Consider the following 71,470-nt stretch of genomic DNA (forward strand, 5'->3'; position numbering starts at 1 on the left):
TGTGGTTGTTTGTCTCGTTTGTCTCTGTGATGGACTGAGGACTTGTCCAGGGTGTACCCTGCCTCTCGCCCAATGATGGCTGGGATAGGCTCCAGCTCCCCCGCGATCCTACAGTTGAATTAAGTGAGTATAGAAAATGGATGGATGGATGGAATGTGCTCCAAAACATAAAGAGGTAGGAAGTTGGCATTTCACTGCAGTTTGACTGAGTTTGGGCCCCATCTGACCCAGTACCATCTAAGGACTTTTGAAAAGATCTGTCAGTTGTTGTCAGCATGACAAACACATGATTGGGGATAAAAAATTTAAATGAATGAACATATGGTTACAGGTTGGCTTCATGTTGTGTGAAAGCTGCCTGATACAAAACAAAAATTAACAAAAAAAATTTTATGTGAACAAATGCAGCTATTCTAATCTCCCTCCTGAGACTAGACTGTTTGTCATCAGCATCACTTGTGATCACTTGCTTATAGTGATAACTATAAAAAGATGGTAAATATTGATGCAAATATTGTTTACCACAACCACAACGATGGTGGCTGTGCATCACACAGTTTTCTTAATATCTTTATATTCTTTATCGTGGCCTAAGTACAGATGGAAATCATGTGTGTTTTTATTGGTGTGTTTTCTGACTGCCTCTTTTGTGTGTTCCCTTTTGCTCCAAAGGTGTATTTTGTATGCACAGATCTTATATTCTGAATTCAGAATAGTGTTTTTGCACTCAAAAAATTACATCTCAGTCCATTTCTACTCCTCATAACCAACTGCTAAACATTCCTGTCCACTTCAAGTGTTCAAGTTAATGCTGAGGAATAGAAAACCCATGTTGACTGAGTTACCCCAGTTATTTTCTGTCAATGTGCCGCCCTGTTCAGCAAGCGTTCTTCATTTTGTTCAAACCTGCATCTCTTTGAGATCACGCGACGTTATGGGAAGAAGGGTGCTGCTCTCTGATTGGTCCCTCTGTCTAACTGATTTCAAGGATGTCCTGTAGTTAAGTTTTGTCCTGGAAAGGAAACTACACAGTATATGTATAATAATGTTTATATGATTTCGCTTTCGGATAAATAAAGTGAAATGACCATTTCATTTTTTTTTTTAGATTGAAAATCTTTTTTAAATGTTTATATGATGCCATGCACATAGACATAAATCCTGGGCCCCCAATACTGGACTGAATGGGACTTAAAAAGCGCATATGACTCCTATTTTGGCTCAAGGAAATAACGTAAGACAATTAGAAATAGTCACTGTAGGGGAGGGGGGATTACGGTGTAGAATGTCCTCCTCATTGCTACTGCTGACCTAAGAACACAACGGTTAATCATCCACTAACCGGCAGGGAGAAACAGAGTGAGACTAGAGAGAAGTCAGCGGAGTACCTGAGAGAGACACCTGGAGGCACTGGTGTTTGTTGGAAGGTAAAACAAACAAAGAAAAAAAAGAAGGGAGACCTACATCAGGCAGACTGGAATAAAGGATATACTCACCTGAGAGTGGATAGCAGAAGTCTGTTGAGGACCGCACCTCCTTCTTGAAAGGATTTGCCTCTGGTTTTAACGACTATCTGCCTCTTCGGCGTGAACAGAACCCCTGTGTCTGTTTATGAACAACTGGGTGTGTTGGTATGTGCTTTGTGGAAGCATTGTCCAGTTTTTGGATCGGATCGTGAGTGTGAGAGGTGGCCACATGGGGCCCGGGCCTTGTCCGGGATGCCAGCTGCTGCAGTGAAGCCCTCCCTGGAGGACATGGTCGCAGAGGGTGGGAGCGTTGGAGAGCGTGGGGTGTCCCAGTGGGAAGCCTCTGGGCTGGACCAGGAGCGGATGCCTCTGCCCTCCTTGAAAGTTCCCAGGGAGCTGCTGCGGAGCTTCCCTCACTCCAAACGGGTGGGATCCTACCTGGTTGGGAAGATGATCAACAAGGGCTCGTTTGCCAAAGTGATGGAGGGGCTGCACATCGGCACAGGGGAGAAGGTAAACGCTTTCTCCCCCTTATTTTAGAATCAGAGTGGGCAGACTGGAGGGGCAGCAGAGTGGCAAAGGGAAAAGATCACTCAGGTTCAAGTCATGATTACAAGTTAACAACTTGTGATCTGTAAGAGATAATTACACACACCTGAATCTGAAGCAGTTAGTGGCCTGTTATTATTCTCCTGATGTGTACAAAGAGTGGGTCAGACCATTCTAAAACTGCTCATTTGTAGTATGACTCTTACTGGCACTTTACAATACAGCAGTTGCTCAGCAGATTTAAAAAGGTCTGAGGGGGGTGTGCTTTGGTGCAATGTGTCTGATCTAATGCAAAAACAACCACAAAACTGCAATCTGTTATTCATTGAGTTCTGACCCACACTATAATGTACGTCCAGATTAAAAATAGTATAAAATATTCCTTCCACTTAACAAAAATGTCAGGCATTCTCATGTATTTTTGATGTTGCTACTTAATGTGCCGTAGAGCCTGCGCATGTGCATGCATAAATGTGGTTCTGCGCCTCTATATATGTGTAACTTTTCCCGTTCACCGAGTCCCTGACCCTCGCTATGTACACGACCTGGTTGTCATGGCAACGCCCAAACTCATCTGTGGGGGTGTTTGTTCCTATTAACTCTTGTTACCCTCTGTAAGCACAAGATATGTCTCTGTGTGTGTGTGTGTGTATGTGTGTGTGTGTGTGTGTGTGTGTGTGTGTGTGTGTGCGTGCGTGCGCAAACACAAACTCTCACTGCTTTCAGGCTTTAGGTTTCACCTAATTTTGATAGCGATATAGCATGTAGCACATGCAGTATCAAATACTGTACATACAGTGTGTGGGTAAACTGAGCCCTCTTTATGTGACCAAAGATTCACGTGTTTTCTTACACCCAACTGTTTACCCGATTAGCTCTGTAAGCCATGGGAAGCTGCCCAAGTCCATTTTCTTGAACCATCATTATCTTGATAGGACTGGCTGTGACCACACAAATGGGTGATGAGCAATCAAAGCAGTGAGATGATTACAAGTTGATTAATTTCTTCTCCAGCTGCTTCTGTAATGATTCATCTGCATTTCTACTGTGAAGCAAAAGACTCCTGCCTTTAGCTAACTGTAATTTGAGGTTTCAAGGAAAATTACATTTTTCTGAAAGATCCTAAAAGTTTCCCATAATTTCAGACTCTAAAGTATCAATGGAGACTAGTATGTCTGGGTTCAGTCTAGTAGTGAACGAGAATGCTATGACCAACAACTGTGAAACAGCTTCAGAGTAGTCCAGGGGCCGATTACAAGTGGGAATTACCTCTGCTTTGCGTGGAGCACATTTCTCCTAGAAATAGCTTCGGTTTTAGATTTTTCTTCTCCTATTTGCCTGGCATAAGCCACTCCAGTCAAATTCTCACTGCAACTGCAATGCTACTTTATAATCTCAAACAGAGCTACCCTGGTTAGCTCTCTTTACGCACATCCCATATATGCTGCTGTCTCCCTGCAAACAGCTCACCTTTCAACAAGTTTCAGAGTGCGACTTCTTGAGTTAGACCTCTGTAACACCTCAGACACCTCTCTGTGGGAGTCAAGGAGAATTTCCCCTTGGATTATACTGCAAACATTTCACAATTCTAAGTGAGTGGCCTCACACAGTACTGGACCAAATCCAAGCACTTTTGATACTATTAATCACTTAAACCTTAAAGGATCAGTAAATACCACCCAGGTTTGATTGATACCAGAACTTTCCTGTAATGGTTTAGTATGGAGTCCTACAAGAAGGCTGTGTCCTTAATAATGAAGAAGCACCTCTAAGCAAGGCTGAACTTGGTTGACAATCATGTTGGAAGGCTTGATTTAAAAAAAAAGAAGAAAAGAAAAAGCACAAAACTTGCTAAAATGACTTTTTGTTCCTTATAAATGAATGTGAAATTAGTCATGAAAGATGTGTGGATGTGTTTGTGTGTGTTCAGGTGGCCATTAAAGTGATAGACAAGAAGAAAGCACGCCAGGACTCCTATGTGCTGAAAAACATGAAGAGGGAACCTCGAATTCATCAGATGGTTCGACATCCTCATATTGTTGTTCTTCTGGAGGTAAAGAATTTTTTTTAGGCTCCAACAACAGCAGTGCATGTTGATCTTAGATTCTAATTAAAAGATTATCGTACTGTACATCAGCTGCAACTACATATGTGCAATGCTGCGTGTCAGACTCTGGAGACGGAGAACAGTTACTACATGGCCATGGAGCTCTGTGCAGGAGGAGACCTGATGGACAGGATCTGTGAGAGGAAGAGGCTGGAGGAGAGGGAGGTGCGACGTTACACCCGACAGATCCTCTCTGCAGTGGAACACCTGCACAAACATGGCATCGTACACAGGTCACTGCTCACACGACACAGGACACGCACGAACAGAGTGTACAGCACGTCAGCATCTACATATAGAGACATCTGCCACTTAAGAAGATAGTTCAGACTGGGTTAGATTTCTTATAAGTCTGTTTTTCTTGCACAGTGCAAACACTGTAATGGGATTTGGTCAAACTGTATTAAATAACTTGCATTAACATGCTAATTTTGGTGTTAAAGGGTACACGAGAGATCATAATGTGGTGCCTGTTTACATTAATGGAATCAGCCACTTCTGATTAAAGGATAAGACCGGTTTTTTTTACATTGGGCCCTTGATTTCACATTATAACATGATGTTCTACTCACCCCTGCTTGTTGTTGAACATTTGGAGCTGTTCCGAAGATATTCGCGAGGCGTCTGGCTGCTCTCTTGAGATATTCGGCCATGAAACGGTTTCCTATGGGCAAGCTTATACAGGCACAAACTATGCTGTTTATAATTTATTAATTACTCTACACTAGCACTGATAACGTGGAGGTGCGTCGCTTACTTAAAAAAATCCGGGTTACTAATTTTGAATTTTAGCCGAATGAATAAATAGGCAGCAGGTCTGTGGGCTGTCTGTGGTAGTAGCACGACGATGACGTCAGTAACACCCACTTTACGACAAAAAAAATCAAAATTACAATAACCCGGATTTTTTTAAGTAAGCGACGCACCTCCACGTTATCAGTGCTAATGTACAGTAATTAATAAATTATAAACAGCATAGTTTGTGCCTGTATAAGCTTGCCCATAGGAAACCGTTTCATGGCCGAATATCTCAAGAGAGCAGCCAGACGCCTCGCGAATATCTTTGGAACAGCTCCAAATGTTCAACAACAAGCAGGGGTGAGTAGAACATCATGTTATAATGTGAAATCAAGGGCCCAATGTAAAAAAACCGGTCTTATCCTTTAAGTATCACTACCTTAAATGAATTTAGCATTTCTTTGGGGAACATTTCAACAACCATCCCCTTCTATTCTGTTTCAATGGACTACAGGAACATTCAAAATCAAAGTCAATAAGTAAAACTAAGAAATGGGATTGGACCATATTAGATATTCGAACAGAGGAGCAAAATTAAGATAGGTTAAGATAGGGTGTTAGATATTTTGCTTCTTTCTCTGATCTCACAAGGTGCTAAAACATATTGGAGATTTATATTCACATTTGTCAGGACACACACATATACACACAGAGTAGTTTGCAGAGCGTTAACAGCTTAAAGAGTCAAAGACGATACAGGAAATGTAATATCTGGCACGTTGAGGTGTAGGAGATGAGAGTGTTATTTTAGTATGTGGAGGTGTCAGATAACCAAACTCACACACGCGTAATATATCCACACATACTTACACTGCAGTCATGCACGTTATGAAGAGTGCTGTGCTTTGGTTTAAGACCTTGATTCCTCTAAAGGTGGGAATGTGATTACCAGGCAATGACCTCATCATCCTGCGCCGGCGCCATGATTCACACATCATCACAACATCATGGACTTCCTCTCTAATGAAGTCCCTCAACGACGGCGCTCTTAACTCTTCAACGGCACCTCTGTCTGTCACACACACCTACGCACTCACACACATGCTTGCATGCACTCGCACTCGCACACTCTCTACCACAGTCCCACACAGAGATGATTAAACTTGAAATAAATGGAAAATTTGCACTTAAACGCACCTCCTGCCACCCACATTCAATAGGTTTACCACATACATTTTCCCCTTTATGACAATGTCTGCTCTCGCTCTTTCTTGCTGGTTTTCCCTTCTTTCTTCCTCTGTCTCTCTTTGAACTTCCCTCGAGGTTGTGCAAGCAGGGTTCTCTGGATTTTTGAGTGTCTGTTGGTTAGATGAAGGCACATGAAAGGAACATGGCGGATTCCCAGGCTACAATTTATAGGGGCTCGTTCCCTGCTAACCGCAGATTTTCATTTAGCTGGTAGTTTCAGAGTTGGCAGCGTGACGGTGGCGAGGCAGGGGTACTTCTAAGAACCGAAGGGAACTTTTTCAGGTCAAGGTAGAAGATTGGGCATTTCGTCGAGATTTAAGGATCGATCAAGAATAGCAGTTTGACTTGAAAATCACATTGGGTGTAGATGTTTAAATGGTTGGTTGGTTTTGGACAAACTAATCCCCCAAATTACCAAATGTTCAGTCAGCAATGTAGGCTTGAGCTCTACCCAAACCCAAATTTAGCTTTTGGTTTTTCTTTTGCTACCGCGGGTCCAGTCTAGTCCCATCTCATCTGGTTATCTATAAATACCCAGAAAAAAAGCTTAGTGAGGCCAAACACACATTGCAAGACTTTTTAAACAACCACCATTATGTCTGTCAAGTAAATTGCACCGAAACACTCTTGTCGGGAAAAAAGTAACTGCAGAATTTCCTGTAGGATTAGGACAGAGCTCTTTTAAAAAATGCTGCTATAACCACATTCTTCATTTTGAGTGCTAACTGGTCTGTCTCCTATTTTCCTTTTGTAGAGATTTAAAGATTGAAAACTTCCTCCTGGATGAACATAACAACATAAAGATTGTAGGTATGTTGTTATTCACCCTTTCTACTGTAACCTATAGCCATCTGTGTTGAGTGCTGATACCAAATGTTCGAGCTATTTCAGTGTGACTGTATCTTGAAGACCTTGCTGTAAAAAAAGGATGATGATTCCCACAGACTTTGGCCTGAGTAACACTCTGAAGGCTGACTCTCTATCTCTGGAGCTCCTCAGCACCCAGTGCGGAAGTCCTGCCTACGCCGCCCCTGAACTGCTGGCTCACAGGAAGTACGGACCCAAAGTGGACGTCTGGTCTGTGTAGGTGTTCAATCCTAATGTGTGTGCTTAAGAGACCTGATGGTTGCTTGTCTGTAGTGTTTACTAACCTGAAAATGCATTTCTCTTTATGTAATGTGTAAATGTGTTATTTTCGTCTCACATTTTCTCCGTGTGTGTCTGCAGAGGTGTGAGCACGTTCGCCATGCTGACAGGGACTCTGCCCTTCACCGTTGAGCCTTTCAACATCAAACGGCTGCATCAGAAGATGGTCAATGGAGAGATCAGCAGCATTCCTAGTGATATCAGTAAAGGTGCCTTCTTGAGATGAATTCATGTGGCTAATTGGCATCTTCCCAAATATGTTTGAATATCCCAGATATTCCCTGGGATGACAGCAATTCCTGAAAAAGAGCTCTCTTAGTTTTCCTCTTGTGAATGTCTACCGCAGATTGTTGTTGCCTTTTTTTTCTCCTCAAGGTTTGTTTCCAGTTAGGACAACTACTTCTTCCGCTGAATTACAAGAACTAGCTACATAGCCATAATGCCCTCTCTGGAGACAATACAGAGGCTAATATAATAATTTCAAAGCACTCAATAAAACATTTCTGTTTCACATCTCTTTTTTTTTTAGGCTTTTCATAAGATCTCTTCAAATTTGCTTCACTAGTGAATGGAAATCTTTCTATTGTCTGAAATCTCTGCATTGTCAAGTTTGCGTGTACCTTTTGTGCTGTTTTTTCCATTTAGTTTTATCGTGCACACTAAAGTTTGGTTAGATTTAGGCATTTTGTTTGGTCTAGAAACCAAAATAACTTGATCGGGTTTGGAGAAGATAATGATTTGCTGCAAAATGCAGCCTTTCAGAAACCTGCACGTTTCTAAAAAAGCATGGATTTATGAGTGAGAGTGACGCCATTATTGTACGTTGTGGCAAACAGAATTAAATCAAAACTGTCATTTTTCTCATTTGGAAATTGCACTTTTTTGATCAGAGGAACAAATCTTTCACTGAGTTTGAAACACAAGTCCACAGCGGTCTTAGTGTCTCGATTTCTCTGCACTTTATTTTAGTGACTCTCTCACACATTGTCACTCGATTACACTCAAACAAGCAAAGCTCCGGTTACAGCTCTGCTGCTCTGTGCCTGTGACAATGTCAAATTAGTGGTTGCACTGCTACTACAGGCAAGCAGCTGAGACATCCACATCAACTTAAATATTGTCCTGCTTCTGAATATGCTAATTTGTCTCACCATCATGTCCTTTTATTTCTTACTTTGCTGTTGTAATTGTTCAGTTCTTGTCAGGCTAGCCTAATCGTTAGTTGCATCCAACGAGTGTTCCTGTGTGAAACAGGGATTTTAAATATCAGAAACTGATTTTTGACTAAAGCAAATGTAATGCTTTTGTCTGTGCTCGTGCTGCAGGTGCAGTGTCATTTGTGCTGTCTCTCCTGGAGCCAGATCCAGCTAAGAGACCCAGTGTCAGAGCAGCCATGGAGGAGAGATGGATCAACGAAGGATATGCCAAGAAACCGTTAAACATAAACTCTCATAAAAACAGGTAGATGTACTTTGAGAATTTTACCAGATTTCCAAACGTGTCTTGATATAAGAAGAAACTTATTTATCATTATAGTTATTAGGAGATATCTTCTTGCACCATATTAAAGCTGCAGTCGGCAACTTTTTTTTAGTCATATTAGCTTGAACTGTCATGGGATTCTGGAAGTAGAATATTAAATAGGCTGTTTAGGAAAAATAACGAAATCTGTAGCTCCCTCTGAAGCCTGTAATCATGCTTGCAAAAATCGAGCGCTCCCGGCTGTTTTTAACCAATCAAGTTAGGGTGGAGGAATCCTACCTGTCAATCACAGCTTGTGCACACGCTACTGAGCGTGAGTCTGCCCCAGCTTGTGTGCGCTCACACTGGTGTGAACTCACGTGCACAACCTCGTCCAAAGAGGGGGAGGGGTTTGGGGGGCGATTCGGAGCTTGTTAGAGGTTGGGGGAGGGACCTGAAAGTTGTATCAGTTCGAATTTTCCGACTTTAGACTCGCAATTTTGAAAACCTGCCGACTGCAGCTTTAATGTAAAGTTGTGTGTTCGTCAGAGCAAAGGTGGGCACAAAAACTCCCCCCAGAAACATGCAGCAAACATAACAATGTAGGTAAAAGTAGCAAGAGGAAATGCACTGCATGTTTTCAGACATGAAAAAAAAATTATCTTTTGTACATCATGGTAAAACCTTTTTATCACTTCACGTGTTGTGAAAATGCAATCACATGTTCCCAAATCCACATAAACGACAGCAGAAAGGAATTTACAGGGAATTCCTTTCTGCTTTTTACACTTTTTTTCCCATCCCACTCTGATATTTTCCAGGATGGGCCCAGAGGATCTCAACTCATCTGTGCTGACATACATGACAGAGACGTTAGGCTACTCCCTCTCCGAAGTAATACACACTCTCACCACCAACAGACCCTCCGCCATCATGGCGTTCTATCACCTGCTGCTCAGCAAGCTCAACAGAAGCCAGAAGGGAGCCAAGGTTAGCAAGGTTCACACACACAGATCGTAGAGGCCTGCACATACTGAAATATTAGACACACCAACTTTTCTGTTGTTTCTAAGTTTTCACAACGAGTGTGATTCATTTGGCAGAAGCTGGAGAACGATGACTGGAGCCTTCCAAGCAAGAACACATGGAGAGACAGGAACAACACAGAGTCAAAGACTCAGCAGCAGGTGCACTTGGTGTCAGAGATGAAACCACTAAAACATGATAAAGTAATACTCTTTCAATGAAGGATAAGCAGCCGTTATCATGAGAAAAGACCAAAACCCAAGTGTCCCATCCCACTGCTTTGTCTTCTCTTCCCAACACATTTGTTTAAATGAAAGATGTGCATTCTTTATAGGGTTAGGGGGTAATTTTCCAAGATGAGGCGGGACATTTTTGGTTAAGGGAAATCGTGCATTTGGTAGGGTCCATATTCAGCAATTATGATACAAAACTGGTCTAAAAAGTAAGTCGGCAACTTACATATTAAGGATGGTGTTTGTATACATCCTTTTATGTGATTTATTTTAATAAAATGTCCAAAAGTTTACCAAAAAAAGATTGATAGGCAAGGCAAGGCAATTTTATTTATAGAGCACAATTCGTACACAAGGTAATTCAAAGTGCTTTGACATACCTGACATATAACCTGATATACTGCACAGTAGATGTCAAATGTGCATTGGAAACAATTACACCATTATTTGCATCCATTCTATGATGTTCACATAGCCTCCATTAACTGCATGAAAAGAGAGTGTCTCTTTTTTTGGGCAAAGGAAATCCAGCTATTGATGAAGACAAGCATAAAGGACAATCACTGCAGAAGTCTCTTGTTTGAGCAGTTTCTTTTGTTATCAAGACGTTTCACAGGGAAACATTTGATGATTGATGTAGGTTGTGGGGAAAAAAAACAACCTGCAGCTTCGGGCTGACCAGCAAAACATTCTAACAATGATAAAACATGGTGGAGTTTTGTTTTTATTATTATCCCGCTTCGCAGCCTCCAATACTGTTGGCAATGAGTGCATTAAAACAAAAGGGAATGTTGTAATTCAGCATTGGCTAACTAGATTTGAGGTGAAGGTTTTGTGAGGTTTTCAAGTGGACAGTTCAAAGCACACATTCAAAAACACCAAAAAGAAAAAGGCTGAAAAAAGGGTTTGGCCTTTTACCAAGTAAGTTCGTTTTGTACAAATAATCTTAGGAATATGCAGAGGAAGTGAGGTGGTTGTATTAAACACAGTCAGCCAACCGCAAAATCAGTGACATGAAGTGATAAGAGGCTTTATAAGTTCTGGCTGGGTGTGAGTGAAGAAAATACTCTCTGGCCTCCTAACAACCAATCACTGTCTATCTTCAGACTAAACAGACCAATGAGAAAAGCTCGAAGCAGTTCAGCAGGCCTCTGAGGGTCCAACAGACAGTTGAATGTCAGAGCAACAGGGGGAGGAGTGAGGACCTGCACAGAAAGGACCACAGAGAGGTTGATGAAAACCACCCCCCATCTCCCTCCCTGCCCCAGCTTCCTCACTCTGCCTCTCCCTCTTTACCCCCACGCCTTCCCTCCCCCTCCCCCACCCCTCTTTCTGCAGAGGACGGTGCCACTGATGAGGATATTGCCATCACCCTAGACACCAGAGAGACGCTGTTTCCTGAAGGTGAGGAGTCCTAACATGTGCAGAAGCATAATTAGCTCACATCCACCGTACAGCTTAAACCAAACCATACTGTATCCATGTGCTTGTTTATTCTAGTGTCAGTGTTCGGAGACAGGGAACTCGTCCATCTTTCTCCTCCTAAAAGCTCTGCCTCAAAGCTTTGTGACTCCGCTCCTTGCCAAGTCCCCTTACCAGCTGAGCCAGTCAGAGACAGCAGCACGTCCAGACCGATCCGACACACACACCTGCTCCGGACAACTCAATCAGACGGGGCAGCGGACCCCGGGTCAGATTGCTTCCACGACAACCGCCACCAGGATGATTCTCATCACCTGAGTATCAACGAGCGACTGGAGAAGCTGCAGACGTTTTACTCCTCGGAGAAGAACGGCATCTCTCCCCGAGTGCTCCTGGAGGCTGACACACTCACCTCACACTCCTCAGGCAGAGGCCTCTTGGGTACCATGGAGACAACACAGACATCACCCTCCGCTCCCCTCCCTCGCCTGCGCAATGTGGGGCTAAAAGACGGGCGGGAAAGGAAGATGACGTGGGTGGGGCTGAACCGACCTGGGCCCCCGAGACTTCTTGTGAATGGGTCTAAACCTCCTGCCTTCCCCTCGCAGAGACAACACACTTTAGTCATCAAGAGCCTCAGACAGGAGAGGGGGAAAAGGAAAGAGCTGTCTGTAGCCGGAGGAGGAGGAGAAAGAGCAGCAGAAGGGGCAAATGGAGCCAAGAGGAACTCTGTTCAGTTACGTTCATCTCTCCAGCGCCGGGTTGCGGACCTGAATCTGCCGTTGCTTCCTACGGCCTTGCAGGGGAAAACTGACAGGAAGAATCAGCTACACAGTATGGACTACTGACAAAGACGGGGAGTGAGGTAGCATAGCAGGAGTGGTGGTGAGGAAAAGGTGCATGGAAAGTAGCAAGAGGACTGGTGACACATTAGGAAACATTTAAGAAATACTGCAGTAACAGAGTGTATACATTGGAGGTATTTTGTAGAAACAATTGTAAATGGCAGCTACCGAGAAATACAACAGTAAAGTTCTCATTTTTTTCTTTTACACCAGCAGGACTACTTCCCAACAAACATCATACAATTTGTATTATTTATGCTGTAGTGCCAAAAGCTCTGATTTCAAGCTTATGAATTAAAGTCAGTCTTCAGCAGCCAGGGTATGTTTTAACTCATTGCAACCATTTCCCCTCTAAATTTCTAAACTCCCACCCATCAGAACGTGACGAGCCGAATGCACACAAATGTATTTATTCATCTTAAATACATCCCTGTAATAACACTGAAAATCAAAGTAAACACAAGTTGAATCCACTGTAACGTTTTTTAGAATTTCTTTTTTTTTTTGCAACGTTATTGCTGAATAAAGAAAGAAGAAAAATTAGTGTTTTTTGACACATAATGTTTAAGTGGGATTTCACTCCTCTGCTAACCTTTAACTTCTTTCACACATTTCATTTGTTCACTCGTGCTAATGACCCATTCTAATCCCAGGATAATAAATGATGGCCCGGTTTGAGACCACTTTTGGAAAATCACATCATTCCCTTCCTTGTTTTCTTTCTCACTTACTCTTGCTGTTCACTTTTCGAATTGATCGCTGTTTGGTTTGGTAAAGACATCTAAACTCCTGGGTTTAGGTTTCGGCAACACCAAGCTATTTGACTTGGGAGAAGATGGTGGTTAAGTCAAATACACAGCTTCACAGCATTACTGTGGCACAAGACATGAAATCCATTGTTTTACGATGTTTGCTCTGCTGGAAACTGACACTAAACAGTGGTCCTTGCAAAACAGCTTTATATAACACTGTCAGAATAAGAACATGTCACAACTAAACACTTGCAGGCAGTCCAACAAATTTCAAGGAAATTTTTTAAGGAACTTATTTACATATCACAGCTAATGCTGACATGTGAGCTGTTTTTCTTCATTAAATAACTCTCTACCTCGCAAAAACCTCTCAAATTTGGAAGTAAACACCATAATTAAAACAAATACTTGTGTAATGTAAAGAAAGAAAAGATTGATTGGTACCCAGCAAGGTCAAACTGCCTTGTGCTACAAGCTTTGGTAAACCGACGAGCTAACAATTCTTTAGTTTAACTTGATAGTTTTTTGAGGTATGAACGAGAATCAAAGTTTCTTTCAAGGGAATTGTGGCAACAACTCCTACAAGAGACGCTTTGTCTTTTATTTGACCAATTTGCTATGTTTTCTTCTTCTCTCTACACCCAGCTAAGTCTTCACAGAGGCCGCTGTGGTGTCAGATATTTGTGGAATGACATCGCAGAAACAAAGTTAGGATTGAAAGCATCAGAATCTCTGGCAGTTGGGACTTTTCATCACTCAAATCTGCTCACGTCAAGGTCTCTGGATCATCAATATTTAGGTGCAAAGATGTGGAGGAATCTGGTAACTGCTTCATGACACTCATCACGACTGCTAAATAATACACACCTTGTTACCTGATATTGTGTTTTCAACCGTGTGTGTGAGCGTGTGTGTCTACTTGTGTGTGTAGTTTTGTTTTGGAGAGGTACTTGTTCCATGTGTGCCCAATGAGGACAGATTGAACCCACTGAGGTGGATATATCTCCCACTCCAGTTACCTCACTGGCTACTTAAAATGGATATGAACCAGTAAGCTCTGATACTGTATCAGACATAAACACACACTCATGGTGCACAATGGCAATACACTAAACAAGAGTAGCGGGGTAACAAGCTTGTCGAGATAAGTTGGCCCTAAACATTACAAGAGATCGTATTCTTAAAATAAAAAGATCCAGTAACTAATGAAGGTCATTTAAGTTCAGCCTATCTTTTATTCTTTAAAGATGCATTGAACAATAAATAGATATATAAATGAAGAGATTAATTCATGCATTTTCACACATTTGTTTTGCATGCTAGATATAGTGGCGAGACGGAAAATGTACACACACTTTCCCGCCATCGTCAGCTGAGTTTGCTCTGTATCTTAATAGAACATGTACGAGAGAAATTATTCAAACAATCAAACAAGGTATGGAAAATCAATTAAAAATGTATGCTGGACATAAAGATGTATCCATGGGTACAGGAACATTGTGTGCATGCTACACTGAGCATTGTTCTTTCTCTCCGTGGAGGATGAGCCTTTAACAATGACATTTTGAAAGGTGACTTAGATAACAGGTGACCATGGATAGAGTTTGATTTGTTGTCTTAAGCCTAATTATCCGTTAAGTCTAAAGACCTGCTTTAACTAGTTTTGATGAACTTGGTTTAACTCTCATATTAAAATAGACATATTATGGAAAAATGTACTTTTTCCCATGGCATTTTGTTTTAAAGCCCATGGATCCGTCTCTGAAAATGTGTCATTCAGTGAAATGAATACTGTCCTTTCTCATTCTGTTGAACTACAGATTTCAAAAGACGCAGGCCGTTAGATTGTTAACTTCCTTCTGTTAGACAGATTGTTAAGTCCTCATTTGTGTCTGAAAACAATCATCTTGAAATGAATGAATATTAAACTTGCTCTTGGCCGTTTGGTGTGAAAACAGCCCACCTTGGTCAACTCAGTCACTCAGTCGGAGGGAAAACAACACCTGAAAACAAACTTTCTACAAAGGCTTTAGTAACTGTCACATCTTTGTTAGGTCAGAAAACATTTTTCTGGGGATGCCATATTCTCTCACAATCATCATCGTCAATTGTGACTAGTTTGGTCAACTACCTAACATTTTAAAGAATGATGTCCCCCCTCCCGGTGAGCCGCAGAGCTGCAGGTCTCAGCCACTTTTACAGAAAGATGTTGGTGAAGTTGCCATTGAGATGGCCTCTTCTGCATCCCTGGCAGTTTGTCATATGTTCAAATTATCATCACACCAAACATGCCTGGACTTGTCTACCGGCAAGGGCTTTTTATTGCTGATACTTCTGGCTTAAGCTAGTTACATATTAGAAAGGGCTCAGAGCACGCATTCCTACATGTGCCTGAGTCTGATCAGTAGGATTTAAACAAGTCCCAATTTTACCTTAAGGGGCTGCTTTTTCGGTCACAATTTTTGAGGCGTTTAGCCATCTGACAATAGAAAAAGAAAAATATGAAAACAGATGCATGCTCCTCCTTGTGGTTTTTCTTCAACACCTGTTTGTTCTTCTTATGTGCACTAGACGGAACCTGTGGAGTATGCGCAGAGCTCCTAAACTAGTTGTGTGATTTGAATCAAATGCATCTTCTGGGTGTTTCAGTCTGATTTTGAGAACCTCAAATTCATATGATTTTAGTCATTTAGTCATTTTGTGTGGACCAAAGTTTTCATGCCCTTTTCATGTGTTATGTAAGCATACTGAGAGACAGGGTGGCAATCCCCAGAACTCTCACTATTCAGATTCCAATCCATAAGCTGAAACCTTAATTCGTATGTGTGGTTCATCCTTTTTTGATATAGTGCAGCTAAATCCCTGTGTGAATGACTGATGAGAGATGTGCTTTGTGTGGGCTCCTACCTGGACAGTAGGAGCCCACACAAAGGGCAGGATTAAGTAGGGATACAAAAGGCCACGTGTGCATCTGCCCCGAAAATCAACTTTGAGATACACTGGATGAGAATAACAGGTTGTTCTAGAGAGATAAACACAAATTCAGCTTCTCGTGAAAAAAGCATAGCAACTTCTACCATGAACCAAACATTAGTATGCTGTAATACACAAACTTTGACACTGATTTTATGACACCAAAGAGCAGATGCATACTGGTGGTCACTTGGAGGCCGCAGAGGTTGCAGGTCGTTGGTTATGGCATGAAATTGATGCTGTTACTCTATTAGCGCTTCAATAGTCTTGGGTGTCTCTGAGTATAATCGCTGTGCCCATCGGATCGCTTGTGTGTGCATGTATCGGTCTGTGTTCTGGCGTGTCTGGTTTCTAATGATGGTCATCCATAATTGAGTGTAGCCTTGCAGGGGGGGAGCGGTCCAGGGTGGTGTGGCGCTTAACTGGGCTCCAACTGCTCAGTGTGTATGAGTCACGGGGGTCAGCGGTGCACAAAACGTCCAGCACCACAGGACAGTAACGCGAGCCCAATGCTGTTTAATTGATGCCACGTCTGATTAACTGTCAGTTCAGGATCAACACCAGCTAATTCACTAAAAGACGTCCTGTCCAGAGGGACAGTGGCGCTTTAACCTCAGCACATAAGAGCTCAACCTGCACGACAGGCCGACATGCAAAAAGAAGCGAGGTTATTGGAGAACGGGGACGTGTATCTCCTATTTTTCTTCCAAGAGTTTTCAAATTTGAAATCAACTGCAGCAGATAATCATTACTAGCTGAATTGGAGGGAGGAGTAATTGGTCTTTATACGTTAATTTAGATCCAATATGTATAAAACATTAATGTGATCCATTACGCCATGTTTAGAAAAGTGAGTTAGGAAGTTGGTGTCATGTATTCCACCTACTAGTTGCATCATTTCACGACTAGAGGGTGCTAAAGACCACCATAAAACCGGTCTGTTCTCAATTAATCCAGGAGACTGGCCCTGTTTAAAGAGATTTCTTTACAGATTATACCTTATAAAGAATTAGACCTGAAAAGGAACAACTTTTAACTTAACAATGATGTGTAAAAGCTCTCTTGTTGCTGATTCTTGGTAAAAGTTAATAAGCAGGTAAGAGTAGATAGTTTATCACAGTTGGGGTAGTTTGAAAATCTGCTAATCTGAGTCACATTACGGGAGTCAGCAACATAACATTACTGACAGGTTAGGGAAAATCTAACCCCATCCTTAACAGAAATAAGTTGAACATGATTGTAAAAAAAAAAATTGAGACAGAGTTGGAAGAAAAATGCTGGATGCTGATGTTAATGCACCCAAATCGTGAGTGTATAAACATCAGGAAGTGACAGGCAACTTTAGACTAAAGTTATCAATTCTGTCCTATCTCATACGAGCTCTCAGCAACAAGGCATGTTCCAAACTTTTTGGAGACGTTTCAGAACCTTAAGGCTTTTGGCTGAATGTTGGTGACATATTCCTTTGAGAATTAATAAGAACTAAAATTAAAAATAAGAACAAAACACAAACTTCTGCACTGTCTATATAGTATGGAACTTCATTCAGTATGAATAAACAAATTTAAATCAAATAATCTAATTCATTTTCAAGGAACCATTGAAAATGAATGCTTACTTGCATTTATTCCCCATCACACATTCTTTTAAAAGTATTCTGCTGCATTAGGTCATTCCCAGCTGATCGAGCTGCTCATATATTAACAAATAACCCTCTGCGTCACTCTCCACTCATTGTTTGGATGAATCATTGCTTGATGAGAAAAATGTTTCTGCATGAAAAGGATCCTGATCAGCCGCCAGCGGTTTTACAAGGCAGACTTCAGCACCTACACACACTCAATGGAAGAAAGATCCTCGACAGACGTGCAGGACCTCCATGTTGAAGCATTCTGTCTCTGTGATATACAAGCATCTATTAACAGCCAGCTCACGGTTGCTCCCTTTGATGTCCTCTGCTCGCTTCACTTTAAAGGTATTTGAGGCTTTTTTTTAATAATTTGTCTCTGTTGAAGTTTTGTTTCTGTTTGAGTCAGCTTTCTCTTTTAAAATTATGATCTCTTTGGGGCCGTTTAAATGGTTTCTGTTTCTGAGTGCAAAGATGATTAAAAAAACACAAAAAAAAACACACACACAAGCTTCTGCTGCCAGGCAAACTTGCCAGCGTGAATACATATCAGTTACTAATGAAGTCTGTAAAAGAGAGCGGAGCCACGTGAGTCAGAGGTGTTAAGTTCAGCACATGTTGCTCATACTGTGAAGAAGACTATAAAAATGCCAACTGTTGCTTTACCTGCGAAACTCATTTTGGAGAGAACTGTGTGCTGATATAATACTTATGGTTTCCACTCTCTTCAGGCCCTCAACTGCAGCAAACCAGGAATCATGAAGCAGAGATCTATTGATCTGTAACTCCATCTGCTGGATGTTTTATGTCATGCAGGAGGTTATTTTGTCATTAGCTTTCCCCACACATGATTCTCAGTCCAATCGGATAAAGCAGGTACAGGAACTGGAAGAATGGATGGCTTTCTCGGACTGCCTTCTTTCATCTACGTAATATTGTTAAAATCAGGAACATCTTGTCTCAGAGTGATGCAGAAAAACTAGTCCATGCATTTGTTACTTCAAGATTGGAATACTGTGATTCTTTATTATTGGGCTGTTCCATATATTCTCTGAAAAGCCTTCAGCTGATCCAAAATGCTGCAGCCAGAGTTCTGATGAGAACTAACAGGAGAGATCATATTTCTCCAGTTTTAGCTTCTCTTCATTGGCTCCCTGTTAAATTGAGAATAGAATTTAAGATTCTTCTCCTCACATATAAAGCTCTTAATGACCGAGCTCCATCATATCTTAAAGATATCATGATGAGATATTTTCCTAACAGAGCACTTCGCTCCCAAACTGCAGGTTTACTTGTGGTTCCCAGTGTTTCTAAAAGTAGAATGGGAGGCAGAGCCTTCAGTTATCAGGCCCCTCTCTTGTGGAATAAGCTGCCAGTAAATGTCCGGGAAGCAGACAGCCTTTCCACTTTTAAGACTATAGTCTTAAAACTTTCCTTTTTGATAAAGCTTATAGTTAGGGATGGCTCAGGTGATCCTGAAACATCCCATAGTTAAGCTGCTGTAGGCCTAGACTGCTGGGGGGCCTCATCTGTCACACCTTTCCTCACTTTACTCTCTTTTTTCCCCCGTTTAATTTCTGAAATTATATTATGTACAGGTGACATTATTGTGGTCATTAACTCGTGTTTCCCTGTTCCAACAGATATCCTTTGAATTGTGTTACAGTGGTTTTTTTCCCTCTTTTCTTTCTTCTCAAACCCCAGCTGGTCGAGGCGGAGGCCACCCTTCCTGAGTCTGGTTCTGCCAGAGGTTTCTTCCTGTTATAAGGGAGTCGTTCCTTTCCACAGTCGCCTCAGGCACGCTCAGGCCGGGAGATTGGACTGAAGACAAGTTTCGGTGCAATCTGTTGGTTTCCTTAGCTAGGAAATTGTTTTTGAATTGGCTCTATATGATTGAATTGGATTATTTTGAAAATAAATACTATTACAATTAATTGAATTCTAATTGGCTTGAATTGGACTTTATTAGTTACGTGCCTTGAGATGACATTTGTTGTATTTGGCGCTATATAAATAAAACTGAATTGAATTGAAACTGAATTTCAGTTTACACAATCGATATCTAATTTCTAAACCTGATCTGCAGAGCACGTCATTAGCTGCACTTTCACGGCAAAGCAAAAGAAGACAAAGAAGAAAAAGTGTGACAAGCTAAAATGATCTAAACGCTTCCTGATTATTCTTTAAGTTTGTTTTGCCTTATTTCTTTTAAGTGAAATGACCTTTTGCTCACGTATTTTGAGAATGAATTTGGGCAACACGGTTGAAATGTTGGAATTTTAAAGGTAGGTAAAAGCCATTCTAATCTGATACATGTTTTTTTCAAATTCTGCAAATAGTCAGTCATGCTAGCTAGATAATGTATTGTGTCCATGCAAAAAAAGGAAAAATCTCTAAATTGGAAAAGTACAAATCCCAGCCAACCAACAATAGTTTGTGCATGTTTAAAGACACAGACTGCGTTCACAGAGGAGCAGTATGGATCCATGCACATTTTCTGGTCAATCAATTCCCCTCATGACTGCTTTAAGCAGCAAAAGAGACCCGAGCTTGTAAATCAGCTGTGAGAAACAGCTGCAGTTACTCCTGTCTACATTTCTGGCAGAAAATTATACAGATACAGGCATGAAGTTAGAAGCAAGGATATTATGTAGACAGCAAAAAAAAAGCTGGAGAGTAGAAACACAATTGTTTAAAATAATTGTATACCCTCTAAAATGTTATTATTCTGGTGATTAACAGGTAAATTCAACCTCAAATGAACAATATGTTATATTGTCATATTACAATGAGTCATCATTAAGAATGAAGAAGAAATATGTAAACTACAAACTTCTAGAGGAATTAGGAGGGCGAGTAGCAGCCAGATACAGCTAATTAAATGCACTTTTTTCATTGATCATCAGTGTGAGCACCTCTAAAAGCAGCACCTCATACCAACTGTCAAGCACGGTAGTGGAGGGCTGATGATTTGGGCTTCACTGAATCAATCATGGACTCCTCTGTACGCCAACGTATTCTAGACTTGAATGTGAGGCCGTCTGTCTGACAGCTAAAGTTTTGCTGAAACTGGGCCATGCAACAGGACAATGATCCCAAACACAGCAGCAAATCTGCAGCAGAATGGCTGAAAAGATTCAAGATGTTGCAATGAGCCAATCACAAACCTCAATGAACTGAGGCAAAACTCCCCCAGAGCATCGTTAAAAAAGTTAAAAAAAGTTAAAAAAGTTTATGTCTGTAATGTGTGAACACAATACTGGTTCTTCCCTTGGGTCAGGTGGCGTCCTTATCCTCTGAAAACGATCAGATACCAGGGCTGGACTCGCGATGAGTGAGACAGCAGCCAATGTCGAAGAAGAAAGATGCTTACGCTTTAAACAATTTAGGACACTTTCAAAGTTTAGAGAAGGTCTGGCTCCTTGGTAACAAAATAAAAAGAAATGAGGGATGGCTGGAGACTTTTGCACAGTACTCTGATCCTCATACAAGTTCACCGTCTCCTCTGTGAGCAGTCGGCCCATCTCGGTCTGTGTTAAACTCACGTTTGGCCCACTGCTTGATGGCTTTCAGAGGGATTCTGAAGGATTGAACATTAGGCACGAGCCTGAGGATTTCCTCTGCAGCTCTGTAACCTAAAAACTTGACAAACAGGAAAACCGTGAAGATTAAAACAGAAGCAGAAACAGTAGAAAATGTGTCACACTATTGAGACTCCTGATGCAGGGTAACTCCAAGTCCCTCACTCTTTCGTCAAGAAGGTTTATATTTTCAGGAATGCTCCTCCGTGCCAGCCGGACGTAGACTAAGTCAATCTAGAAAGTAAAGGGTCACCAAAACATTTGATTTAAACGTCTGTCATTAATCTTGAACTGACTTTGTAATCTATTTTCTCTCCCTCAGACATATTACCTCGATTCCTTCAAAGGTAAATTTTATGACGGGAACATACGACTCGACAGCCTGAAGAAGACACAACTTTTGATCTAAAAAAGAAAAGAAAAGATCTTTAACTTATATGAAAAGCAACACTTATATGTCTGAGCCGTATGTCTTTGACCTCCTTCTCAGCTTTCAGCTTCTCAAAAAAGGAAGTGTCCAAACACCACAGATACACATGACAGGAAGGTCAGAGAAACGGTAGCTGCTGTACCACACAGCTCCAGAGCATTTATCTTCACTGTGTTCTTTCAGAAGAGGCAGCTCACTGATTGATAAAACAAATTAACAACACAGGAAATGACCACTATCTGTGACAATATTAATAAAAGTCCGAGTTATTACCTTTGAGTGGACTCCCATCCCAACGTTTCCATGTTTGATTGTAATGTGGAGTATGGTCAGAGTGAGCAGCCACATCCAAGAAATATTCAGTCAGATGTGAACAGGATGAGAGGAAGAAGCTCTCAGCACCATCCCCTCATTAAACTACTTTCAGTAAGTTTCCAAACTGATCTGCATCGAATGTGAAGTTTAGTCTCTGTCCTGCTGATCTGCAGAGGGACTGAGTTCAAGCACCTTTTCCAGGTTCCACTCAATTTTTCTCAGTCTTCAAATTTTGAAATCAACAAGTCAGAGACTTTATTGGGATACAGAGCATGAGACAGAACACTCCCAACCCAACACAAATCAGCTGAACAAACCAAAGACAGTTTATGAGCAAAGCTGCTTCACAGGAAACATGTTGGAAGACTAAAAGATAAAGATAGTGTCTGTGGTCATCAGTCTCAGGTAAAAAGTGCCAAGAAATTAGCACATACAAGTGGAGGCATAGCTCAGAGGGTCAATAAACTGCTTTGGCACTCGGAGATCATATGTTTAAGTCCTGTGAGTGCTGCTTAAAGAGATTAAATGTCTCCAGGTTTTAGAGGCCAAAGTAAAGAGTGAAAAGCTTTATTTCGGAAAGTTTAACTCTCTGATTTAATGGCTCAAACTGTTACTGAGCAGCTTTTAGTTTGTCAAGATGAGCTCTTAAAGAAATAAACTCTGCAGTTCAGCATCCGAACAGAAGAATGGAACCAGCCCAGAAAGGAGGCTGGACCTGGGATTTGGTGGATTTGGTGGTTCAGGCAGATACAGAGCAGCTTCTGGAAGCAGAGGGAGTGGGTCCAACTCCTGTGGATGCTAATGGCTTTCACTAAAGGAAGGGCAGGTTGTTCAGCTCAGAGAAGGCTTTGAAGCCAAAATGAAAAGAGAAACTTTAGGATTTAACCTTTCAGTGTGCCTTCAAAATGGAACCTGGTAAAGACTTGAACTGAGTCCCTGAGACTTTCCAAACTGAGCTCTGACAGCTTGTGCTATGTGACCACACAGCTGAGATGCTTCTTGAGCACACTTCAGCCTTCAGAAAATCCCTTTCAGACTCAAAGCCTTCTGCTAACAGCCTGAACTGTTGAAGCAAACTTCTTTCTTAGAGTATTTCACTCTTTCTTTCATTCTTGATGGCTTTGACAGAATTCCAGGAGGGCTCTCAGTCATAACGACTCTGCCTTTCCTTTCCAAAAATACCTGCAACTTGTGAAGATCTGAACCCGAAAACTCTGCAACATCAAGCTTCTTTCTAACATACTGAACTATCTAGTCTGAGAGAATTTTGTGCTTTACTTTGAGAGTTAAGCATGAAAATGTTTCAGTCGCGAGCTTCGACAGCTGACAGCTGCAACAGCCTGAGCAAACACTCTTTCTTAAATCCTGTGTCTGCCGTTGAACTTCAGTTTAATGACACTTATTTGTTGCAAATATCAGAGAATAAAACAGAAACAACAGTGAGTTTAATACGAGTACCACATTTGTAGAGTTAATATGAGCACAGGCAGGTCTGCAGACCAAATGTACAAAAACTAACAGGAACTGATTCATACGAAACCTCAGCAGCTCCTCTTGAGATCAACCAAACTCATCATCCGTAAATCCGTCACACGCTCAGATCCGGAAGAACAGCTCGCCTTCTCCGAAGACATTTTTACTGTTCGGTTCAGACAGTTCAGTTCATGGACAAATGAATAAAAAAGTATTAATAAGAAACTCCTTACCTTTTCTACACACATTTCTGTGAGCCACTCCTTAAAGAGCCGCTCCAGCCTTCTTAAAATATTCTCTCTGCAGGTAAAACAAAGCAGTTTCAGTCTTTCTTCCAAATTAAATTTGTAGACTTTTACCAGTATGTTATACTATGAAAATAAGAAAAGGGAGGAAAAGATGGATCATACTTGTACCGCAGATCAAATGCGCTTCCATCTGAAACAAATGACTTCAGAACCTCACTCAGTTTTCTGGTCTCCAATAATTCTGCCTGCTTAGGAAAATCCTCACTTACAGGACCAGTGAGCCCGTAATATTTAGGCCCCTGCATGCCTGATCTGTCTGAAATGATGACTGTTTTCTCCGAGTAACACACAGTGAAATGACTGTAGTTCACACACTCAAGAGGGTGAGGAAGTTCTCTGTAGAATGTTCGAACGAGTGCTTATTTTGGCGTCATCCCCCAGAATCCAGAAAGAGAGGCTGGAACGTTATAAAGACTGTCACGAGACAAGGACCATAGGCACCGAATTCTACAATTTTAGGATTCTAACGCAGTTACCAGTTGGTATTTTTGACTGTTTTTTGACACAATTGACTGCCCAGTTGAAAAATGGCCAATAATGCATTTATTTCCGGAGTATTATGTGCCAACAAACACGAATCAGTCTATATTTCGGACCACACGATCAAATGTTTTAGAGTTCCATTAAATGAATCAAATAATAAATAAATATATTTAGCTGAGCCGGCAGCAACACGGTATTTTTGTCAATTTCCAAGTTCCGAGTATGAGTATATCTCACCATGACAGCAAAACAACCGCGCGCTGTTTAATGCACCACGTGACGCACATTAGGCCTCGTGCCTCCTCTGTCAACTTGAGCCAAAGGAAGATCACAAATACATACCCTTCGATTTGTGAAACACTTAGTTCATGCAACCACGTGCATGAACTAATCATGCAACGGGTGCATAAAAGGCCCCATTCGTCCCACCTGGACCAAAAGAGAAAGAAAAAGAATGCGCAGCTAGGCCATGCAGACACAAGTTTGTATGTTCTTGTCATTTGTTCCTTTGTTGGTTACTGCGTTCATATTTGGCTCATTAAGCCTCTCCCGCTGTGGTTATTTTGTGGCCCAGTGTCTGGTTGATCGTCTGTTAATTTTTTCTGTATTGTGCATCTCTTTGTGGTCGTTTGCTTTCCCTTTCTTTTTTTTTTAAAGGTGATTGACGCATTTTGCCTGGTTTTGTGGTTGTTTGGACTGGTTGTCGTCATTTTCCCTTTGCATCTCACTTTGGCTGTGGTCTGTTGCAGGATACACTGGGTAACATTTCACACCCACTCCATGTGGTTTTTTGGTCAGTACCAGGACCACCTTTTGAAGGATTTATTACGCCACAATGCACCACTAAACGTCACTGGAAAGCACTCCAGTAGAACTGAGCTGAATATTGGAGAAGATTAAAGCACTCAGTAACAACATTATGTGGCCTTCCTCCCCATCATCTTCACTGAGTAAACTTTAAACCCTCACTGATCAGCCTTTGCGTGGAATGGGAAAAACCCACAGAAAGTTGATCACCCAGTGCGCTCCACAAAGTGTTTCAGCATCTCTCAGCTCTTAGGTGTGCTTTTGTGTTTTATCTTTCGCCATGAAACGCTCTGTTTGACTCCGACCACTCGGCCACAGCCTGCAGCTGCTTGCAGTGAAAAAGATCTGCACCCTTAAACAGCAAAAACACAAAGTTAAAAAACTAAATAGAGGAGCTTAACAGTTTGGTTGTCCTCAGTTAACTGGGGAATAATGTCAGGAAAGTGAAAGGAAGTGTTTTGTGGGCACCCCTTGAGCAGGTACAAGGTATTTCCAGTAGCTGCTGATCAGTCCTGCACATCAGCGTGGAGCAATTGGTTCAGTTTTCAGGCAGATGTCCTGATATTTTCTTTAGAATTCTTTGGTATAGTTCAGAGTTAATTATTGCATCAGTGATGGCCATGATACCTTGTTTCATAAATGAAATAAGGTTCTTATCATACAGGGGGTCACCCCCCCCCCCAAAAAAAAAAAAAAAAACTGTATGGAGGGAAACCCTGTTGCTGTTTTATCAAATTACAAGCTCTGACAAGTAGATGTTTTGTCAAAGAACTGGATGAATAAGTTCAGTGCGGCTAGAAAAAAAATACCACAGATATATATATGTATATGTATGTATATTTTCTTTTTTATATTCAAGCCTTTAGGAAAAACACAGAAAAACTGATTCAAAAAGCTGATTTATTTGTTTCTGGACAGTTCTTCCCTTCACTGGTAAAATACACATATAATCACACCGAAGCTCTGGAGTGAATTCCAGAGCAGCATCACACAGAACAGGTAGGTTCATTGATCCAGGGGAGGGAGGAAAGGAGGGGTGGGGGGTTAAGACCGATTTTCCTTGAAATTTGAGAGAGAGAGAGAAACCGAGAGACGCACAACAACAACAACAAAAACAAAAACTTTCAGAATCAAAACAGTGCAAATGAACATTGGATTCTGAAGAAATTAAAGACCATATCTGCCAGCTGGATGACAAACTTCGATTTTTTTTTTTCCCCCTCCCAGACAAAGCCTGATAGGAAATCCCTTACTGCATTCGCCATTTCTTGTAGTGTTTGCAGTTTGGAGTGCAGGTCTTCACTTCTCATCGGGGAGATCAAGGATCCCCGCAGAAAAGACCTGGAGGTGATCCGATCGGATAGTTAAGTGAAAAAGAACGAAGATTGTTTTTAAAAAAAAAACAAACAAAAGAAACCCCAACAACAACACTTACATCGACAGATGTAAAGTGCCGCAGCCTCGACAGTGTTTGGAAGCTACAGCGCGACTGGGCCTCGGACCAAAGTCACGCGCCTCACGTGAAGAGAAGTCTGCCAAGCAGACGTTAAATCCCGTTTGCGGTTTAAAAATGACATTAAATAAAAATGAGTACACACATATTTACACAGACATTCACACGTACAGTGTATACACTCACACTTGGATAGACATTTACAGGCGGAGCTGTGCAGACCCGGACAGTGCGTAAACCCACCGCGCACACGGCTCACCGCAGTGCTGGTGAAATCACAGTCACAGCCTCATCGTAACAATCTTCGATGTCAAAGGTCAAACGTGGGATTTGGGTAAAAAAATCTGCCTCATCTGATTCATTTGAACTACTGTAATGTACACGTAGGACACAAATCTCCCCATCTGCAGGGCAGAGGCGCTGCAGACCAATATTGGCGTTTGAGCCGAGTGTGATGACAGCTCCACGACTTTTTGTTCACTCCACACAAACAGGGACACTAACAAAGTGCGCGTGTGGTCGAAATGTTCAGTGCTGCTCAGTAATCGTTTATTCACAAAACATCTGGACCATTAAACTTGCAATGTAGGCTAAAGTATGCGAGTATACAGTTTCATCCAGAGTATCTAATGTTTTACAGTATAACTTTGAATTAAGCACCACCGCAACGTACTGTATGCGAGATTATCTTTACTGGACAACAATATTCTGTCAGAAAACCAACAGAAAACGTTCGGCTTTCCTCAACAGGTGATATTCCGGTTTTGTTTGAGCAATTTTTCCCCTCTCATGATCACCAAGACCCGGGACACCGAGCCCGTCATTTACAGCTGAGCGAGTTCACCTGCTTCAATCAAAGCTGCAGGTCGGGACAATCTCAGGCCTGATCTGAGACGCTCGCAGATGCACAGAAAAAAAAAAAAATACAAAGTGCAGATTACACACAAAGGAGCTAATTCCTTCCAAATGACAACCGCACCCACACACAGTCAATGTTGTCACGCTGTGGACTGTGAAACGAGGCCCGTCTCAACTCATTCAGCCTCGCACTGCAGCCGCAGCTGATGTTCTCCGCCTTGGAGACAAAGTCCGAATCACACAGATGAGCAGTTTTTTCGTTTTTGTTTTGTTATCAGACTGAAAATCGCAACGAGACGATTCCTATGACAGGCAGTATAAAAGGTGTGATCATATCTGAGTGATGGCAGTCGGTGTTGCAGCCTTTATGCGCTGTCCTGTGCGAAGGCTTGTTCCCTCAGAGTGAGTCCGCTCCGGTTGACGGCTTTAGGACGCACTCTTCATTCAAGCACCGCGCAACTTAAAACCACACACCAGCGCCATAGTGGCAGACCAAAGGAAAAAAACAAACAAACATATACCAAAGACGTGTATAAAAATACATAAAAACAAAAGAACGAATCAGCATGGAAACACGACACCTCAGAGGGGAAGGGAGAGCCGGGAGGTTCAGGGCTCAGACAGAGGTAAAAGTAGAGGGTTAGTAGAGGTTATACCCTGATCAATTCTTGCTCGAGTTAGTCAATCACCAACTCTGCTCAGGACAGCTGTGGCCAGCAGAGCCCGATGTCAAATTAATTGGAGGGAAATGTGCGCAACATTTCACAGGAGTAAATCATCTTTTAGTTCCATTTCAGTTCAAAAAATAAAATACGGCACACCCCTAACCATATACATTACATATATATGAGTAACTATAAACATTATCACAGGTTCCCAAACGCAAATCATCTGATGATTTAAAAAAAAAAAAAAAAAGGAGCTGACTGAACCTTTCAACCCTGGACACAGCCGGAGCTGCGTCAGCCATGTGTGTGTCCAGGGTTCTCCGGTTCGGTCAAGTCTGCGACAAACACTACTCGAGGCATTCCTGTTGATAGAATTAAACTGAAATTACATCTCCCAAAGGCATATCATACATTCATAATACTATGCGAGTACAACGGTGTGTTCATGTCCGTGGCTGTGTTTCTAAATCATCTGCATTAAAGCAGAATAATGTAGTTACGTGTGCGCGTAAGCTTTACGTCCGTCTTTGTGAGGACATACGACTGTAGGACAAGACTGGCTGTTTACGGGGGTAAAACTTCCTTTTTTTGGGGGGGGGGGGGGTTTACATGAGGTCTCTACTTGCTTTCGTTTGAGAATGGGATAGGGACTGCAGTGGAAAAAGAGGGCCCCTCACAAAGATAGAAGTACAAATGTATGTGTGTCGTGTCAGTCTTTTCATGGCTCCTCTGGGCTCCTGTCCTCACAACAGAAGCACATTTCCGTAGGAAACAATTGCACCTCATTGGCTTAACCAAGTTAGCCAATCACCAGTGACGGAAGCCAGAGCCCCTGGACCCACCCCATCGCTGAGGCCAGAGTTTGGTCAGTTCATCTGGGAATGTGTGCGTGAGAGTGTGTGTTTTGTGTGTGTGTGTGTGTGAGAGAGAAGAGGCCCACAGTCCATTCCACTTGAGGTGACCCCTTGTGGATGGAGGGGAGGGGATGCCGTTTCCGAAGTGTCGGTAAGCCGTAGAGAGGAGCAGCCTACTCCACTGCTTCTGTCAAGCCGATTCGTTCCTCCTCATGTCAGTCACTGCTGGACTTCTTGAGGGAGAAGGCGAAGATGTTGAAGTGGCCGCTGAGCTGTTGTACCTGCAAGGAAAAAATGAAATGAGAAATTTAGATTCAGAAATTTAGATTCTTTTTTTAAATTTCACTTTAAACGTCTAATTTCAAATTTATTCTCTCAGCTGATTCTATTCGGGTGCTCGTTGCCTACTTTTTAAATGCTGACAGAGCTTCAATAACAAACTTTCCTAAACAGCTCTTCAGTTAACTTTTCCTTGTTTGAAAACTGGTGTATTAAAATGAAATCCTAAATGTTTACGCGTGTGTGCTCTTACCACTGATATGCCGTAGTGTATGTGTGCAAGTATGACAGCAGCTGTCCACACGTAAAGCAGCAGGGTCTCGTTTGTGAAGACCCCCGTCACAGCTGACAACACCACCGCGGTCATGGGCAGCAGCAGCCAGCTCAGCGCCTGGCAACGCGTGTTGCTCATCTGACACACAATCAGCTTACACTGAAAGGTAAAATACACACATGAAAGCATGATTACACACACACACAAATACCGACATTCTGTTCTTTGAAGCTGAAGCGCTAATGCGAGGGCACTCACGGTGACGTTGGCGAAAGCTGTCCCCACCATGAGGTAGTAGATCCTGGGCTGCAGCTCAAGAACGTTAGATGGCGAGCAGACCACCCAAATGGTGGACAAGACGAAGAGGAGGACGGGAGAAAGGAAAGGCAGGAAAGCTTCGTACAAGCTGCTGTGCTTCAAAGTGTTACTCCGGTGAGCCCTGAAAAGAAAAAAAAAAAAAAAAGAAAAAAATCAACACAGACCGGAAGCTTCAGAAGACTGTATCACAGATCACTGAAGGAAATAAAAGCTTTTCGAACCGGTACTTACTTCAGGACATTGAAGAGGCTCATGGGTAAGGTCACGGTGAAGGAGCAGGCTGGAAATGAGCAAACCTTGGTGTTAATAGCTGCCTGGGCGAGTTAATGAATTAATGAATCCATCCAGAGAAATCAAACACAGCTCACCTACGATCATCAGAGTGAAAAGGTCTCTATAAAGAAAGCTCCACAAGACTGGCTGATACCAGGTTTCCACATCCACCACAGCAGTGACCAAGTAAACAAGGGAAATGGTCTGGAAGGAGATGCGACACAAGACATCAAGTCGCTGTAAAGCTGCTATGTTGAGTTTTCAGTCAAACATTTATCTCAACTCCTCCAAAAAGTGGTTGTCCAAATTGTAGTTCACCAGACAAAAATGGGATTTGCCCACTTTTTTGAAGCGATATGCATGAGCTCGAGGCAAGATTGTTAGACATTAACTAAACTTAGTTAATAAATGACTTGGGATGTCCGGATCGGGATATTTTTTCCCCGAGTGCTGATCCGAGTAATTTCACGGTGAGTATCTGCTTATGCAGAGACTCAATCTAATACCTGCATTTTAATATGAAAATAATCTCTTCAATATTCTTTTTTCAATTCTAAAAATATGTTCACAGAAAACTCACAATAAAACTCTTAATAATTCTACGAGTTACATTACATTACAGGTGATATGACAGAAGTGAAACTGGGGCACCTAAAACAGAAATGAAAGCCTAAAGATAAACATAAAATAACAAAGACACTGATTTTTCCTTAATGACCCTGAACGCAGCATGTCTGGGCTACTGCTCCCTGCCTAATTGGAACATGTTACTGACTCAGTGATATTGGTGAATTGCAACAGTTTTATTAATGTGTGTGTCAATTATCAATGAATATAAATATAGCTGTATAGCCAAAGTTCCATAGGCATAGCAACACTGACTTAAAAGGGCAGGGCTTAGCAAATAAACAATTCGCTGGCTGTATTTATCCCTTGTTGGATTGTATGTGTGCATTTGTGTAGGTGTTTACCACTTGGCTGATGTCATATCCCCAGGGCAGAAACAAGATGCCAGTGTTATATTTCTCCCAGTGGGACAGGATGAAGGAGAACAGCACCACCCACAGGATGTAATAGAGCGTGGCCACACTCACGCCGCTCTCCCCGCGCCCAAATATCGAGTATACAGTGGCCACAAAGAAGATGCACGCCCAGCTGTCCAGACCGTGGTCGAAAAGCTCCCCAAGTGGTGTGGAAGAGCTGGTGCGGCGGGCCTGCTTGCCATCCACACCGTCTTTACAAAGCAAACAAAGGCATGGCTTGTTAGATACAGCGCAGCGTGCTCATGGGGCTGTTTTTTATAAGGACACATAAATGTAAAAAAAAAAAAATAACAAAGCTTCCATCTCTTTTAACAGGTCTCACATCTCCACTCAGCTAAAGCTGCCCACACTCGCATAGCTGTTCAGCGTCAGCAGCATTCCTACTTCCCACCACTGCTGCAGCAACTGATCCACACATGGGAACTCTGGGCAGACTCACTCGTACGAAGCAATACACAGAGAGGCGTCCGACGTTAATGGTTCATGGAGTGCATACCTACACATGAGCACAAAGAACCTTTTACAGAGAAGCTGCGCAATGATGCGGGCGTGTATCTAAAGGCGCGTTACAAGTGGGAAACACCTCTCTTCACTGAGGTTTCAAGGATGCAGCGTTGACCAGGGCACACGGACACAAGCCATTTTTAATCATGAACACTGCAGACGTTTGGGGGAATGCATTTGCGTCCGCGCATGCCACTGCTCCAGAACATCTCGGGGGGAACATTTCAGGACTCCAGCAAAACCAGAATGTATGCTTCAGCTGCATTCACTTCAGATCTGTTACTGTTACACATTTCTACAGGGCTGTGGGCGCTATTATTTATGCTTCAGAACTTGACCACTGGGAAACTACAGATGTAAACACTGAAATTGGCCAGCTGCTTCACGCATGAGTCAGACTCCAACAGGTTGTGAATTGGCTGACATTTGGCCGGAAGAGGCCAATTATATCTGTATCAGACAGTAATTGTTTTCCTGCTTTGATTTACTGCTTTCTTGTCACGATCGCCACTCCATCGCAGGGGACTGTGCCCTGATCAGTGCCCTGAGCCTGGAGGTTCATGGTAATCAAAAGCACGGCCCCCTTCCTCACTGACGAAGGAATCGCACAACATCCGTATGACAAAGGGTACAGGTTCCTTTTTTCCAGGAGCTTAAGTATTATTTCAGCCCCGTGTCGCCTGCGTTTGCACTGAAGTCTCTGTTCAGGGATGATTAGCAAATAAAATTGGCTGAAGTGCATCACGCCAGCCCAACAGTGCTCGCCAGACCTACACATAACCAGGACGTCCGCTTCAGCCGTATCAACTTGAAATCTGTCCGTTATAAATTCCTCAGAGACACAGCCTGCAGGATATAAATGCCATCACGTCACGTTGTTCAGGCTCAAAGGCTTTTCACCTGGGAGGTTACTGCAGCTCTGTGTACACTGCAAACATCAGTGAACCGACAATAAACATGGGACTACTGCCAACGGGAAAGGATTTAACCCTTCTTGTTGTCACAGATGCGCCCCGGTTTAAAAATTTGAAACGCACTACTTTTAGCTTTACAAATGACCGGGACATAGTTTTAAGGACAGAAAAAGACACAGGGGGTTGCAGAGGTCAGAACTCACCGAGTGTATAGGCTAAGAAGTTGAAGATCCCTGCGGCAACCCAGACCCAGCTAGGCACGTGGTCGTGTCCTGTAGCTGAGACACAAGTAACAGAAATAAACAACACACCATAGATGGACAGAATAGGGGGGAGAAAAATGATACACATTCGCAAACTGAGCCTGAGTAGAATATCCAATGAATACAATGAAAGTTTTACCACAGAGTGTAATTTAGTTTAACTGAGTCGAAGTGCACGTGTGAGAAAGTATGTGGTGAAGTGACATAACAGCCACGCCAGAACAGAAACTCTTTAGAGCTGCGCGCCAGCTTCTGTTTCTGTTGTAGAAATATGGGTTGACATGACAACGATGATAGCTTCCTGTGTGTGAAGGACATAATGGATTAGCGATTACCCAGAGCCCCGATAGGCAGTGAGGTTTCCATACGTGATGGACTTTGCCTTTCATAAACAAAGGCGCACGCCTCCTCCTTCTTTTAAAACTGTGGGAGATTCAGCCGACTTCACACTACGTTTCCGGGAAAAATCATGCCTGACATTCCGTCACGCACAAAGCGAACAAGGCAACCGACTTACAAGAGGCAGTGAAGTCAAAGTCGTAGAAGGCCAGCATGAGGAAGTTCAACACGAGGAACATAAAGCCCGTGAATGTAATGAGGTTTGGGGCCAGCCATCTTGGTAGGAACTGTTGAGAGAAATGAACAGTTCACCAACTTATGAATTAGTCTTTTCTCATCACAGATAAAACACGTGCATCTTCATTTCTGGTAGATTTCACTGACAGTAACACCACTGCAGGGCAGATGGGATTTTAAAAGGCAGAGATATGAATTTCTCCAAATTAAACAGATGAGTAGATAAATATGACTGTGCCTGTGACTTAAGAGGGGACGAGGAGTGCACATTTTACCAGATGGCAGCTTTCTGAGCAGAATATTACAATCCGAGGTCACCATGTTGCTGCACACAGAAACACGGCGTTGTATGAGTTTCTCTTACCTTTACCACGAAGTTCCAGAAAGGATGCATAACGTAGACGGACAGGGGATTCGAGTCCACAGCACTGTACTGAAAAAAAGAAGATATTTCATGTCAGGATGAGCCACAATCAAACATTTCACACGCTATGTCGTAAAAGGGACCAATATGGAAAAAAAAAAATCATTGTTTTTGTGCGTGAGGGGCGTGTAATTTTGGATGTCTGAAGTCACCGCCAACAGCCAAATTCAGAAAAACCTCTGCCCATTAGGTCTGAAAGCATCTCATTCAGAGCTATTCAGGTTTGCAGGTCATGCAGCCTCCTAAATCTTCATCTCGACACAACTTCACGCTCATAGCATGCCAGATATGCTGTACCTCAGCGGGAAGTTGAAAGGATTTTGCCATTCACAACAAATTTTCAACATATCATATCATATCATATCATATACCAAAAAAATAAATGAGCTAATAATGAGCAACTGGTGCTTTGTTTAATGTTTCATATCCAGACTAGGAAACCTAATTGTTCTTTCATTTTTTCCCCCAGTTGGAAATACTGATTTCAAATTGGTCATTAAATGTGCCGCTCTCTACTATTGCAAAAACAACCTTTTTTTAAAAAAAAAAGAAGAAGCCCATACAGGTGAAAGTTTAAACAAAACAGGATGGAATGGACCAACAGTGAAATCCTGGGTTTATGGAGCCAATACGCAAAGGGGGAAAGACATTTTTAATGTATGAACCTTATCAGCCAGCCCATAGGTGACTACAGCTTTATGCTACGTTTTACCAAACTAGGCCAGTTCAACACACGACTCGCAGCAAGACTGTGCCTTAAAGAGGGATCAGTACCAGCTGTCTGTGGCTGAAATGCAGGCAAAGGAAATGTAAGTAATTAGTGTGCAGTCGTCCAAGGTCAGTTTGCAGTGTGTGCTAGTGTGAGCTCTCAGGCTAGGAACTGTATGCCTACTGATACGGTCACAACCAATTTACATCTGCATGGCAGCTGGGAGCTATAGGCTCGAGTGAGACGCACTCTGTGGTGTCGGGTTGCTCACTTCATACCCCAAAACCAGTTGTTATTAAAAGAGCTGTAACCCCTTTTTTTTGTTGTTGTTGTACTGTACCTCTGTGGTACTTTGATCAAAACACATCATAGGCATTTCATTAAGGTCTCCGGAAATTATGTCATATTGCCAAAATAAGGTCATAATTCCTCTCCTTAAATGTTTTTTTTTTTTTTTACATTTCTTTGAGCTCACCTTTAGTAAACCAATCCAAAAGCTGTGCGACCTCAAATTATTTCGGTGGCTCGTCACGACACAGATCAAAACAAACCCTACTCCGGCCTCAGTAACTTTACTCAGGCATGACAAGCATGTGTAAGAGGACCCAGTGTAGCATACCAAGCCTGATACTTTTAGTTTAACTACGTGTAAGGCTGCAACAGTAGGGCTGGTGATGTCAGTCTTTCTGTAGGTTGTTCTCTCTATCATATATCCACTTTGAAGAGGAAAAGGATCCCAAGCTTCACTTTATTATTTAAAAAAAAAAAAAAAAAACATGTTGATTTTTTTTTTTTTTTTTTTTTACCTACGCTTCTCTTAAAAGAAAATTAGATTAAAAAAAAGAACATAACTGTGTTAACTGTAGGTAGTTTAGTGGTTAAAACAACAACCATGCAAGGCGGACACAGATACATACAACAACAATACACTCTCTTTGTACACAAGCTCACACTGGACTCCACATTCAAACATCAAGTCCATTGGGAAATGTTTAATTTTCAAACATAAATCAGATTACAGCAATGTTGTCCACTCCTAATGTACAAAGTCCTCTTGGATGCGATGACATCATGCTGTGCAATGTCTAAGGAGGGTGTTTCTTTGAATGAGCAAAAAATAAATAACGTGATAATCCCCACTACATGTACAAAACAAAAGACACACTTTGTCCACAATTTTACACCCTTATCTTGCACAAACATAGTTACAAGACATCTGTTACACTACTAAGGGCAGCACTGCTGTGTGTAAAGTGTGAGAGAGGTTTGTGAGAAGCACAGAGATGGATGACAGCAGGAAAAACTAGAGCGGGACGTTCTGTTCGGCAATCTTCCCGATCTCATGTGCTTATCACTTGCTTCTGTATGTGCACCGTTGTTCACCTTTAAAGACAAAAACCACTGTGTTTAAGAGAGCCGAAGTCACTGACATTTGCTTTGTTCCCCTCTGCCATCTTGCTGCAACCGGTGCTTGAAGTTTTGCAGTTACCACACAGAGAGGAAAACAGTCTCTCATGATAAATAGCTCAGGGGATTCATGCAGATATTAAAGGAGAAGGGAGACTCACGACACTATGACATAGCTGTTAGAATGACAAGTACAAGCAGTTATAATTGTGGGAGCAAGGTGGGTCTATTTAACACTGCATGCGATGCAATGTACAACAATTGTCTCTTCTTTCCAGTCCCAGACTCCTTGGTCGGTATATGCCAACTTGATGCCCTTATTTCAAGAAAGACAACAACCCCGAGACAAACACCAATAGGTGGTTTTGTTTATGAGACTTTAACAACATTATTGTACAGTAGACACAAGACGGTCCCCGTTTCTCTGCCGCTGCGTTGCTTTTTCCTCTTCACCGCTTTCAAGTTGAGTGGTTTCACCTCTCCGCTTTACAGCAACTCCCATCGCTATGTGTTATAACGAATATTAACCTAGCCTATCCTTACAAGAAAGTAATGGAAATGGTATCTCTGAAACGTGGGGAAACAATGGGGATATGAGCATTTATTCAAACCTTACGCTGATAGAAAAGGAGTCGCTAACAACTAGCTTATTTGCGCCAGTGTAAAGTACAACATGGTACACAATGACTCTTCCTGACAAAGTTTTCATAATAAAATATGAGACTGGTGAAAATTACAGCCACACTTACAGCACAAAATTGTACTCTACGTCGGAACAGTTTTTTTTTTTTTTCATTAACCAAACTTCAAAGAGTAGCAATATGCTGAGAAAAAAGGCCGGGGCTTTGTAAGTAGCAACAAATGTTTAAATATCAGCACTAAAGTCTTTCTGCAGGACACAAACACTTCCCGACTAGCATATTTATTCCAGTGTATGTACAGCAGTCACAACTCCACTGAGGTTACACCGGTCAGGGTGCAGTCAAGACGAATATGTCATATCCAAAATCTTATGACTGAATACGGAACAGACTTCATTAATATCGAGAAACTAACTAACATCCGGTAAGATTTAAACACACTTAACATTTTGCTGGAGAAGCACCCTCCAGGTCGTGACAGCTAGCTGCTCATCACACAAACGCCTGTGCGCTCAATAGCTAGCTGCTAGCATGCTATTAAAGTCTATCAGTCATACCTTGTATTTGTCGAAGCCCGCGAGCTGCTCTTGAGTGACATATTCGTAGAGAGCCATGGTGGTACAGTCGGGCTCAATGATGAGATAAAAGGATATCTCCTCTTAGGGAAATACAAATTCCTAACGCTAGCTGCCGAGTGGAAGAACCATCTAGCTTAGCCGCCGACCGTCGTTCACGCCGGGTGAGGTGATGTCGAACCATTGGAGCCACTCCTACTGAGAGCAACCCCGCCAGCTGACGTTAGCTGCAGCTCAGTACTGCCACTCAGGCCTGGATGACACCGATTTAAAAGAATAAAGAAATAAATAAAAAAAAGTCCTATTCAATTATGTTGACTGGACCAAAATGACACATTTGAAATAAATCGTGCTGTGATTAATGAAAAATGTCAAGATTATAGTTGTTGCAATGTCGCTCGAGGATTTTAATTTGCTTTATTATTGAGTGAGAGCTGATCTATTTGAACTATTTCTAAGGCGCTGCTAAACGTGACGTGGCTCTGCCGCAGCCGGAACAGAGACCGATTTCCCTGTGTGCTGCAGAGAAGCTGGAGTGTCGCTCGAACCGAGAGAAAAATACAAATTTAGGAGGTAAAGTAAGAACTAATTGTAGTTTAACATAATTGAAATTGCTACAGTTTATATTTGAATTGTTTAAACTTCTTACGTAGCTACATTACAATTGTTTGGTTCGGTACGTGTTGGTTTTGCTAGCTGTAGCCACCTAGCCTAGCTAGTTCACAGATTGACAGGCTATTTGCATCGATTTTAATTCTAGATTTGCTAGTCTGATATGACCTCCAATATTTGTAACAACTACTCCAGACGATTTCCTGATTCATACATAGAAATTGTCTGACAGTTTTAGATACTTGGAAGAACTCATTAGCTCTGAGATGCAAAACGCAAAAAAAAAAAAAAAAGATTAAACATAGCGGCATTTTGACTGAATTGAAAAAAGAAAGCAGGCCGTCGACATAAATAGCATTGCTAACCAGGCTCGCTGTGGTTATTTTACAAGGTCTGCGTGTAAAGAGTGCTAATTTTGTACACGACTCAAAGATAACACAATAAAATGGACCAAATGCTGCTTGGATGCCTGAACTACAGTCATCCGGTGACTTAACTTGCTCTGTTATATCCTCTGTAACCAGGATGGTGACTGACGTGCAACTGGCCATCTTTGCCAACATGCTTGGCGTGTCATTGTTCCTTCTGGTTGTCTTATACCACTACGTTGCTGTCAATAACCCCAAGAAGCTGGAGTAGAGCACCCCATAATCACCAGTAGGTGAGCGCATTCACACTGTTTGATTTTGTTGTATTTGTGTGTGGGTGGGGGGGGGGTGAAATGGGACCATTACAGCAGCTTGCAAATGTATTCACGTCCACACACACGGATTACGACACCCAGAAGTCACATAATTGGTTAAGTAAGTTCCACCTCTGTGCAATCTGAGTGTCCCAGTATCCTGGTATAAATACAAGAATGTTCTGACTGGCCCCGGAGTCTGCAAAACCACCTCATCAACAGGCCTCATAAAGAGCTAGGAGCCCTCCAAATAGGCCAGGGATACATTTGTGGAGAAGTTCATATTAGAACTCTGACAATCTCATTGAGTACCATTAAATCCATCATCAGAAAATGGGGAACCACAACATACATGGAGGGGGCCGTCCACCAAAACTCATCGTAGTAGGCGGCTGTAGCTCAGGAGTTGGAAGGTCAGTGGATTGATTCCTGGCTCCTCCAGACCACTTTGGGTAATACACCGAACCAGATGTTACCTGTGATGTGCGATCAGACTGAAAGCTCTATAACACCATATAGATGGTGTTGCATGTACTATCAAAGCACCTTGAGTGGTCAGCTAAACTTGGGGGAAAAAAAAGGTTATATAAATACAGCTCATCTACCATATTTTTTTTCATGACGGGGACAGGGAAACTGCTCAGACCTGAGGGAATGATGGATGGTGTAAAATTCAGAGAAATCCTCTGGGGACACATGTTTCAGCCTTTCAAGGATTTGGAACTGGGACAGAGGTTCACCTTCCAGCAGGACAATGACCCTGAAGCATATCGCTAAAACAACACTCGAGTGGTTCGAGGGGATGACCAAGTTAAACGTCGTGCCTGAATCTGGCATGACGTAAAGATTGCTGTACGCCAGTGGAACCCATCCAAATTAAAGGAGCCGGAGCAGTTTTTTTTTTTTTTTTTTTTTTTAAAAGAGTTGGCCAAGCTCATAGAAACATACCAGGAGACTTGTAGCTGTAATAGCTGCAAAAGATCACTCTACAATGGAGGGGGGGAATTATTTTGCTCGCCGCCCTAACTCTGTGCTACCCTGCTGCATGAAGTCTTCCATTTTGTATTGTTAGAACCATACTGAAGTGTTTCGTGACTCACGGTCTTGACAACACACAGTACTCCTCTTCTAAAAGTCTTAACACCTTTGTGGTATTTTGTTTATTTTCCTCCCTACAGGTGAGATGGGAATCGGAGCCACCACCTTCGAAACACCATTCCTCTCATCCAGTCCCTCTTCCGGAAGATGAATTTTTGTTTGCACAGCTTTTTTTATTTCTAATAAAAATGTTTGATTTCCATGGTGACTGTTTTGTGTTGTTTTTTTTTTTTTAGGCTACAACTGGAACTTAAGTTCCAACATACTATCAGTCATGCTGTCTAAAAAAAACAAACAAGGTGAATCTAAAATAAGTCAGTCAGTACTGCTCTACCGCCGGACTGTATTTTTCTTAATTTGACTGTGCTTCGATGGGCCTACAACAGCAGCAGGGGGCCCTTCTCATACTGGAAAAGTTTTCTAGCTGTGCCACAGCTCCCATTCAAGTGACCCTCGTCACTTGATTAGAAATCAGAAGTTTGGCCATTATTTTACTGTCCTGATTAGTACCGGTAGTTAGTCTGGATTCATCCAAAAAAAACATTTGTCTCATAGTTGATCTCTAGTGCAAGAACTTTTTTTTTTTTTAAATAAAGCAATGCTAATTTAGAGCTATTATAATAAAAAATGTTAGTCGTTTCAAAGTTGAACTCTAAAGATTCTACACTTTTTCAAAAACATTTTTTATTGCATTTTTTGGTGATGGGAGCCAAAAGGGGAATAAAAGCTGAAAAAGTCCACAAGAATGACTTACAACCTTTAATATAAACACTACATTAAAAGTTAATTACACGCTCAAATCTGTTATTACTACCTAAAAAATGTCAGCCCTCAGCTGATATGATACTGAAGTGGGTGACTGAAAAGATTTGCCAGTGCTTACGGGTTCTCATCCGAGTGCATTTCACATCACTTTGCTGGAGGCCACAGCAGGGCCTCAGAACTTAACTGTAGTGCAATGCCGGCAGCTGAAATGTTAAAGGTATATTTCACAGATACTAGATGAGCAGAAAAGTCTGAATGGGTAACCGTTTGTGCCATTTGCCCCCCCCTGACCCCAGCCACTGCATCATGGAAAAAAAGGCACTTTAACCCTCAGCTGCTCCAGTGAAAACAATAAAAAAACAAAAAACTGCTCCGGTATTGTTATGGGAGTTCTCTGCTGCACAGGATGGCTGAAAAGAACGTGATTTCTGTGAAAACTCGGTGAATTTACGATAAAAACTGTTGTATTGCACATCTAAAAAGACACATTCTCCTGACAGGATGATGACCTAATTTTTTGAGAACAGTACAGGAATGTAAGCTCACAGTTACCATAAAAAAAAAAAAAAAAAAAACACTAAAACACAAGCTCCTCGTCCTCGGTGCGGTTCCTAGGCTTCTCCACACAGGGTCAGTGTGTCACACATGTTCACAGCCTCGGGTGTCGGCACCACCGCGGTCTCCACGATCTTTACAGACAACATCGTACAGACTTGTCAAGCCTCAGTCAAGTTCGTTTCCGGTCATTTGTTTCCGTCCGAGTGCTCACGCGTCGGCTTTCACCTGCTGCGGCGCTCCATCCGTCTCTGGCGTGGTCTCTATGATAGCATTTGCTTTGTAGTCTGTGCCCTTCACCAGTAATGCTTTAGAGGCCAGCTGCACGACGCCTTCCTTCTCGGATACACCTGCAAGTGGGGAAATAAAACGCCGATGTCAGCTGTGGATGATGCAGATTTCTTCCACTGCTGAGATGCTGCTAAGAGAATCTAAATGGAGGTCAAAATGAAAGGCGTGGAAATGAGCAGTCGTTTTGAAGGTGGCTACATTTCAGAGGAACAAGGAGCACGGACAGTGTGTTCTCCACACGCAACGGCCGGAAGAAATTTGGGAGGTTGAATCACTTTGGATGATTCCGTGGGACTAATGGAGAAATGTTGAAATCTTCCATTATCTTAGAACCAAGTGTTAGAGGGCTATTTGCTCACAGTTAGCACTGAACTAAGAGCGGGTTTGTGGACCAATGATCATGACACTCGCTTAAACATATTTAGTCAAAAAAGTAAAAAAGTGTGAGGAACCTGAACATTTCTGCTGGTGAGGAAGATGCAGAAGACATGAAAGACGAGGTCTAGCCTGCTGTGTTAAATGTTGAAGTTCACGACAGTAGAATTAGGAGACCGAACAACAGGGCTCGTTTCTCTCTAAAATAAACATGACAGCACAGCTTAGGTTCATCCGACTTCGTCCACACTTAATTTGACTGGTTGGGGTTATGGTTAGGGATTAGTAGGCATCTACAGTAACATCATGAACAACCTGGATGTGGGTTGCTTTGGATGGTCCCACTCCTCTAGCTTCAGTTAAATAAATAATGGCAAAGTTTAACATCTCGGTAATCTGAGGTCATTTGGACCAAATTTTAAGAGCTCATTAGGAGATGTTCAGAAGTGTTTCTTTCTTTCGCACAACTGTAGATGCAGCCACGAGTTGTGCGCTTCCATTACAGAAAATACAAACTTCACTTTGAGGCAATGTGAAATAAACATGTCCCGTTCGGACTGGAGTACGGGTCGTCTCTCCAGACTAAGCCAGGAAAAGAAGCTGAGAGCGAGGAGCGAGCGAACATGCCTGACAGCGACAGGTGTCTTTGGAGGCCAGGTCTTAGCAGCTTCCACATTTTCCTGGTGGCCAACACCTCCTTATCTCCAGCTGAGGTGGAGGAGTGCGTTTTGGTGTTGTGTGTGGGAGGAATGTCGGTTGACCCTGCCCTCCGGATGGGGATACGGCTCACGTGTGGCTGCAGCTCACACCTTGGAGGGCCAAGGGGGAAAGGGAGATTAAAATAATGATAATAATGATGATTTTCATCAAATTTGTCAGGCAACAAATGGAATAGCTTTTTCTTCGGCTTATAAATGTCCCAAAAGACTGGACTTACTTGGTAAATTTGATGGATGACAGGATATGTTCAGGCCTCGAGTCTTTAGAACTCTGCGACAGAGAGATACGTTAAGATGTCACAGAAAACTGCCCAAACAAGAACTGAGGAGACTTGTGAGCGGGCCACCTGAGTAAGCTAACCTCTCTACAGGCCTCGGCGGGGTGTGCGATCGTAAAAGTTCTGCTACCTCGGCCTGCGCGCCCGGAGCGCACGTTGAAAGGCATTCTGGCCCGGCCGGCTGAGCTGCATCCGCCAGCCTTAAAATCTGGGCAGCTGATGCCTGTCAATGACATGAAGGGGCATAAATAAAGAAGAACCGCATCCACATCCAAATAAACACATTCGGATCATTCAATGTCACCCTGAGGTGAGCCGTTTGCCATCCGATCCTCAAGCAGCTTTGATCTGTGTGGAGTGGAGCTGAAAAGTGAAGAGTTGTCTCACACACACACACGCGCGCACAGTAAAAAGAGAGCAGAGGACCCACACACAGTACTTGCTTCACAAAGGGGTAGTTTTTATTCCAGAAGTCAAACAGAAAGGCAGTAAAAGACAGCAGCACATTCAAGAAGGGTGATATTTATAGATCTTTACAGGGACAAACACACATCTAGTCTGGTGTGGGAGGTTAGCACCACAATGAAGGAAATGGCACAATTTCTCACAAAGGAGTATAAAGCATAAAGACCTACGCATCTATGCATAGTGTTTCCATCTTAAGCTGTGTCTGTCATTCTGAATGAAGGGCGGGTACACGTCAGGGTTGAAACAAATGGCGCACGGCACGTCAAAGTTCACAGTGAGAGTGCAGGACAAAACTCCACAACGCCCGTCCCGTGTTGCAACCGCTGAATGCCGTGGCACAGGGCTACATGAAAGTAAGCACAATAGTGATCTTAAAGGGGCGTTAAGTGAGACTTTCTTTGCTACGCCTGCTAATCTGCCCTCCAATGAGCTAAAATTCTACTGAGCCATGCCGGCTCTAATATTCAGGAATTGACTAAATGACATAAGTTCTAAGTCGCCCTTTTATATTTATAAGCCAACCTTATTTTTTGGGAAGTGGGGGGGATAGCTGCAACAGTGTTTTGGTCTGAATAGTTAAAAAAAACTATTCTCCCTTTTCTTTCTAACCTTCCAGGGCGAGTTTCTCAATCGACGACGGGCGCCGCAAGTTAGATACCCCAAAATATCTGAAATGTGAGTCTCCAAAGACCTACGGCCTACAACAAAGCAAGGCACAACATAACTACAACGCATCACGGCACTTGGGACAGACGGCAGCTACGGCGAGGCAAGGGCAGATGTTCTCAAAGCTATACTGAGCCGATCGATGGCTGCTGCGGCTCACACGCGTTTCCCAGGTAACAGACAGTCCGCCACCTGCGTCTCCAGTGCAGCTTAAACAACTGGTCCGAAGAAAACAGACCACCATCGGGTCGTTTGCACGGCAGCACACGAAACTGGATTACAGTCGAATCACGACTCTTCCACAAATCTATCTACGAGGCTTACATACAAACCAAAACCGTGTGGTCTATTCTCGTCTGCTAACCACTAAAAACATATATTCATTTCAACCGTCGACGGCCTGCCACATACCTGCCGACTGCAGTTTACACAGGGAAACATTTATCTGCTTGAATAATAAATAACAATCCATGTTTTCTTCAACGTTTTGACCAAACATTTAGTAGAATCAACAAAAAAACGTCACATCTAAATCAACACTGGAATGCTATTAGAACATTCTCAACATGTTCTAATATGTTTTTTTGATATTGCTTGTTGGCAAAGAGCTTCACAAAGCGGGCCCTTAACATCTCAAAGCAACTCTACGATTCCACCACACACAAGGATTTAAGACAGTGATGGTCCACATGAGGATTCTGGCAGTAGGCCACTCAGTGAAAATCAATAATATCACGACCGAGGTTGGTCCGACGCTGGAATGACGGATTTCAGAGCCATCACAAAATGAATCGCTGACTTGCATATGAAATTTAAACAGACCTTCAAAAGGGGTTTTTCTTTTTGTCACTAGTGATTAAATATCATCTACAGAACGCTCAGGCCTACTGTGACTGAGTCCAACTGAACAGTGTGATCAGTCCACAACTTGCACTTAAATCTAAATAATAGGATAAAAAAAGAAACGCAAGAGCAGAAGGTGCTTTTAAGTTATTTCACATAAACCAAAGCCGCACTCTGTTCGGTCTAATTCTGTAGCCCCCACCCCCACTTCGCTTTCAAAGAAAATCAAACCAATAAATAGTTGAAAAATAAAAAAAAGGTGCAATTTTCCTTTGTTCTGTAGCTGATTATGAACAACTGTTATCACAACTCAACAGTGAGTGTGTGAAAAAAGAAGAAAATAATAAAAATCAACACTGATAGCTCTGGCTTCTTTGCAAAGATCAGCACAATTACATGGTAATTTGCCTTTAGTTTATTACTTGTATACAGAATGAAAAAGAAGCCTTTTCCGGATGTAGTCCGCATCGTCATTCCTACACTTATGTGCACCGTTAACATCTGCTGCAGGTTCTGCAAGTTAAACGGGACGATAACAAGTTGAAGAACCGAACGAGTGTCCCTCTAAAGCGCATTCACACACCACCAAGTTTGCTTCAAGTACAAAGTGCACACCAGGGGACTGCTGGGTCACCGGTACTCGATTGAAAGTCGATAATAAAACCTAAAACATTTCAACGTTTGAAGAGCTAGCACCAATTCTGTTTCACAGACACGCTAATACACACAAACACACACACACAGGGTGGGCAGGTGCTGGTTATTATAGAGACACCGTCTCTTTATACAACTTACCACACCTGTTTCCAGAGTTATACTCGTTCAGTTCGTTCACACATACAAACACAAGACTAAGGTTTCACGGGATAAGTTAGATTCAGTCCGGGGTGGGCCCAGTTGGAGAGTTGGTGGTAGGTGGTAGGCTCTGAAGGAGCAGGGGACTCAGTTTGGAGAGCAGCCCATGGCGGGGTAGAGCTTGAAGGGAGGGTAGCAAGGTGGAGAGGCTGGGGGGCTGGAGGGAGTACAGACCTGTCATACTGACGGAGGCCGGGAGGGGACAGGAACCTGCTGCACACACTGAGGAAGACGAGGAGGAGGAGGAGGAAGGGGGTGACAGTGGGGGACGGGAGGGTGCATGGCTGTTGCTGGGAGACCGGAGGATGGAGCGGTGGTGGGGAAGGCGTCTCTTCTCCTGAGGCTTAGTGTCTACAGAGAGGGAGACACACACACACACACACCGGCTCAGAAACATGCAGGGACTGTGCGTGCGCACACACTCACACACACACACACACACACACACACACACACACACACACACACACACACACACACACACACACACACACACACACACACACACACGAACGATGAGGATGGAAAGTTGTCAGACCCTTTTTCAAGTCTTCCACGTTTCTTTTGTTTGTTTGTTTGTTTCAGACTCATCCTAAAATAGATCAAGTTCAACTCTCTACAACCACCAAGTAAAAAAAAGAAAAAAGAAAAGCTATTTGAAGGGTTTTACTTTGATCTATTAAAAATAAAACAATGAAACATCCCATTTACATAAATAGTCATTTTCTGCATAATCAGGACTGGTACTTTAGTGCTCGAATTCAATGGAACTGGTATCACTTCTGTACAATAAATCTTCCACCACTGTGGACAAAACTTCTTTGAAAACATCATCTGATTATCATCAGTAGCAGTAGTTATAGAATTAGTATTTGTTTTTTTTAAATGATATAAAGTATATCTATATAGACATAAGCCGCTTTCGGACAGACAGTTCTAAGAAAGTAGTTATCAGAACTACCCTCCTCGAATTTCGTTCTGATAACTATCCTTCCCCAGCGGAACTGTTTCAGTCTGCATTCGCACATGAGTCGGGACCTGATAGGGACTGATGCGCCGCGCGCAGCCGTCTGCTTCAGTGACGTGTTAGCCGTTAGCCGTTTAGCGCTACATTCAAACACAAAATAAAACGGTAAAAGTAAGGAGAGTAGAAAAAACACCACCAAGAAGCTAATATGGAGAGTGGGGAGGCCACTGTGTTTATGGTCTGCATGATGGTGATATTAATCATGGACAATCACATCAGGCGTCTAATATCGAGGCTGGAAGAGCTCACAGAGAGAGTCAGGAGATACTTTTTTATTTCATGAAGGAAGAAAGGAGAGCAGAGCGCTGCAGACAAAGGAGACCAGTGTAAGTTTAACTTATTAAACACCCGCTGGTTGTGTCTGTGTCATATGAGGAGACATTTCAGCCGTGAATTACATGGGGCGTAGCTACCGACCACCACACACCTCCCTTATCGTTCTATAGAACTATGAAAAGACCCGACCTCGGAGAAGGAGCTAAATAGTTATAGGAACTAAGGGAGAAAGCCCCGAGTTGCTGTATGTCCGAACACGGGAGAAAACGGCCCCGCGGATTAAAAGGTTATTAGAACCGCCAAATGTTCCTACAGTCCGAAAGCGGCTATAGACATTTACGAAGGTTCCAATTATTCTCCACGTTGTTCAGAAATAAAACCCAGGAATTTCAAAACGACAAAGCTGTGCCAACAATACTGTGACACATTGATACTCGTCTTAATCATACCGTCACGATACTGCCACAGATCTGAGGGAGAAAAAAAAAAATGCAAGAAGATTTCTGCAGCATTAACAGTCCCCAGAGGCACAGCAGCCCACATCCTTCTGAAATGGAAGAAGCTTGCATGTGACTAATCAGGGACAAAGGAGCTTGGTTAGACTCAGTAAAGGATGAGGAGATGAGAGAACGAGCAGCACTCGGCCAATGAATCCTTTACGGCAGAGTATTAAGACAAAAGCCTTTTCTCGTTAAAACTTTAATGATACTCGGACCATGAAAAATGAAATATTTTGCTCTGAAAAACTGGGGTTCGACTGTCCGGCCACAAGTTTCAACAGTGTGTGATGAAGTAATCAGGCATTTCATAGCATCCCTACAGTCAAACACGGTGGTGGCCGCATCATTCTGGGGAAGGGGGAACTCAGGCTTAGGTGAAAGTTTACAATTCAACAAGACAATGGCGTAAAGCATAGAGAGAGAGAAAAAGAGAAGCTCATTATGTGCTTTAGCCAAGTACAAAGAGGAGAGTCTGAATACTTACAAAATCTTAGGTATTTGATAAAAGAACAAATCCCTCCAGAAACGTGCGTCTGTGGAGAATTATTTGTTGGAAAAAAATCTTTTAATCTATTTTAGGATGAGTTTTCCACTGATACTGTTTGTGCAAAAATGTCCTCTCGATCACACGGACGAGAACAGAGGCAAACAACGCAAAATTGTTGGGATTTAAGATTAGAATCAGAAGTACCATTTTGTTATTACTTCTGAAAAATATTAAATAATCATGGTGAGCTTTTTAAAGCAAGACAAACAGTGACAATGACAAAACGCATCCACAGATGGAAGGAGAGGGATTATGCTGATGTCACAGGTCATAAACATTCAGGACACGAGTCCCTTGCCTGGGAGACGTTTTAAATCACCGTCACAGTAAACCCGAAACTCAACAAGCCACAAGCAAAGAAGGATGAGCAGCAGGAGAGGCAGACAGTATGAACAGAGAGGATCACCCAAGGAGAGGTGAAAGAGAATCCCCCCACCCAGCAACAATTGAAGACAGCTGAGAGATCAACTTACCCCTGACTGGCCCGAGTGTCTTGTTGCCTCCACGTCCACCGGTGTGTGTGCTGTTGTGCTGCGCGTGAGTTCGGGGTGGAGGGCAACCGAAGGTAAAACTCGGAGAGCTGTGCATTTTCGGGGAGGGTGTCTGGCTGCTGCTGCTGTGGCTGTTGCAGCGGACGCGGCTGAGGGTGTTCTCTGATGCTGACCCAGACAGACAGCTGCTGGACATAAAGACAAAACACAGAAACCCATGACCCATGGTCATTTCAGACACTGAGATTTCAGACACTGAGATACACCCTATAGCTGTCAGTGATCATGCTCCTGTCTCTTTAACTTTAGTAAACAAGAAAGAAATCCCCAAAAGCATAAACTGGAGATTTAATACATCATTGCTTAGGGATGAAGATTTTGTCAAATATTTAAAAAAAGAGTGGGCTTCTTATTTGGAGCATAATGACTTGCCTGGGACACCAGCTTCTGTTCTCTGGGAAGCAGGGAAAGCAGTGATGAGAGGTAAAATTATTTCATTCTCATCACATTAAAAGAAAAAAGAAAATAAACGTATTCAGGAATTAGAAGAAGTCATTAAATTGTTAGAAGCCCCTCAAGACGAGGAAAGGCTAGACAAAATACATAAAGCAAAACTAGAATTAAACGAAATTATCAATAAAAAAACTAAATTCTTAATACAAAGACTTCGAATGGACAACTTTGAGTATGGTAACAAATACTCAATCGGGTAGCTTTCTAGCTAACCAGCTCAAAATAAATAAGGAAAAAACAACTATATTTAGTGTTATAGATCCAACTGGGAATACAGTTTATGATCCTGAAAGTATAAACAGCATTTTCAGAGACTTTTATAAAGCTTTATACTCACCTCAGATAAACCCGTCAGATACGGATATTGATCAATTTCTGGATAAAGTATCACTTCCTAACTTATCAGGTAGTCAAGCAATGGGGCTGGATTCACCACTGCAATCAGCTGAACTCCAGGAAGCCCTCCAAAGCATGCCCAATAACAAGGCTCCAGGCCCAGATGGATTTCCAGCAGTTCTATAAAGAATTCTGGAATATCCTGGCACCAGCCTTTCACACAATGCTGCAAGAAACTGAGGAAAATGGCAGACTTCCCAAAAATATGAATTCTGCTAACATTAGTCTCTTATTAAAACCAGGCAAGGACCCGGTATTCCCTACCAGTTATCGTCCCATTTCTCTTATCAATGTTGATCTCAAAATAATTTGTAAAGCCCTCTCAAAAAGATTAGAGATGGTAACTCCTCTCATAATACATCCAGACCAAACTGGTTTTATAAGAGGAAGGCATTCATCCACAAATTCACGCAGATTATTTAATTTAATAGATTATTCTCACGGTAAAAACATTGAAACTGCAATTCTGTCTCTAGATGCTGAAAAAGCTTTTGACAGAGTAAACTGGAGATTCTTATTTGCAACTTTGGATAAATTTGGGTTTGGAAACCGTTTTATAAATTGGCTAAAAATACTATACAGTTCCCCAACAGCATGGATCAGGACAAATAACCAAACATCCTCTAGCTTTTATCTTCAGAGGGGCACCAGGTAAGGATGCCCACTTTCCCCCTCACTATTTGCTATTTTCATAGAACCTCTAGCTGCAGCGATCAGGCAAACTATTGATATTAAGGGTATAAAATGCAAGAACATAGAACATAAAATCAGTCTTTATGCAGATGATGTGTTACTTTTTCTCCAGCATTCACAAACCTCCCTCTCTCAGGTTATTGAGTTGATAAACTCCTTCTCAAGGGTTTCAGATTATTCTATAAATTGGCTAAAATCTACAGCTCTTCCAATAAATTGCTCTTTTAACAATTCCCTTACTACACAACTGCAGTCAGGGAATATTACATATTTGGGTATCAATATTTCTCCTAGACTGGCAGATTTAACGAAACTAAATCACATCCCACTTTTAAAGAAAGTTGGGGATGATCTTGCAAGATGGAAATCTCTACCCATATCTCTTATGGGAAGGGTAGCTTCAATTAAAATGATGGTTTTGCCTAGAATTAATTATTTATTCTCAATGATCCCAAATAGATCCCTGGACTCCTTTATCTCTAAATTTCTTTGGAAGGATAAACCCCCACGTATCAGCTTAAAAACATTACAGAAGACCAAAGATAAAGGAGGACTAGAGCTGCCTAACTTCTATCATTACTTCTTAGCCAATAGGTTACAATACATCTCAAAATGGATAAAACATAACCCTCTTGAAGAATCCTGGTTAAACGTAGAACAGACACTATGCAACCATATAATGATTTCGGACCTTCCATTCATTAGTTCAAACATAAAACGGCATATATGCTTCAAGAGCATCAATGTGAGCTCCTCTGACAGCATGGTGGGAGTTTCTTAAAATGATACAGTCTTCAATAATCCCATGCAAACGTACACCCATCTGGAACAACCCTGACATCCTACAACATAATAATGTGATAAACTTTTCGGGTTGTGGGGTGTAAAGGAATCAAATACCTGGAACACATATATGAGGAGATAGACTTCATTCCATTTCACAGATTAATAATACAATATGGGATTGACAAGACTAAATTTTTGGAATATCAACAAATTAATCTTAATCTTAATCTTCAACCTCCCAAATTATTGTCAAAAATCTACAGGGCATTGTCTAACATAGACAAATCAATATCCCTTCCCATTGTGAAATGGGAAACGGATCTGTCAGTCAACTTTGACCAAAACCTCTGGTCCCAGATATGTGTAAGAACTTTTAAAATGCTTAGAAACCCTAATTTACAATTGATACAATATAAAATTGTTCACAGAGTACACTATACAGGTCAACGGATGTTCAGGATGGGTTTTGCATCATCTAGCACTTGCTCACAATGTACAGGCAATATACCTGATAATTACATCCATGCAATTTGGTTCTGTCCACCTGTTCAGAGGTTCTGGCACCTGATATGTGAGGACTTGTCAAAGTGTCTGAAATGTAAAATACCACCCTGTCCATCAGTTTGCTTACTAGCCCATATAGATGACATGAACTTGGAGACAAAGTAAATTCACATGATTTGCACTGCCTTATGTATCGCAAAGAAAACTATACTTTTAAATTGGAAAAATAAAAATATTCTTTGCATTAACCGGTATAGAGACCTTTTGTTGGATCATATCAGTCTTGAGACAGCCTCTGCCTCCAAATTAGATCATTCTCTCTGGGCTCCTTTGATCGGTTCCATTACCTAGTGGGGGTGGGGAGTAGCCTTCGATCGCACACTATGGGGCATGGTGGCCGGTTTTTTTTTTTTGGGGGGGGGGGTTATCAGGATTGTTTCAAAACGGTGGTGCTGTTGCCATGCAGAGACCTCTGACTGTGTAGAGACTGTATAGACATCCTTATGAGGCAGCCTATATACCAACGATGGATGTGTATCTATGAGGGATCAGCAGAAATGGATCCATGGACATTGACAGCAAAGAGTCATTTAGAGTAATTTACCACAACAGAAATGAGTTAAATGATAAGTCTGGTGATATTTTGTACCTCATTTGACGACAGCATAATCTTATATTTAAACCAAAAACTGCTGTTCCTTGACTTTTTCACGCAGCGTCAAACATATTCATTCCACTTGTAAAAGTACGTTTGTATTTTTAAAATTGAAACGAATAGTTCAGAACCAGGACAAGCAGCTGGACTCCGAACACACACAGGCGACACCAGATAAGATGTGAGCTCAAATTTGTTCTCAAATGTTTCCACTCTTTGAGAGTTGCAGAGGAAAACTAAAAGTATGTTCTGGGACCCAACTCTGTGCAGAATACTAACTGTATATAAGACATTTTTGTAGTTGGTATACACTAAATCATCATACTGCTCTGATTTAGGTAAATGCTACTTCTGAATGTATTTTGAGGCAGATGTCTTGTTTTTTTTTGTTTTTTTTAAATTGGGCTTATTTCGGGAGTGGTCAGACCAATAAGTAAATATACATTAAAGCTTGGGGAGTTTGTTATTTGTTGTTTTTTTAAATTTTTTTTTTTTTTTTTGCGGAGCTTGAGAAACCCATGACCCAGCCCGTTATCTGGAAGGGGCCAAATTTAGGGCACAGTCTCAAGAGACTGCGTGCGAACTCACTTGTTAAAGCTTTTCGGTGGCGACGCCTTGCTGCCATTGTTGTGTAGTCTTGAGGGAGCGTGAGCGTGTGAGTTCAGGCCTTTGGTATTGCGGACGTGCTTGAGGATCCAGGCTCGGAGATTTGTTAGGCAGGTGTGCTCGGACAGCACGAGGCGCGGCCAAGGGTTACACTCCGCCATGTCCAGGGCGGAGACGGCCACGGCGCGTCCCACCTGAAACACACCAAAAAATCTGAGATTTTTTCTGAAAGAACCGCCTGAACTTCAATTTGTGATCTCTAACCACTTTGTTACAAAAACTGTGAGCAAATAACATTATACAGAACACAATAAACATTTGTTTCTCCCCACCTGCTCAAATATTTCTGGAGTGTATTTTGGAGGGAATGATGGAGGTGGAGGCGGAGTTGCCCGACCACTGTCATGGCAGGCTGGTGGGATGGTGTTCATGGTTTTTCCTGTGTTGTAATTGCACTCCAAAGTGTAGCTGGTGTGAAACATGACAACAATATACATAGATCAATATTTGTTCATATGAAAACACAAAATAATGACAAACATGGCAAAAAATGCTCCATTTGTGCTACATTCTCGCTGATGTCCGAATCTTGTCGTCTCAACAAAATAAAACTGGTAATCCTCATTCAACTGAATTCAGCGCATCTCTCAATAGAAAATAAAAAAACAGCACCAACAGGGAGCGCTCAACTTACCAGAGCACACGTTTTAAAATAGGAGTCATTCAAAATGGCAGGAGTTTTAATTATTGTAGGAGTTCAAACTGTAGATCAAAGTTAAAATTCGTTTAATTGCGCAATCCGAGCGTATATTTGAAGGTACCTGTGAAGTAGCCCTATTGCCTTGTGAATGGCAACCCGGCCGCTGCCTTCTTTCGACTGCCCATCCCTCTTATCCCGCGCATACATGTTTTTCTCTGAGAAGTTGCAGCCAAGGAAATCAAAGTGGGCTGAATTGACAGCAATCAGCCTTGGATACAACATGTTCTCCACCTGCAAAAGAGAAGAAATAAAGCAGCACAGATGTGTTTGACAGGTGGTGTTGAATGAAGATAAATATTTCGAGGACTTAACTACTTCAAATCTTACAAAAAAAAATGCCCAGTAACTTCATGCTATTTGGCCAAATTTAAAGGTAAATCATCATTTTTACCTGCTGGCTCTCATCAGGAAGGCTGTTTCCATACATGAAGCAACCGCGTTTAGAGGCATGACCGTGTAGGTCCACGTAATATGCCACACCCCCCTCTCGGGGGGGCACTGGTTCAGGTTCCTCCACCTGTGGTGCTGCTACATCGACAGTGACAGGAACTATGGTCTCTGAGGAACTTGAACAGCTGTGCTGGTCTCCTTTCTCCACCTCTGTGGTGGTCCTGGTGTTCTCCTCCATCACCATGGGAACCCCCGGCTGCACAGGGTTTGCATCTTTCTCTGCGTTCCGTTGGTTCAAGCTGACTTCGAGAGCCGTGAGGGGCGCAGACTGATGCTGATTTGCGGGTTTGATGTTGAGGGGAGCGGGCTGTGTGTGTGTGGCGCTGTTACCATGCGCGGTGGAGTGTGTGCTGCGCACGCGATTGTGTCTGTGGTGATAGAGCAACAGGGTTTTGGCTGCATAGATAGAAGGGTGCAGCTCAGGGCTGGGGTTCAAGTATTGTCTGTTCAAGTTCACACCTCTGGAGTCAGTTCTGGGAAAACAAAGAAATAACATTTACAGCATTAAAACAGCCTTTTATTACTGATAACAGAGCCACCAGGAACTCTACAGCACATTTCCTCCCTGTAATGGACTCAATATGTTGGATTTAAAATCCTTTAGGGGCTATATTACATATGACTGTACACAGCACACTGGTGACCTATCCAGGGTGTACTTTGCCTCTCGCCCAATAGCAGCTGTGATAGGCTCCAGCTCCCCTGTGACCATAAATAGGATGAAACGGGTATAGAAAATTAATGGAATGATGGATGGATGGATTACAGCACTCCTGCTAAATATGGTACAGATGACCGTGAGGCTGGTAATCAACAGAAAAGTTCCTTGTGTAGTGTCACTGATACCGTTAATACATCAATGCCTGTTACACATTGATGCTTCCTTAACTTACATCTGCTCTAAGGGTCAACAATTGTCACCCGATGCAGCTCTTCTAACCCCCACATGACCGGCAGTGTGTTGACCAACGTGAACTCAAGTAACCAGGCAGCAGTCAGCTTTCTGCAGTGACCTGATCAATGGCTCGTTAACAAAACAATATCCCTAACTGGCTGGATTTCTCAAGGTAATAGCTCATCTATTTGTTGTCTATGCGTGTGCATGATTGGTTTCTTAAATGCCAGTCAAGGCAAAGACCTCAGGCAGGAAATGCCGTTGCACGCAGCATATAATCTTTCGTGAAAACAATCCAACAAAATCACTGTAAATTTGTGTCAGTACAGACCTATGGTAAACGTGGATTGAGCTCTTTTTCTATTATTAAGTCAGTTTCACACACTTGGTCCATGAAGAAGAAATTTAACTGAAACCTATGTGGCATAAATCTAATTTGATACATTTCGTCCATCTGTGATATGATATATATTTACCAAGATACGTAAAATGTTCCTGAGACAGCATCCAATAAGTGGCATTTCAACTAAAGGTGGGGATTTCAACCTTTTCGGGTAACGACCCCCCCAGAATAATCAGATCGCTACTCCCGAGCTCCACCTACCAGAATCTCAGGCACGCACACAATAACACAAAAAACACTCTACAATGAACGGACAGCATTGAAGTCTTCAAAGAGCGTGTATTACTTTGAATTTGTGGGTGAAAGGACAAGAACATCATTGTAAAATGAATACTGTGACAGCGAGTTACAATGAGTGTCAGCAGCAAAGAACTGTACTTCTGATGGAAGTGAACAGCTTTTTACGATGGATGATATGCTACCACTAGCAATTATATAGGTCTGCAAGGTGCTTTCTAAAATCCCTAATAATTGCTAGATTAAATGAACCGGGCCCTGCTTGTTTAATTTAATATATATATATGAAAACATACAGCGCTGAAATGAGATATTGCTTACGTCACTCTTATCATCTGCTTTCTGGATATAAACCAAAGAGTAGGTGATGTAAAGATGAGTCAGCACAATCTTCATCCTGACATTATAACCAAAGTGCTAAAAGGAACTGCAAAGGGGTGTTCATATTTGATGATGCCAAAGAACTCTAATGAGTTTTAACATTTTACAGCACGCAACATAACTAGTTAACATTTAAAGGCAGTAATTTCATTCTTTTAAAAGTTACAACTATTGGCTGCTTTAACCTGCTCTAACAAGGCAGAGATGTAACTGTAAGGCACACCAGCCCCATGCTTGAAATCAAACTAACTAGCTTTATGACAGCAACAGCAGATGAACGCCTAAAATTGCGCCTTCGCAGATAACGGTCGAATGACGCTCACATTGTTTTGATGGCACCAAAATGATTAAATTCCTACCTGTAGTGTCCACGGGCAACCCCGTCTGGGTTGAGCATGGGAATGAGCTTGAACACAAACGTATTGCGCAGCATGTGAGCGCGCGGGTCATCTCTCCTTAGGATGAAGTGGAGGAAACCGTTAAACACAAAGGAGGAGGGAGTTTCCCCAGGGTGCACACGACTGCTGAGAAAAAACACCTGCACACACACACACAAATGACAAGCTTTACTCTTTAGCAGAGATTAAGTGACTGCACCATAGATTTCGGATTTGGATTTCCATTTAATAGAGTGATACCCTCTTTCCAGAGAAGCGGTGTGGTCTTGGAGTGTTGGCATCAGGAAACAGCTTGGGCAGACGAGCCTCTCTCTCATCCTGCATCCCACTGCAGTTGGTCACAGTGAGGAGGTCCACCCTGTTACCATCGAGAGAGTGGCACAGCAGCTCCCTATGGTAATACACAGTGCCTGGAGGACTGGCAGTAAGTGCACAAAGATTAGTGGCTAAAATGGTGGAAAATTGACAAATGAGAGGGGCAGGGAAAATAGAAAACTAAGATACTATTCAGCCGACGTCACGTGAAAGAGAAAGTACACCCTCTTTCAATTCTAAGGTTTAGCAGCCAGATGCCACTAGTCAAATCTACTTCCTTTAAACAATTATCTGCAAGTATGATCACCTCTATGAAGATAGAAGTTTTGGCAGTTTGCTGTACTGAAGCACATTGTGTGTGGTAACACAATGTCAAAGACAAAAGGTATCAATAGTGATCTTAAAGGAGCTATTTTTTCCGTGAATCAATCTGGGAAGAGTTATAACCTAAATTCCAAACAAAGCAGAGTCTGTCATGCTACAGTGAGAAGGATTATTCACAAGTGGAAAACATTCAAGGCACTTGCCAATCTTCCCAAGAATGGACACCGTTGCAAGTTCACCCCAAGGTCAGACCGAGCAATGCTCAGAGAAACTGTGAAAAACCCAAGAGCTACATCTTAAGACTCCACAGGCCTCAGTTAGCATGTGAAATGTTAAAGTACAATTAGAAGAAGACCGAACAAGCATCAGCACAAACACTTCATACCAACTGTCAAGCACGGTAGTGGAGGGGTAATCCTCTGGGCTTGGTTTGCAGCCACAGGACCTGGACACCTTGCAGTCATTGAGTCCACCATGAACTTATTACATACCAAAGTATTCTGGAGTCAAATGTGAGGCCATCTGTCTGTCAACTAGTTTGACTGAAACTGGGTCACACAACAGGACAACGATCCCAAACACAGCAGCAAATCTACAACAGAATGGCTAGAAAAACAAACAAAACATAAAAAAGTTAAGGTGTTGGAATGTTCCCCCCCCAAGTCAAGATCTCAATCAGTTTTAAATGCTGTGGTGGGGTATACTGTGGAATTCAAATATGATGTTATATGTAAAACCTAACAATTGAAAAAGGGTGTGTTTTCCTCTTCACATGACTGTATATGGCGTGTGAGGCAATTCTGTGTCATTTGTGTGTTTTACCTGCTGGGACTGAGCTGAGCAGCATTGGGATTGCTCTCATTCAACTGCTGCAGCATCTCCTGGCACTCGGTGTAAGAGAACGGAAAACAGAAGGAGAAGTAGGTGGTAGCCCCTCGCACCTCCAGCAGCCGGTGAGTAAATGACAAGATGAATTGGTTATCCACAATCTAGAAAGCACCAGAAGAAAGGAGGAAGAGACATGTTATTCCAGAGACAATAACAGCATGGGTGACGATACCTCGCATCATCTGTTCAGAAAGTGTTTATTCACCTCAGATGTGGGTCTGTCCCGAATTCTTTCCCACCTGTTTTTGCCAGGTAAAGTGCGCACGAGGGGAGTCATGCCTTGGCTGTAGAGCTTCCTCTGATTGTTCATGTTCATCACATTTATCTTCAGTAACTTGCCAGGCGCAGCCCCCCGCACACTGAAGTAAAACCATGATCTGAAAAACAAAAATGTATCACAATCAGAGAGCAGACAAACTATCAAACAGACACAGACACAAAAAAAAAAAAACTTTAGTTACCTGTTGCCATTCTCGTACTCTGTGCCAGCACAGTCTGGCTGCGTCCACACATTGAACTCATAGTCAGGGGCGAGGTGAGATCCTGAGGAGGAACTCCCACTGGAGGCTGTGTCAGAGGGAGGGCTTGAGCTGCCCTTCTCTACCTTCGCCACTCGTGCCAGGTTCCCTGAGTCAAACTTGGAGCTAAAAACAATGTTGCCAAAGCGAGCCTCCATGGCTCTGAACTCTGGCCTCTTTCACTTTTCTCCCTTCAGGTCGTTTGACAAGTGCCAGTCAGATGGCCTGTAACCAGAAAAACAGTATATTTGCTGAGAGATAGAAAAGAAGAAACTGCAAAAAATGTTAGATTTTCATCATAAGCTCCATGTTGGTTTCAAAGGTTTGCAGCCCTTTCCACTGCTAGATTCACCACTGTCAACGGTTTACCTTGAGACACTCACTTTGTTACAATTAAGTGACAGTATTTTAGAGTTTTTGCTGATCTTAAGGTTACAGAGTTGGGTGAAAAGACGAACGCCACAGTATCGCTGTGAGCGCAATAAGCCAAGATTAAAAAGGAGAGCCCAATAATTAAAACAAAGGGATTGGCTGGATTTGCAGGGCAGCACAAATCTGGAATGAAAAATGGCATGTAATAAAAGGCAGCTGGATCAATCTTCCAAATAATTTCTCGACAATGTAACAGCCCAAAAATTGTAGAATTGAGTGTGAGAACGCGTGTTTTTTTTTTGTTTTTTTTGTCCCATCTGTCACTGTGTTGGCCCTGTGATGGACTGGCAGCCTATCCAAGGCGCAGCCTGCTTCTATTACTAAATATATGCCGCAAAGAGATTTGAAGTATGACTCACTTCTGACTCTCAAGATTTGTGTACAATTCACTTCGCCAAATTTGAGTAGCAAACACTTTGAGGTGGAACCACCACGCGAAACCAATTACAATCGTACTACTTCCACGCAGTTTGTGAATGTACCGACAGAGATACGAGGCAACACATAACAGCGACGACCCGAGGCCGTTGAGGAAACTACAACTCCAGCTACGGCCAGCGACATTTATTGTAATAAGAATTACAACGCAATGTTAGTTTAAGTCACAGCACCACAGTTGCTTACTTTTCAATCATAACAGCACGGCTGCAGCTCCGCCCAGCACAGTCAATAAACAGCCGTGTTTTGAACACACCAACAGCTGACCGAGAAATCGAGCTCAGCGTAAAAGGGAAACGAAGTACTGGCTTTTGGTATACAAAATGCCTGCGTTCCCCACTGCCTGAGCCAAATTAGCGAACGCAACACAATGCTTTACAATATATTTATCTTAGTGGTCAATGTCAAACCGTTAATGTTAAACGTAGCTAGCATACGTTTTAAAGCTACTGTGGCTAACTTAGCAACCGACCTAGCAACCGTTGTTCGAAATGAAGTGTTTCGAGGGGAGTCCATCTTTCTGTCCTTACTTTATCGCTACAGGCAAATTGCGTGTTTTCCTGTACGTGAATATACGAATTGTCAGTCTTACAAGGCTATATTCGACCGATGTCCATTTTTGTTGCCTCCGTCCTTCCCAACCCTCAATTCATCGCTCCGTGTGCTGCGTTCAGGTCTCTCTGGAGAAATGAAGCTGCCTGGAATTTTCTTTGTCGGTTAGTAGCAGGATGTTTGCAAGTTGTTAGGCGAGAGCAGTGCTTCTAAAACAAGCTTCAACAGTATCCCCCCCTTCTCTATACTATTATTATTGTTGTTGCAACATTTTAACAGACACACTGTTCATTATTTATATCAATTTATCTGGCAAAGCTTTTAAACATCAACAAACTAAACGAGCTTTAGAAATAATGACTTAATTTGAACCATCATCATCATTCATCAGATGTTCAACTTGCCTTTTCTTTTTAAAAATATGCTAATTTGAAAAAAAAGGTGCCCATTTGAAAGAGAATATGTCAACCACTTATGCTAACCACTGTGCTAAAGTTCGGGCAATTTACAGACACAGTCGGGTTAAATTTGACTGTTCAAAGCCTAATTTTCTTTTGACAGTGTTTACTCTAAATGTGGTTATAGTTTCTATCAAGAACAAGGTTTTGAATACTTCTTCTACCTCAGCCAAGCAATATTCAAGTGGTGAGAGACTGAAAAGTACAACAAGACGGCATTTAAGAAAAGTTCCCATGTCACTAAACCACCCCAGTCCACACTACCATGGCAACAGCAGCCACAACTGAGCTGTCTAACCAAAGGAGGAAACTCTGCAGCCCAATACGATGTGAAAGGAGTCTGATTGTTCTCACAGATAAAGAAAAAACATACACATTATTGAAGGTAAACACAAGAAACTTGTGCAAAAGAAAAAATGGACCAGACTCAGTGAATAATACCCTATAATCCCTATATAGATCAGTGAGCAGTGCTGACCAACATGTCATTGGGGTCATCAGGTGGGAACCTCCTTTCATCTGTGTTTCGTCTAGTTGGGCCCATGACACCTCCAGGAGGCTAGACAGTGATCACTGGCGTCCCAGAGTCACTCCCCTAATGTCAGCCATCACTGCTCCTCACACCACAACAACCATCTTTTTTTCTTTCTTTTTTTTTTTTTCTAACCACAAGCTACCCCAGCCTCTCACCAACTGCACACCAGTCACAGTGGGGTGGGGATATAAACCCTGATTCGGGTAGGGGGTAGAAATAGAAGAGGTAAAGATAAGTAGGAATGGGATTCAAACCCTGGTTCGGGTAGGGCAGGGGTGTCAAACTGATCCATGAAAGGGCTGTGTGGGTGCAGGTTTTTCTTTCAACCCTGCAACAGCACAGCTGACTTGTTTCCTTCAATCAACTGAACTGGTAAGACCTTCAGTGCAGTCTAGCTTTCTGCTCCATATTTCTCTCTATAACTGGCCTATTCACCTCAGTATCAGCTGCATCCCTTCTTAGAACCTCCTCCTCCACCTCCGTAGCTGTGTTATTGATATCCTTCGGACTGTGGTTTTCTACCTGCTGCTGGACTTCATCCGACTTACTCGACTTACTTAGTATAAAACATTAAACTTTTTTTTTTTTTTTTTGACAAAACGAGAGTAGCCAGGACAAAGTCATAACATTTCAAATTATGTTTGTTCCATATAATCCCACTTTCACAGCAACTTCTGTTTTTGCTGCTATAAATCTGGCATAATGTTGGGTTTGTGTATCATACAACCAGGAGAATTAACCTCTTTTAGTGTTTTCCAACACTTCCTCTCAATGGGTTCATCTTTCCTGTGTTCTGCTTTTTCAACATTATATATATATAAATATGTTGTGTTTGTGCTATTTTCAATTAAATATGTTATATATATCATGTGAATTGATGCATTGTAAAATTTTAACCACTTTTGACACAGGATATCAATTTTTTTCCCCCTCATATGGGGTTTTCTGTCCTTTTAAGCACGCTGTTAAAGCTAAAGTCAGGGCTACAAAGTCGTTCTGCCCATAATTCCCCAAGTGTCACAACCTAGCTATTAACCAAAGTCAGTCAGTGACTGATTTACAAAAAGCAAAGTCAACTTAGTGCTTGTTTAATCACAGTGTATGTCTTCTTTTTTTATCGATTTCAAAAGCACCCAAGAAAGCCAAGCAGTGAGAGAGAAAACACAGAACTTTACCGTGTGTTACGTTTAAAGAAAGCCAGGTCAGACTACTCCAGGATGAAAACCTCATCTCATCTAAAAAACATGGTGGTGGTTATATCATGATCAAGATATCATGGCCTGCTGCATCCAGGCCAGGACAACTGATGGAGGAATTAACACCAAATTATACTGGTGAATTGTAAAAAAAAAAAAAAAAAGTCAGGACAAACTGATGTGCAGGACTGATCAACAGTTACTGGAAATATTCAGCTATGGTTATTGCTACTCAAGGAAGTAAAAGCTTGAGTGGTTTTGCCGCTCAAAAACATGCAATATTGGATCATACTTTTTTCTCACTTGTGTTCTCTGTATCTGCTTTTAGGAACTGTATGATGTTTTATGTCAAGTTTATGTGGAAAAGTCCTGCAAGTTTATCTTTAAAGTGTCAGTTAAAACAGTAACCCTCAGTCAGTTAGATGTAACAACAACTAACAGCAACTAAACTCTTCAGTTGCTCTGTTTCATTTGATAACTTTGTGCTTTTGCTGTTTGAGGCTGAGCTGGTAGCATACAGTCAGTTTGTAGATCTTTGTCACTGAAAACAGCGGCACGCTGTGTTAAAAAAGAAAAAAGAAAAGAAAAGGCACGAATAGGAGCAGTAAGAGGGAAACAAAGCACTTAAGTTGAAATCTTACAAAATACAAAACCAAACCCCACAGGCTGAGAGATGCGAAAGCACTTTGTGGGGCTCAGGAGAACTTCACTTGTGTGATCGTTTTCTGTGGGTTCAGTCCCACAAATGACATATTTCATATTCCATGCAGTCAATTATGCATGTAGAAAGATTGATCTGTGAAGGTTTAAAATCTACTCGGTGCAGATGATGGAGAGGCAGGCCACCTAATGTTGTCACGGAGTATTTCTCCTATACAGTAGAAAATGATGCTGTATCTGCTGTAACATGATAATCAATGCATCTTATTATCTCAGGGCAACGCTCTTTCTTTAATGACTACGTTGTTTTGAGATATCTTTTATCTAGTGATGTCTATTTCCATGAAGTCACAGCAAGAGTACTGAAATGGCCTTAAGGGCAGAGGCCCAGGGGCCCAAGAGTCCCATAATTCAGATTGAGATATGCATGACTAATCCTGCTTTGTTATAAAGTTCAATTACAGATACAAAAGTAGAGAAAAATTGATGATAAGAACACCAAAAGAAAAGTTAACCATATTTACTATATGCTAAAAAATGTAGAGGTACATAAATGTATGCTGATGAATTATTACACAGTTATCACACATGTTGTCTGTTGAATGGGAGAAAGAATGTCAGAGGGAAGAGTGGTACTGTTATATGGCCACAATCATGAATGATATCCTGTGACATTCTGCTGTGCTTTCCTGGCGTCTCTCTCTGAAAGCGCTCCCGTTATTGTCCCAGCAACGTCACAGAGTTGACATGAAATGCTGTCCAGTATATCTGGAGCTTTTGATCCCAGAAATGGACACAACACAACCAAAATGAGATAAAAAAAATTACAGGAACTGATAACAAATGGACAGGAAAAACACAAAATCTTAAAATTGATAGAAAATCATTTATCAAAGTCATGAAGGCAGGTTATATGATTTTTAAAGTCATTATTGAATAGTGTAGCTTTAAATTTAGTCAAAGTTTTCGAGTGGTAATGATATCTATGTGGAGTTAGCCTAATGTACATGAATATAATGCAATACAACACAGTTTAACCCTCTGGAGTCTAAGGCCTTTTCAGAGACTTTGAGGCAGTTGTCACCACCTTGACATTTTCAAGTATTTGAACTAACTGTAAACATCTATTTAAAAGCGACACATATGGTTGTATTCTGAAAAGCCTAACAAAAAACAATATGAGAGTGAAGTGAATGTAATACAAACAAGTTTTTTTTTAAATTGAGGGGAAACACAACTGTACAAAAAAACAAGTTTTAGAGGTCTTCAAACAGTGCAAGAAAACACAATATAAATACTGTATATCTAGCCAAGACTTTTGAAGGTTGAACCTTGTAAACAAAAGTGTTGGCTGCATAAAAGTAAAAAGTGCAGTCAGAAATGTTTTTTTGTTTTCACACAAACTGTAAAAAAGTAATTGTAACTCAGTGGCAGTGTCTCTGTTAGTTGAATACTAATTAGATGGGTGTGTAACACCCCTGATTCCCCCCACCCCCCTGTAACTCTCCATGTGACAATTGTCTGTCACTGGCAGGACATTGCTGCCTCCCCCCACATGCTGGCTGAATGGGGCGTGTTCTCACCTGTGAATAGCCACTCAATCACCTGGTACTTTACATGTGAATAGCGATAGGTGTGGCCTAGGAAGCTGCTGCAGTCTGAGACTACAGAAAATCCAAAGATTTCTGTTCACTCTCTTTAAAAAGGGCCAGCTATATAATTTATTTTAATATATATATATTTGAAAACTAGAAGTTTTAAGGTTTTTAATGGTGTCACTTATATGTTTGAATGACAAAAACTCACAGAGTTACAGATGTGTTTTTGGATATGTATCAAAAATCCCGCCGGCAGGATTTAGAGTCCAGTGTCAATTTCATGTGTTTTAGCTCTGTGTGGCTCAGATCTTATTACATTTAGGGCTTAATTTTAGTTAGATAACATCAGACGCGCAGTTGTCAAGAATGTATGAAACAACTGGGACAATATCATCTTTATCTTTAATGCCACTGAATGGCAGTTAAAACCAGGGCAGATTTAAGTTTTCGGGAGTGTCTTTACATTCAGTAATCTGGCCTTTTTAGGAAGGAAAATAAGTATTTTTTAATGATTTATCTTTTTGGATGGCATACAAAAGTATTAAGGTCACGATCAGACATACATGAGGCAATAGTCTTACATTTGTCTCCAATTAATCATGGACAACAGTAGGTCTTCATCCAGAGGTGTATCCACAGGACGACCAGTCCAGGGTACTGGGCACCCCTATAGTTCTGGCTCCTCTTACTCCTGCTGTGTTCACTCTGTGTGGGGCAGATGCTTGAGGCATGGCCCCCTGTAATCCTGCTGTGCCTCCGTCTGCTGTGGAGGTGGTTAGGTCTCTTGATTTATGGCGACACAAGGAGTTTATGACATGTGTAACAGAAAGTCTTGTCCCATCTATAACATTTGGAAGAAAAGTGTCCATCTAGTTTCTTGGAGGTGCACTTGATATAGATTATAATCAGTTGTTGATACCTTAAGATCAGGAAAGAAAAAACACTGTTAATACCATGAAGGTTGGCTTATTATTTTGTACAAACCGTTTTGCTTTGATATAAAATCAGTGTCAGCTGAAATGTGCCTTAAGGTCCAGGTTCCTTAATACTGTACTGACAGTTCCCGTACTGATCCTTTGCCACATGCTATTTTAATGTCTGTAGTTTTGTGTTAGAGTTTGGATGATGATGTGATTCAATTGGGTCAAACTTCCTCTTCTTCTTACCCCTTATTTCTAACCCTACCCTTTAACTCTAACCCCTAACCCTTACCACATCCAGCTTTCCTTTTCCCTCTCTCTCTTCTTATCTTTTCCTCTCATATTTCTAGAGTCAGCTTAGTGTGGCTGCTGGCTCTCTTCCTTCATCTCCTGGTTTCACTGGCTTGAGGTTTCATTTAACTTAAGGATCTAAATGAGAAGAAGGAGCATCGGGGCATTGCACAGAGAAGGACAACGCGCTAAACTCTCCTGGCAACAAAAATCCAATTCTCCATCCTACAACCTGTGATTCTGTGCTATTGACAGCCCACTCTAGAGCCTTCCCACATGTTCAGTAAATGGCGAACAGCTCAGCCATTCTGCATCGTATCTAAAAATAGTTCATTGTTTAGAAAAAAAGTAACAAAGAATATTAATATTACGTGTTTTTGTTGCAATGTGCGCACACATCTTCAGGTATTCTAATGAAAACACGATCAGTGCTTTGTCTACAGTGCAGGCAACGATCACCTGGATCACCTGTGCAATGCATTTAGATGGTCCTAAACAACTTAATATATTGTCTGTATTGTCAGGTTGTTGCTGGAGAAACACTACTTTTAGGATTCGTATGTCTAACTATCATTATTTTAAGTTCAAGTGTAATACATTTATTATAAGACTGTAAAATGAAGACATGAAAGTGAACTAAACTGCAGACCCATTAATGTGAATATTTCATAGGTGCAAGAATTAGGTATGAGAGAAAGTAATGTGCAAGAAACACTAACAACTCTATTTAGACAAATCTGTTGTTCTAAAATTCACTTTTACCAGGCACAGCCAGTGACAGATATCTGATTTCTAGCCTCAGTCCATCAGCTCAGTGAATAGAACAGATTTCAGCAGACATCCCATCCAAAATATGTGGTCTGCGACAGTATATGTGATAGTCGTGCTCAGATGAGCATCAACTAAACAAAACAGAGAACAAAAGGAAAAGGAAAATTAGCCGGAGCTGAATTGAAGAACTAAAATGTGCAAATAGGAAAAAGTTTAACTCAGAGAAAAACAAAGAACCCACTGAAATCCTCTAAAGGATGGTTCCTGTTCCTAGATGGCACTGTGCCACTGCCCTCTGTCTGCATGCTGTGGAGGCTAAGCTATCCACTGATGAGGAATTAGAAAGTCATTAAGAAACACAAATACCAGGATGGTCCAGTCGCAACCAGCTCAAGACTAAATTTTTGTCTTCAGTTGTACGCTTCTTGGGAGTGAAGAATTACCTTTATTCTCATTAGTGGTAAGATTTACATTCTAATTTAGGTTTTTTCTTATTAGTTTAACTTTTCTTTCATTGAAATAGGTTAGCCGTTTATACACTATGTTAAAAATGTTGTCGTACTTATTAAGTGCACAGTATCTGTGGGGATAAATCCAGGTTGTCATGAGGGAAGAGTTGTACTGATGATGGCCAGAGGCAGAAATGATTTGTGGATCAAAGCATAAGCAGTCTCTGTCTGAACGTGCTCCTGTTATTGACCATCACGTCATGGAGCAGGTGTGAAGTGTTGTTCAATACATCCTGGAACATAATTTATATGCCAGAGACAGACACAACATAACCGCAATGAGAGGCAAAAATGATGACTGGAAATGACTGGAAATCCACAAATATTATCAGTATAATATGATAGTGATGCATAGGTGACCAAAATGAGACAAGAAATGTAACACAAAATGAAGGAAACATTGGGGCATAAAACAACATGAGCAAGAGGGGTTAAATGGGCACATAATAACCCAAAAGCATGCAAAATTGTGTTCAGATGGTTTGTGGTCTCTTTCTCTCTCTCTCTCAGATTTTAAACACCTGCTGTAAAATACCCCTATTCATGTATGTAAATGCTTTAAAAAGTTTGAAACATTGTCAGTACGTGTATTTTTGTTTGAGTGGTGTTCGTATTATAGTTTAAGTTAACAAGAAGAGGATCACCTGCCTCATCTGGATTACAGGCAGACCTTGCCGAGGTGCGAGTTTGGTATGATACAACTCTCTCACTTTGTGATATGACCAAACCAACTTTATGGACTTTGAAAACAAGCAGATCCATAAGCAGATGTGACATCATTGAAATACACAACACATGGTTGCTCTGCTGTTACGGTAAGAGGTAATCATTCTCCACACTATTACTGGGTCTCTTTCCAACGTATTTGGAAATGACGAGGCTTTGGCTCCCTCTTCTGGCTAAAACTTGCCACTGCTTTTAGGTTTGGAAATGACAAATTTGGGCGCCATGTCGTGGTTGACGTCTGTCACTACTGGTGATTCACAGAATATATTTGGCTTAATCTCTGAATGATTTGACATAATAGCTACAAGCAAAAATGCCGTTTTTTTCCCATACATCACAATGAGAAAGTTTAACATCAAAAAGGCATCTATTATTTCACAGTCAAACAACATTTATCTCATTATTAGAACATACAAACCAACTTGTTTGACCTTTGCAATACAATAAAGCTAAAAAGGTCATTTGTAAATCAAGCCAAGTTGTTCCATAGTCACACTGATAATTTCTGTAATCTTTGAATTGTGGAAGGAAATTGGAGTACCTGGGGAGAACAGGTTAGCAGTTCATTTGAATGTGAAATCGAATGTTTTTAATCTATGGAATGAGGATCGTGCGTGAGTGGGCACACCACTTTGTTTGAAGAACTATGTGTACAGATCTATGTGTCTCAACTTCACACTGAGCTTTACGGAAAGTGTTTCACGGTACAAACCATTGGCATTCATAAGATCTCAGCCGAAGAATCATGGATGCTTATCAACTGGATAATGTTGAAGTTTGATCCCATTTTTATGAGAATACTGAACAACAATATCTGCACTGCAGGTCTGTAATGAGATATAATCTGCTCTAATTTATATCTCCGAAACAGGAACCCCACAACCAAAAATTAGATGCAAAAATTTAATTCAATTTATATCAAATTAAATAGATAAAAACAACCATGAAAGCACGCAAAATGACCAGAAACGTGACAGTGCAAACAGACACAGAGATGCACAGAGACATGAAATATGACACAAAATGAACAAAGACACAATCAACCAAACACCGGGTCCATCTTCTAAGAGGAAAGGAACAGCGCAATCACATCACACCTTTTTCTGGCTTCTCTACACTGACCCCCAGTCCTTCACAGTGTCCAGTTTTAAATTTTTGCTGCTTGCTTTTAAGAGTCTCAAAGGCATGGCACCAACTTGCCTGTCTGAATTGTTACAGCGGCCTACTCCATCAAGAGCACTAAGGTCTCTGGATCAATTTGCAATGAAGTCCCTGCGTCCAGGCTAAAAGGTGAAGGTGATGGAGCCTTTTCGGTTGCGGCTCCTAATCTTTGTAACAGTCTGTATGTCTACTTCAGAGCGGCTCAGACCCTCGATCATTTAAGAACTCACCTTAAAACCTATTTCTTCTCGCTGGCTTTTAGACCTGGTTAAGAGGCAGATCTTTGTTTTTCATGCACTGTTCTTATTTTACTCACATATTTTATGCTTTACTGTTAGTCTTAATGGATTTGTTTCTGTGTTAGAGACTGTTAATTCTATTCATCTAGGCTCAGCTCGTGCAGCACTTTGGTCAACCGTGGTTGCTTTAAATGTGCTACAGAAATAAAACTTTGACTCTGATAACTGCATTACAAACATAATGTGGATGAAATTCTACATTCTGTCTTAGGTTCTGGACTCGTGACATTCTTTGTGGTAATGTTCCAGCATCTCTTATTGGATTTGAGAGATGGCACCAAAAAAAAAAAAAAATGCTCGTTCAAACCTTCTGCAGACGACTTACACACCCTCTGGAATGTGTGAACTGTAGTCATTTTCAGACATGCAGATGCCTAAATGTTATTGGCTCACTGGTCCCGTAAATGAGGGTTTTTCTAACAAGGCAGAACAATTGGAGACCAGAAAACTGAATGAGGTTTTGAAGTCATTGGTATTGATGAAAGTGCATTTCATTGGCAGATCGGTATGATCCCTCTTTTCCCCCTTTATAACATTTTGTAACATTATAGAAAAAGTCGACGAATGAGAGGGTCGGCAGTATCTTTTGGTTGGGAGAAAAGTGATTGAACCCATTTGCTGTTTTAATTTAACGTTAACACTCAGCCTGTTCCAGTCATTTAAAGAGTGGATCATCTTTGTTTGGAACTGATTAGCTAACATTGTTGAGATTCCAGTTTTTTGACGAATGTTCAGTCCAGTTTTGCTATTTGCTGTAGTTAATCAAAAACTTCTGTGTAGTCTGTTCAAGTAATTCAAGTGGAAGTGAAGTGTCTGTTGGTTCTTGTCTGGATTTATGGATTCTCCTATAAAAGAATAATAAAGTTTAGGAAAAGTGTTCCACACTCACTTCACCATTTCAGTGTGGGTAATGTTCTTGATGCCTTTCGTTTAATCTCATTCACACTCATCAAGTGAGCAAAGACAACCGCATGCTGTTGTTTTCATCCAGACCATAGTCACTGCCACATTAATTTCAGATTTTGGAAAAAGAGTCAAATTCCGTGACAACTAATCAAACAATCAGAGCGTCTGGACCCGATAATAACTTTTAATACCTCATGTAAGACTTCCTCGCCTTCATTGAACTGGCCTAAAAACTGTTCTGTTCGGAGCTTTGCTTGATTTAGACCTCAAAAGATGAACATCTTTTTATCTTTTAAAGAATCACACATTTTGAATGCGAGAACAAGCAGAACATTAGTTACAGCTATTAGTTATCAACTTCTGGACTCTGGTTTAAAATGAGATTATGAGTCCTTTGAATTCCTTTTGAGGGTTAAAAGACACCAAAGAAGGAACGAGACCACAAAAAAATGGATATCATTGTGTTAATGTTATCTGTGCAATACATCCGGTACAGCATTCCCCTCTGTGTAGTGTTGTTACGTATTGTGTTGGACTAGCCTACAGCCTTACCTGCTTTAAATATTAATGAGAAAGTCACTCAACAATGATAAACTGTAAGACAAAAAATATGAGGAATGTTAGATTCTAGCCTTTGAACAAAGAAGCCTAATTCCTTTGTTTTGTCTCATCTTTCAAGGCATTGTGTTGTGCTGGAAACATCTTGTTCTGATGAGAGGAAGAATTTTGAGTGGTGAGTGTTGTACACATAATTTAATGATCCAGTTTCTCTTTGCGCAGGAGAAAACTATTCTAATATTTTATTTCCACCTATTGCAGTGTTTTCCTCTCAAAATTCTGTGTTGTTCAATCTGACAGGATTGGTCTCATGGGGTCAAAAGTCAGGCACCTAGTGCGACATGTAGAGGCAAATTCATACGTTTCCATGGCTCTGTGAATATGTGCCCTGGTCCCCAGAAGACCGATGAAATGCAGGGACATGAGATGCTCTGATTACATTGCTCCTGAGTTTGAGAACCTGGTCAAGAAACACAGATATGTCCTGGTATGTTTAATGCTCTGATACATACTTGCCGAGAAATGAATATGTGTCTGAGTTCCGTGTCTGTTCTTTGCCTGACAGGCTCCGCCCCCTGTCGAGCTGCTTGATCCTCCCTGTAACTACATCAGGTGTGCCGCTCCTGTGGGAGTCAGCCTCAAAATTACACTCTTCAGGTACAGCACAGACATCCTCTCACACAGCACACATTTCACTGAGGATGGCTTGCAAAAAAAAACTGCAATCAGTGCCATGTTTCACCACAAGAGGGCATCGAAGCCTTTCTGCTCAGGCAAAGTGACACCAGCAGGGCACAGACCCACTGTTCATTGACCGGCCACTTAAAGGCAGTTAAGATGGGTGCAGATTCGAGTTATGGGAGCACCTTTACATTCAGTAACCTAGACTTTGGGGAAGAAAAACAAGGTTTTTCAGTGAATTTTCACTTAAGCCTGCAGATTTGCATTGGCATATAAAAGTACTATAAAAGGTGATGATGACTGCTGTTTGTGAGGTGATCATGTCCATGATTTCTTCTTTTGGCTGTTTGTTGTTTGATAGATTTTCCTGGAACCACTGCGCTAAGAAGATAATGTTTTGTCAGCTGACCTCTCTGAGCTCTTCCCTGCCTGCTGCTTTTAAGTCATCCGTTGTCTTTGATTAACTGAAATTTACGACAGTGGGAAGCGAGCGTCACTCATTGCTGGATGGTAATTGTCTTTAAGCCTTTTTGGCTGACTAGGATAAACACAAAAAAGCTTAATATTTTGCATAACGAACACCATTGTCGACACACATTGCTATAAAGATGTGCATCCCTACTATAGTTTTGCACAATGTCAGCAGTGATATGATAGAATTATAGGAAGTGTAACAGAGTCAAAAAGAATAAATGGAAAACAGGAATTACTTTGATATGTTGACCACTTTGTGACACCGTAGTAGGTATTGTACAGCAGCTGCTACATCCATTGTGAATATTTCTACCCAAAAATCTACTTTTCTGTTTAAAAAATAAGACTTGACATATGTCTTGGTGGATACTGGAACATTACTTTAATAACTGGTTGTAACATTCGGAGCTGAACTAAAAAAGGCTTGAGATTTGCTTCAGTAAAATGTAACTAGCTGGCTTTATTCTCTTTATTGTGTTTTGTTGATATGCAGTATTTATCATTAGGGGGGG

The 71,470-nt window shown here is 41.7% G+C and overlaps 4 protein-coding genes across 11 annotated transcripts; 2 read left to right on the top strand and 2 right to left on the bottom strand.

Annotated features, from left to right (window-relative positions):
- Positions 1-1,923: 1,923 nt before the first annotated feature.
- Positions 1,924-12,627, top strand: LOC142375465 (uncharacterized). The gene is made up of 11 exons (XM_075459488.1): positions 1,924-1,979; positions 3,946-4,068; positions 4,186-4,355; positions 6,863-6,918; positions 7,053-7,191; positions 7,336-7,463; positions 8,580-8,715; positions 9,537-9,714; positions 9,819-9,902; positions 11,081-11,378; positions 11,475-12,627. The coding sequence occupies exons 1-11, from the start codon at positions 1,947-1,949 to the stop codon at positions 12,242-12,244; spliced, it is 2,115 nt and encodes a 704-aa protein (XP_075315603.1). The 5' UTR covers positions 1,924-1,946; the 3' UTR covers positions 12,245-12,627.
- A 13,249-nt stretch (positions 12,628-25,876) lies between these two features.
- On the bottom strand, positions 25,877-37,190 carry selenoi (selenoprotein I). Its single transcript, XM_075458803.1, has 10 exons — positions 37,006-37,190; positions 33,632-33,700; positions 33,209-33,317; positions 32,632-32,706; positions 30,939-31,201; positions 30,063-30,171; positions 29,926-29,974; positions 29,635-29,815; positions 29,356-29,535; positions 25,877-29,104 (listed from the first exon to the last, which is right to left on the bottom strand). Exons 1-10 carry the CDS (start codon positions 37,060-37,062, stop codon positions 28,997-28,999), a joined length of 1,200 nt encoding a protein of 399 aa, XP_075314918.1. The 5' UTR covers positions 37,063-37,190; the 3' UTR covers positions 25,877-28,996.
- Positions 37,191-37,487: 297 nt separating this feature from the next.
- Positions 37,488-39,617, top strand: ost4 (oligosaccharyltransferase complex subunit 4 (non-catalytic)). 2 transcript variants are annotated; one of them, XM_075458804.1, is made up of 3 exons: positions 37,488-37,596; positions 38,160-38,296; positions 39,496-39,617. In XM_075458804.1, the coding sequence occupies exon 2, from the start codon at positions 38,161-38,163 to the stop codon at positions 38,272-38,274; it is 114 nt and encodes a 37-aa protein (XP_075314919.1). In that variant the 5' UTR covers positions 37,488-37,596; position 38,160; the 3' UTR covers positions 38,275-38,296; positions 39,496-39,617. The 2 variants fall into 2 exon arrangements, with proteins under 2 accessions (XP_075314919.1, XP_075314920.1); XM_075458805.1 differs by having other exon boundaries at positions 38,160-38,292.
- A 1,236-nt stretch (positions 39,618-40,853) lies between these two features.
- agbl5 (AGBL carboxypeptidase 5) lies at positions 40,854-59,342 on the bottom strand. Of its 7 annotated transcripts, none has more exons than XM_075458875.1 (16): positions 59,256-59,342; positions 57,737-58,018; positions 57,481-57,652; positions 57,210-57,376; positions 55,989-56,166; positions 55,710-55,888; positions 53,376-53,907; positions 53,046-53,215; positions 52,557-52,692; positions 52,207-52,418; positions 48,054-48,256; positions 45,405-45,581; positions 42,482-42,621; positions 42,339-42,391; positions 42,029-42,210; positions 40,854-41,085 (listed from the first exon to the last, which is right to left on the bottom strand). In XM_075458875.1, the coding sequence occupies exons 2-16, from the start codon at positions 57,949-57,951 to the stop codon at positions 40,946-40,948; spliced, it is 2,856 nt and encodes a 951-aa protein (XP_075314990.1). In that variant the 5' UTR covers positions 57,952-58,018; positions 59,256-59,342; the 3' UTR covers positions 40,854-40,945. The 7 variants fall into 7 exon arrangements, with proteins under 7 accessions (XP_075314990.1, XP_075314986.1, XP_075314989.1 ...); XM_075458871.1 differs by having other exon boundaries at positions 48,054-48,259; XM_075458874.1 differs by lacking the exon at positions 59,256-59,342 and adding an exon at positions 59,194-59,238 and having other exon boundaries at positions 48,054-48,259.
- Positions 59,343-71,470: the final 12,128 nt, after the last annotated feature.

The sequence above is a fragment of the Odontesthes bonariensis genome, chromosome 24 (assembly GCF_027942865.1).
Source record: "Odontesthes bonariensis isolate fOdoBon6 chromosome 24, fOdoBon6.hap1, whole genome shotgun sequence".
Classification (NCBI taxonomy): Eukaryota; Metazoa; Chordata; class Actinopteri; order Atheriniformes; family Atherinopsidae; genus Odontesthes; species Odontesthes bonariensis.

What these genes read in the sequence shown, in the direction of transcription:
- agbl5 (XM_075458871.1), bottom strand. Translation starts at nt 57,951, where the DNA reads ATGGAGGCTCGCTTTGGCAACATTGTTTTTAGCTCCAAGTTTGACTCA. An exon ending in CCGCCGAGGCCTGTAGAGAG is followed by an intron (nt 42,392 to 42,481) that starts GTTAGCTTACTC and finishes TCTCTGTCGCAG; the next exon opens with AGTTCTAAAGACTCGAGGCC. An exon ending in TCATCCATCAAATTTACCAA is followed by an intron (nt 42,211 to 42,338) that starts GTAAGTCCAGTC and finishes TGGCCCTCCAAG; the next exon opens with GTGTGAGCTGCAGCCACACG.
- LOC142375465 (XM_075459488.1), top strand. Translation starts at nt 1,947, where the DNA reads ATGGAGGGGCTGCACATCGGCACAGGGGAGAAG. An exon ending in TAACAACATAAAGATTGTAG is followed by an intron (nt 6,919 to 7,052) that starts GTATGTTGTTAT and finishes TGATTCCCACAG; the next exon opens with ACTTTGGCCTGAGTAACACT. An exon ending in TCCTAGTGATATCAGTAAAG is followed by an intron (nt 7,464 to 8,579) that starts GTGCCTTCTTGA and finishes CTCGTGCTGCAG; the next exon opens with GTGCAGTGTCATTTGTGCTG.
- ost4 (XM_075458804.1), top strand. Translation starts at nt 38,161, where the DNA reads ATGGTGACTGACGTGCAACTGGCCATCTTTGCCAACATGCTTGGCGTG.